We start from the raw sequence: 72,089 nt of genomic DNA, 5'->3' as shown, positions 1-72,089 counted from the left end.
AAATATTTGGATTCTGGTCACATAGTGATGCTATTGTGCTTCCAGGGGTTAGCGCAGGATTAGACTTGGTTACTGAAGTATCAAAATTTGCAAATTATCCTTCAAATGAAAATTATTCAGTTATTCAGGTTTTTTGCTTATGAGTGGTGCATATTTGCTGGTTGTGAAAATGGAAACAGACACAGGATTTGCTCGAAGTCTGAGCAAGTTGAGTGGCAGGAAAGCTAATAAGGCATCTCACTGCATTCTTCCCTTTTCTTCCTGGATGGATGACATGTATTAATGTGCATGTAAATCCTTGCCCCACTTCACTCTAAGAGCTGAAGCAATGACTTAAAAGTCTTTTGCCTGTTTGTTTTTCTTTTTTCTTTTCCTATTTCTAAGTAATAGACTCATACTGCTAGTTTTGATTGTTTAGTATTTGTGACTTCCTATGGTGAAAGAATGAAGACTCAGTCATTTCATGCCTTGTTCCCAACCCCACCTTCATCCTCCCAAGAGAGTCATATTATAGTTTTTGTTGTTGTTCAGTGTTTGTATTATCATGACTGTAAGTATTGTTCACAGCAATACCATATTTCCTTTTGTGGTTGTCATCAGTGTTCAGTGACAAATATTTTGTTCTCAACTTTTAAGGTACATAGCAGGACTTGCTTTCCCGCTCCCTTTGAATTAGGTAAAGTCATGTGACTAGGTCTAGCCAATGAGCTCCAGGCCAGAGCATGTAATTACTGGTGTGAAACTTTCCAGAGCTCTCTTTCTGTCTGGTATTGCTAACTACCAATATTCAAGAAGTTTATGAGTGATGCTAGCATAATGGTGGATTGGAAGATCCAGACCCTCCTTTTACCCATGTACACACTGATTTAATCATAATACATGGGGCAACTTCCTTTCTGAGAAACCCAGAAACCGATAAGAAGAAGTTCCTGCATCTAAGATGAGCATGAGACCAGCTGCATAAAAGTCAGTAGGAAAATTCAGGGCACTTTTCTTGGCCTTGTTCTTCCCTTCAGTACAGCACAAAACAAATGGGTAAAAAAAACACAACTCCTGGCTTCTTCCTTAGGAGGTAAAAAATTGAAGCATATGTCTAATGGTCCAGATTTCTGAGTGGCTGCCTGAGGGACTGGTTTCTGTCTGCCTGAATGTAAGCACTGGCAGGAAGAAGCACCAGGCTGGTAAGGATGCTGAAAATAAAGGCAACACTTTGGACTAGTATATATAACCATTTACGATAGTCCCTCCTGGCTCAGCAGAGAATGAGTGGGTGAAAACTCTCAAATGGTAATTTCTCCCTGGGGAAAGAAATTGTTGGAGCATGGCATTTTGCAGAGCTGCCTGAAGTACTGATTTCTGTCTCACCCAATTCAAGGTGCTGATGGGACCTAATATACTCTAGATTCCTGGTGACTACTGAAAAAAAAAAAAGAGCTGGAGTACATGCTGCTGCTACAGAGGACCCAGAGTACAGCAGGTAGACACCAGAGGAAGTAAGAGATTATGAGCATATGAAGATAGAAACAAGCAAATTCTTCTAATTAGAAATTTACACACACTCGCCAAAGAAAATACATCCATAAAAAAGGTTTGAGAAACCCCCAGATTTTCTACCTGTGCTGATTGGCGAAGGTCTTTCCCTGTATGAAGCCAGTCTGTGAAGAATGGGAAAGGTGCCTGTTCCTTTGAATTTGCAGATACCAACTCCAAGCTACAGAAACATAAAGAAACTGGAAAATAGAGCCTAATCAAAGAAACAGAATAAATCTATAGAAATTGACCCTAAATAAGGGTAGGTATACAAAACACCAAATAAAGAATTCAAAATAATCATCATAATAGTATTCAGTGAGCTCAAGAAAACAGTGTCTGAATAAAATTTGGATTTCAACAAATAAATAAAAAATATGAGAAACAAACAAATTTTGGAGCTAAAGAATATAAGTGAACTAAAAAATTCATTAGAGAAGTTCAACAGTAGATTTTACCAAGCAGTAGAATAAACTAACTCAAAGACAGATTATTTGAAATTACCCAGTCAGAGGAGCAAGAAGAAAAAAAAGAATACAAAAGAGTAAAGAAAGTCTAAGGGACTTATAGATCACCATCAAGTAGACAAGGCTATGCATTATGTGAGTCTCAGAAGAGGAAGAAAAATGAGCCCAAGGCTTATTTAAGAAAATAATGGCCAGAATTTTTTAAAAATTGGGAAGGAAAATGCACATCCAAATTCAAGAAGCCCAATGGTCTCCAAATAGGATAAATCAGAATTCCATACAGAGGAACATAGTAATCAAATGATCAAAAGTCAGAGACAAAGAGGGAGTTCTGAAGGCATCAATAGAATGCATAAAAGAAAACTTCATAAGACATCAGGGGATTGGGATGTATATTCAAAGTGCTGAAAGTAAAAATTTGCCAACTAAAAATACTATATCTGGCTTAAAGTTTCTTCAAAAATGAAGGAAAGATAAGACTTTTCCAGATAAACAAAAGCAGAGGGAGGACATCACAACTAGACCAGCCTTACAAGAAATGATAAAGGAGGTCCTTCAAATTAAAATGAAAGATTGAATAGCAACACAAAAGCATATGAAAGTATAAAGTTTGCTGATAAAATTGAATATATAGATAAATACAGAATGCTATGATACTGCAATGGTGGTGCATAATTCGTTTTAAATGCAGGTATAGAAGTTAAAACACAAAGTATTGAAAATGTTAAAATATTAAAAAACATTAAAATATGTTAATGGATGCAAAGTATAAAGAAATGTGACATCATTAACATAGAGTGTGAGGAGGACCTTCAAGATAGCCAACTAGCAGCATCTGACACTTGCCTCCTCCATGAAAAATCAAAATAGCAAGTAGATAGTCACACTATGAATAAAGCATCTGAGAGACAACACTGGAATTTAACAGAGAAGTGACAGAAAACACCACAGGCATGGAAGGAGAGAGAAGCAGGGCAGTCAGTTCACTGGGATTGTCTGGGAGTCTGGAGAGGCTCCCCAGTCTAAAGAAAGGGTAAAAGATCCCCAGCTGTACACATTCCCACCATGAACTTCTGCAACCCTAGTCATGAGAGAATCCTTCAACCCTTGTGGGACCTATGGTAGCATAGGGAGCTGCCTGAAGACCATTCGAGAAAGAAGCCTCACACTGGGTTCCTCAACCGGCCCCTTTTCCCCAATCCTAAGCAGCTGTAGCATGGCACCATTTTGAGAGCTCAGCCCTTACCAGACTGCATCTTGCCCTGAGACCCAACAGCCCCTAAATTTACACATTTCTGGGGACACACTAACATTCCCACTGCATTCATGAAGAGGACTGCATCAGCACAATGCCAGCCGGACTCAGTGGAGCAACAGGGTCCCCAGCATTCTAGCACACACAGTGTCTTGCACCTGAGGGAATGGACCCTGGAGGACACTATGGAAGCTGCCTATGGGACAAAGAGAGCCAAAGCCTGTGCTTCCTAAAGAGAACTGACTACATGGGGTGGCTACCACAGACAGCAACTCCAGCCTCCTCTAGCATTAGGGCTGCTGTACACACACTCTGAGAACAGACTCAGCCACCTTCCATTGCAACCACTTCTGCTGCCCTTGGAGGCTGAAGTGCATGCCACCGACATTAACCCTGCCTCCTCAGCAGCAGAGCTGCAGTTCTCAGGAGGCCTGAGATCTGCTTACCTGCAGCTGCAGCCACTGTCAGCAGCCATGCCTCCTCCAGCAACAGGGCTGTAGTGCACTTGCACATGCCCCAAGGACAGGCTCCCTGCAACCACTGCTTTCACTGCTGTAGCCAGCCAAGCGCTCTGCTGAGGAGGGCCTGGGGATCAGCCCACCCTGCCTTCCATAACTAGCACCCAAGCACACCACCAGGAGCCTTTAGGCCAGACCTACCTGGCCTGGCAATGCACATGTACCCCCCAACATCCCAGTACCCAAGAACATCCCTGAGGGCCCTGGAATTACCCTGCCCTGTCCATCACCTCTAGTTTCTGTGCACTTCTCCTGGGGGCCTGAGGAAAGACCCATCCAGCTAACCACTGCCACCAGTGGGGCCCAAAGACTGGTCCACTTGGTGTCCTTGTTACCAGCAAAACTTCACAATAGCCTCCACTAATAACTGCAGCTCAAGCCACTGAAGAAATCAGACACCACTATTGCTGGTTATAGCCAAATAAATAATGCAAGACTATACTTCTGCACACACACAGAATAAAAGCTAAAATGTCCTATCCAACAAACACCATAGATTCATCTTCAGGAGAAGGTATTTCCCTATTAAAGCCAATTTAAAAAATTCGAAGAAGTGACCATTGTACCAGATGCACAGCTATCAATTTAAAAATATAAGAAATAGGAACAGACATGGAAATATGAAACCCCTAAAGGAATACAATAATTCTTTAGCAACATATTCCAATGAAAAGAAGTTTATAAAATGCCAGGAAAAGTATTCAAAATAATGACATTTAAAAAGCTTAGTTCACAGATGAACAACACAAAGAAATCAGGAAAACCATTCAGGATATAAACAAGAAATTCACCAATATCATAAACAAAATAAAACAAAAAACCCAGAAATTTTGGAACTAAAGAATTAAATGAAAAAAATAAAATATTTGTTCAAGAGCATCGATAATAGACTAGAGCAAGTAGAAGAGTCTCAGAACTTGAAGACAGGTCTTTAAAGATAACCCAGTCAGGCCAAAAAGAAAAAAAAAAGAGGAAGAAGATGAAAAGAAAAAAGAATGAATGAAGCAGATGTGACATATGGACACCATAAAGAGACCCTATATATGAATTTTGGGTGTTTTAGAAGGTGAAGAGATGGCCAAAGGCATAGAAAACTTCCTTAACAAAACAGTAGCTAAAAACTTCCCAAGTCTAGCAAGAGGTTTAGAGATCTAGATCCAGGAAACTCAGGGATCCCCAAATGGATACAATCCAAAAAGTCTCCACAGCATGTTATATCAAACTGAAAAGTCAAAGACAGAGAATTGTAGAAACAGCAAAGGAGTCTGGCCACATATAAGGGAATCCCCATTGGACTAAAAGAGGATTTCTCAGTAGAAACTTTTCAGCCCAGGACAGAATGGGATGATATATTCAAAGTGCTAAAAGAAAAAATCGCTATCCAAGAATAGTATACCTAAAAAAAAATCCTTCATAAATGAGGGAGAAATAAAGCCTTTCCCAATAAAGCAAAAACTGAAGGAACTGATCACCAATAGACTGGTCCAGGAGATCGAGACCATCCTGGCTAACATGGTGAAACCCCGTCTCTACCAAAAAAAATACAAAAAATTAGCCAGGCGTATTGGCGGGCGCCTGCAGTCCCAGCTACTCGGGAGGCTGAGGCAGAATGGCGTGAACCTGGGAGGCGGAGCTTGCAGTGAGCCGAGATCGCGCCACTGCACTCCAGCCTGGGCGACAGAGAAAGACTCCGTCTCAAAAAAAAAAAAAAAAAAAAAAAAAAAAAGAAGGATCACTTGAGTGGCGATTCCTCAAGGATCTAGAGCTAGAAATACCATTTGACCCCGCCATCCCATTACTGGGTATATCCCCTAAGGATTATAAATCATGCTGCTATAAAGAGACATGCACACGTATGCTTATTGCGGCACTATTCACAATAGCAAAGACTTGGAACCAACCCAAATGTCCATCAATGATAGACTGGATTAAGAAAATGTGGCACATATACACCATGGAGTACTATGCAGCCATAAAAAAGGATGAGTTCATGTTCTTTGTAGGGACATGGATGAAGCTGGAAACCATCATTCTCAGCAAACTATCACAGGGACAAAAAACCAAACAACGTGTGTTCTTACTCATATGTGGGAATTGAACAATGAGAACATTTGGACACAGGAAGGGGAACATCACATACCAGGGCCTGTCGTGGGGTGGGTTGAGGGGAGAGGGATAGCATTAGGAGATATACCTAATGTAAACAACGAGTTAATGGGTGCAGTACACCAACATGGCACATGTATACATATGTAACAAACCTGCACGTTGTGCACATGTACCCTAGAACTTAAAGTGTAATAAAAGAAAAAAAAGGATCACTTGAGCCCAGGAGTTTGAGGCTATAGTGAGCTATCCTTTTATCTCAGTTAGAATAGCTATTATTTAAAAGACAAAAAAGTAGCCAGTGCTAGCAAGGATGTGGAGAAAAGAGAACTGTTATCCATTGTTGGTGAGAATGTAAATTAGTACAGCCATTATGGAAAACACCATGAAAATTTCTCAAAAAACTAATAAAAGTACTACCATAAAATCCAGCAATCCCACTACTGGGTATTTATTCAAAGGAAAGAAAATCAATACATCCAAGGGAAACCTGGGCCCCCATGTTTATTATGACACTATTCACAATAGCAAAGATATGAAATCAACCTAAGTGTACATCGAGATTTGAATGAATAAAGAAAATGTGGTGTGTATGACCAAAGGAATACTAGTTGGCCATTAAAAACAGAATGAAATTCTCTCATCTGCAGCAACATATGTGGAACTGGAGGTCATTATGTTAGGTAAAATAAGCCAAGCATACAAGGACAAATATTATATGTTCTCACTCATATGTGGGAGCTAAAATAATTGATCTCGTGGAGGTAGATAATAGAATGATAGTCACCAGAGGATGGGAAGCGTTTGTGTGTGTGAGGGGTGAAATGAGATGAGGTTGTTTAATGGGTACAAACATACAGTTAGATAGAAGAAATAAGTTCCATTGTTAGACAGCAGAGTAAGGTGACTACAGTTAACAACAATATATTGTGTATTTCAAAATAGCTAGAAGAGAGGGCTTAAAAAGTCCCTAACACTTATAAATGATAAATACATTTGGGTGGATCCCCTGAATACCCCGACTTGATCATTAGACATTCTATGTATGTATCAAAATACCACATGTACCCCCATAAAAATGTACAAATATTATATATCAATAAAAATTAAAAATAAATCTAAGCATGCTTCTTTAATAAATAATAATATAAAGTATTTCGTGGAAAAATTAAAGTGTAGAGCTTTTGTGTGCAATTGAAATTAAGTTGCTATGAGCTTAAAATAGATTGTTAAAAGACGTCTTATGAAAGCCTTGTGGTGACTACAAAGAAAATACCTACAGAAGATATACCAAAAAATTTAGAAATTTAAAACATGTCACTACAAAAAAATCAATAAAACAAAGAAAGATAACAAGAAAAGAGGGATGAAATAACTACAAAAAAAGACAAAAATCAATTAAATATTGGCTATAGTAACTCCTTTATCAATAATTATTTTAAATGTAAATGGATTAAACGTGTCAGTCAAAAGCTATTGAGTGGGGAATATACTTAAAAAAAAACAAGATCCAACTGTACACTGTACACAAAATGCTGCCTTTCGAATTAAGGACACACGTAGGCTGAAAGTTAAAGGATGGAAACATATTCCATGAAAATGGTAACCAAAAGAGAGCATGGGTGGCCATTCTTGTATCAGTGAAAATAGATATGAAGTCAAAACTGTCACAAGAGACAAGGAAGGACATTATATTGTGATAAAAGAGTCAATTCACTAGGAAGATAAATATAAATATAAATATATATGCACCTATAAATATAAATATAAATATAAATATATATGCAGCCAACATCAGAGCACCAAAATATGTAAAGCAAATATTGACAGAATTGAAAGGGGGAAATAGCCAGCAACATAATAATAGTAAGATATTTCAATACTCTACTTTCAATAATGGATAGAAAATCCAGATAAAATATCAATAAGGAAGCAGAGGACTTGTACAACACTATAGACTGAATGGACCTAATGGACATATACAGAACATCCCACCCAAGAGCAGAAGAATACATGTTTTTCTCAAACACACAGAACATTCTTTAAGACAGAACCCATGTTAGGTCATAAAACAAGTATTAATAGATTTAAAATGATTGAAATCACACCAAGTATCTTTTTCAACCACAATGGAATAAAACTAGAAATCAATAGCAGATGGAAAACTAGTATTTGCAAATATGTAGAAATTAAGTGACATCTTCCTAAACACCTAATGGGACAAAGAGGAAGTAAAAGGGAAATCAGAAAATATTGATACAAGTGAGAACAAATAATATACCAAAACTTACTTGATACAAAAATCACAGTACTGAGGGAAGTGATAAATACTTACACTAAAAAAAAGAAAGATCCCAAATAAACAGCCTAAATGTACACCTAGAATAAAGCACAATAAACTAAGCCTACAGTTAGCAGAATGACTAAAACTATATGGATTCTAACAGAAATAAAATAGAGGATAGAAAAACAAAAAAAAAATCAGCCAAACTAAGAGTTTATTTTTGAAAAAGATCAATAAAATTGCAATTTTTTAACTAGACTAAAAAGATCCAAATAAATAAAATAAGAAATAAAAGAGGAGGCATTACAACTAATGCCAAAGAAATAAGAATTATGAGACTACTATAAACAATTACACGCCAATGCATTGGAAAACCCAGATTTTCTAGTAAATAACACATAATGAGAGATCTTCCCTCTTAAATTTTAAGTATACACACAACCCATGAAGACCTAATAATGAAGAAATAGAAAATCTGAACAGATGTGTAAGTAAGGAGATTAAATAGTAATCAAAAACTTTCCAACAGAGAAAAGCGCAGGACCAGATGATGTTGCTGGTGAATTCTACCAAACATTTAAAGAATTGATGCCAATCCTTAAACTCTTCAAAAAAAATTGAAAAGAAGGAACATTTTCAAACTCATTATATAAGACCAGAGTTACCCGGAAATAGAAACTATAAGAAAAGAAAATTATGGGCTAATATCCCGGATGAATATAGGTGCAAACATCCTTAACAAAATACTAGCCAAATAAATTCAACAGCACATTAACAGAATCGCACACCATGACTAAGTGGATTCATTTCTGGGATTCAAGAACGGTTGAACATACAGAAATCCATCAATGTGATATAGCACATTAACAGAACAAAGTATAAGAATTACACAATTATCTCAATATATGCAGGAAAAGCATTTAAGAAAATTAACACCCTTTCGTGATAAGAAACACTCAGCAAAGTAGGAAGAGAAGGAAATTACCTCAACATAATAAAGGCTGTATATATAAAGCTCATAGCTAACATCATACTGTTAGCTATACATCATACATCAATGGTGAAAAACTGAAAGCTTTTCCTCTAAGATCAAGAAGAAAGCAAGGATGTCCACATTCCCACTTCTATTCAGCATTGTACTGGAAGTTCTAGTCAGGGTAATAGGCAAGAAAAAGAAATAACAGGCATCCAAATTGAAAAAGAAGAAGTAAAATTATATCTGTTCACAGAGATATGATGATATGATGTTATATGTAGAAAATCCGAAAGATTTCACAAAATCCTGTTAGAACTAATAAATGAATTCAGCAAAGTTGCAGGATACAAAATCAACACACAAAAATCAGTTGCATTTCTATACACTAACAAAACAATCCAAAAAGAAATTAAGAAAACAATTTATTTACAATAGCATCAAGATGAATTAAATACCTAGAAATAAATTTAACCGAAGATGCAAAAGACTTGTACATTGAAAACTACAAAACATTGTGGAAAGAAGTCAAAGAAGACACAGATAAATAAAAAGGCAAGTTATGTTTTATGAATTGCAAGAAATACTATTGTTAAAATGTTCATGCTACACAAAGAAATCTAAAGATTCAATGCAATTTCTACCAAAATTCTAATGGCATTTTAATTGAAATAGAAAAGAAAGAAATTCTATAATTTATATGGAACCACAAAAGACCACAAATCAATCTTCAGAAAGAACAAAACTGGAGGTGTTATACTATTTGATTTCAAAATATAGCTATAGTAAAGAAAACACTGTGGTTCTTGCCTAAAGATAGACATATAGACCAATAGAACAGAATAGAGAGCCCAGAAATTAATCCATACAAAAACTGATCAATTGCTCTTTGCCAAGGGATCCCAGAGTAAACAGTGGGGAAACATTAGTGTCTTCTATGAATGATATTGGAAAAACTGGATATCTATGTGTAAAAGAGATTGGATCCTAATCTTGCGCCATACACAAAAATCAACTCAAAATGGATTAAAAAGTTAAGCATAAGACTTAAAACTGTAAAACTCCTAGAAGAAAACATATGGGAAAAGCTTTATGACATTGGTCTTGGCAGGGATTTCTTGGACATGACACCAAAAGCACAGGCAACTAAAACAAAAATAGACAAGTAGGATTAATTAAACTAAAAGACTTCTGCATAGTCTTTCATCCAACAGTGTGAAAAGGAAACCTACAAAATGGCAGAAAATATTTGCAAATTGTGCATCTGGTAAGGGATTAATGTCTGAAATATATAAGGAACTTCTACAACCTAATGGCCAAAAGCCACAAATAACCCAATGAAAAAATTGGCAAAAGATTTGAATAGACATTTCCCCAAAGGAGACATATAAATGGCTAACTGGTATATGAAAAGATGCTCAACATCACTAGTCATCAGAGAAATGCAAATCAAAATCACAATGATATGTCACCTCACACTTGTTAGAATGGTCATTGTCCAAAAGCCAGAAAATAACAAGTGTTGGTGAACATATGTAGCAGTTGGAAGTCTTGAACACCGTTTATGTGAATGTAAAATGGTGCAGCTGCTATAGAAAACAGTAAGGTGATCCTTGAAAAACTTAAAAGTAACTACCGTGTGATTCACAATCCCACTTCTGGGAATTTATCCAGAAGAACTGAAATCATGTTTTTGAAGAGATTATTTGCACTCTTATGTTTATTGTAGCATTGTTCACAAAGGCCAAGAGGTGGAAATAGCCTAAATGTTCATTGATGGATGAATGGATAAGGAAAATGTGGTATGTACATAGAATGGAATACTATTTAGCTGTAAAAATAAGCCTATCATATGCTATGACATGGATGAACATTGTGCTAGGACATTGCACTAAGTTAAATAAGCCAGTCACAAAAGGACAAATACTGCATGATTCCATTTATATGAGGTTTTTAAAGTAACCAAACTCTTAGAAACAGAAAATATAACAGTGATTGCTAGAGAATAGGGGTTTGGGGAAGGAGGAAAGGGAGTTGTTCAATGGGTGTAGTGTTTCAGTCGTGCAAGATGTAAAGGTTCAAGGGATCTGCTTTGTGACATTGCACTCGTAGTTGACAATACTACATTGTATACCTAACATTTGTTAAGAGAGCAGATCTCCTGCTATGTGTTATTTACCATAATAATAATAATAAATGGTTGCTTCATTACCTTGCATCCATTTGTGACTATTATAAACAGAACCCCCCTTTCAACCTGTGGTGGATACGTAGTATAAGCAAAAAATGAAACCTTATTGTTTCCAGCTACTGCAACTTTGGAAATGTTTGTTACCACACTATAACCAAGACATTCCCAACTGATAAACATTTCTTGAATAAATGTTTATTTTTTCCTGAAAATAACAACACCTCATTGAAAAAATTTGCTTTATCTTCTCTGTACTTGTCAGAAATTAAACTCTAAAACTCTCCATCAGAAATATAAATCTCTTCTGAATATTGTTTATCAAGGACTCTATTAATTTCATCTTTTCTTTGGGACTTTCCAACCAAGGATTGCTCTCTAGCCTCCTGCACAACTGTCTTCCTGGAGATACCCTTCATCTCTATACTATGCAGCATAAATTCCCTGGTTTCTACAACTCAAGTTGGCAAAGTCTTGCTTACTATTCCAACATTCCAACATCTATCCTCTCAGTTAGCGGATTACATTTCCTACTGTTCCTCACAGTAGGTTAGCTCTGTAACGTATTTCTGGCCAATGAGACGCAAACATTAATGTTGTGTGTGACCTTTGGGAAGTGTCCTTAAAGGGATAGGGCTCACTCTTCTTTGTCCTTTCCTATACCAGGGTTTTTCAACTTTGGCACTATTCATATTTTGAACCAGATAATTCTTTCTTGTGGGCATCTGTCCTGTGCATTATATTAATCATGTTCAGTAGTATCTCTAGCTACTACCTACTAGATGTCAGTAGAACCCTCTCCTCCAGTTGTGGCGATTGGTAGTGACTTCAGACCTTGCCAAGTGCCCCCAAATCGGCAAAAATCATCCCTTTTGAGAACCATTGCTCTGTACCAGTGAATCTCAGACTTGACTGTAAGTCACAATAATGGGGAAACCTGTACACGTATAGATGGCTGGATCTTCTTCCCAGAGTTCCTGATTTAGCAGGTCTGGGATAGGGCTTGGGAATTTGCAAGTTCCTAGGAGGTGCTGAAGCTGCTGGTCTGGGACTGCACTGTGAGAACTGCTGATCTGTACTACTTTGCTTAGCAGATAAACCTGTGGTTCCTACCAAAACAGTGTAACAATAGCATTGAACATGGAAGGGTTGTGAACTATAGGCCATCAAGGTAAATCTTGATAGTGGAGTTCAGGAATTTAGAAATCATGCAATTACATGAAATTGGAACGCAGCACCAAAAACTATGGTTTATGCATTAGATGAAGATTTGGTTTACATATGCTCTAAATGCAGTGATTTTTCTCAAATAACAGAGATGATCAAAATGAAAAGAAACAATCTCAAAAGAAATAATAAAGATGATAGCGATGAATCTTATTAGTCTATAATGTGCATGCCCACCCATCTTTATTCCATAGGTTTCCAATTGCTGTTGTCAAGCTTTCTGTGGTAAATTTTATATAAATTTCCAGAGGCTATGTTAAAAAAAGCTATTATACAAAACTCTTTTCATTTAGTGCCACATACTTTTTAATACCTTACCTAAATAATTTGTGTTGGACCAGCACAAAACTGGGGGGCATTAATGCTGTACACATTTCTGCAGATGGGAGAAAGACTAATAAAAGAAATCATTATGGCCTGAAATTTAATAGATGTCTTGTATTTAATCTCCTAGGTTTACTAGACATGACAGAAGTCTGCAGAGGCATTTTTAGATCATCACTTTTTAGCACTAATCTGTGCCTGCCCTGCATGTCTGGTGCCAACGTTTAATTGTAGCCGAGAGAATCTGAGAAATGAAAGAATCTCTCCCCACACCAGCAAGCTACAAACAAAATCAATAGCTCTGTGCTGGCAACATTATTTTATTGTTGTCCCCTTAATCTCCTCTACTCTTTTGCAATTCGTTTTATTACTACTGCTCATTTAATGAGACCATGGAGTTTGGTGCCAGATGGTGCCATTAGTTAAATCTGGAAGACTCTAATGGAATTGAGTTCAAAGCAGGTTAAAAGTAATAGAATTACAAATTTTAATGGTCATCACCTCATAGCACACCGCTCTGTGTACCTGTTACATACCAGAAATTAGTGCCGGTTTCAAACAGAAAGGCTTGGATTAAAGTTCAGAGAGACCAAGGGTGCTCATTCACTCACTCATTCATTCAGCAAATATTTAATCATATTCCTATCTGGGTGCTTCAGGATACCGTAAATAAGACAGTCATGGTTTCTGCCTCATGGAGCTTAGAGTCTACTAGAGGAGACACACAACATCAAGCAAACCAGTAAGATCATTATGCATTTGTGGTAAGTGCTAGGAATGGGGGAATCAGGGAACTGGCATGGAGGGTTAGAGGATAGAGTGGTTTAGGTCAGGGCTTGATCAAGGGAAGCTCTCTGAGGAGGTGCTCTTTAAGCTGAGATTTGAGTGGTAGAGAGAAGCTGATTGGGGGCATGCAAGAGGAATGTCATTATTGTCTGATGCAGTGAATAGCATATGGAAAGTTCTTGGGATGGAAGTCATTTGGTGTCCCCAAGGAACTCAAGGACACTTAGTGGGGAAGGGAGGATGGGTCAAGATGAGGCTGGAGAGTGGCCAGAAACTGCTGGACCCAGTGTTGTGCATGAGTAAGATGAATGAGCATTTAGAACCTGAGATTATCCAGGGATTTTAAATATGCCTTTGTGCCAAAGTGCTGATGAGTAAGACTTGCAGCAAGAACATCTTTTGGTCAGGGCAGTAAATACTCATGAGAGCATCATGACCTGGTCAGTATATAAAGTCATCAGAAGCATACTTCTGTCCCTTGGTGAAGAGGGCAGGCAAAACTGAGGCAATAGTTTGATTCATAAAGTTGCCTTATATAACAGTAGCAGTCATTTAAACTTTGCATCCCTGCCTTCTTACAGGGCACATCTATTGTGTTTAGGTCTCTTCATCTTCCTGGTTGGTAACAGTGCCTGGCCTGCCTTTAAAGAACATCCCTGCTCCCCACCACATCCCTTGGCAAATGACTGCTGTCCCATTCCCAGTGTTGCCTTTCCTGGTCTTTTGTCCTGGGCTGAGGCTCCTTCTCTCCTGTTGAATGAGTTTGCATCCATCAAGGCCAAGGTCAAAGAAACACATGATCTCCTGGGCACTGAGCTTGAGAGAAGAACACAAACTGCCAATGTTTCCATCATCTCTAAGAAGTCTTTCTTCAGCTTCTCTCTGAATTCCTCCAGGGATTTGTACTACCTGTGTTGGCACCCACATTTGCATTGTTTATGAAGGATAGGCTGGATTATTAGTTCGTTTCAGATATTCTCCGGACCTGTTGCCTTACATGTAGCAGATACTAAAAGTATCTATTGAATTGAATTCTTACTAGTGGTTACCAATTGTTGAGTAATTAATTGCCAAGTACTCTTCTAGAGCTTGTTATTTAATCTGTATATGATGACTAATTTAATGTGTCAACTTGGCTAGGCCACGGTACTCAGACATTTTGTCAAACACTATTTAAGACGTTTCTGGGAAGGTATGTTTAAAAATGAGATTAACATTTAAATTAATAGACTTCGTGTAAAGTAGATTACCCTCCATTATGTGGGTGGGCCTCATCCAATCAGTCAGAGGCCTGAATAGAAAATGACTGATGTCCCCCGAGCAGGAAGACATTCTGCCAGTCAATTGCCTTTGGCTGAAACAGCAACTCTTCACTGGGGCTCCAGCCTCCCAGCCTGCACCACACACTTTGGACTTGCCAGCTTCCACAATCATGTGAGCAAATTCCTTAAAATCTCTCTTTCTTGTAAATTTGTTTAACTTCTTTGTAGATTCTAGGTATTGGCCCTTTGTCAGATGGATAGATTGCAAAAATTTTCTCCCATTCTGTAGGTTGCTTGTTCACTCTGATGATAGTTTCTTCTGCTCTGCAGAAGTTCTTTAGTTTAATTAGAGCCCATTTGTCTATTTTGGCCTTTGTTGCCATTGCTTTTCGTGTTTTAGTCATGAAGTCTTTGCCCGTGCCTATGTCCTAAATGGTATTGCCTAGGTTTTCTTCTAGGGTTTTTATGGTTTTAGGTTTTACGTTTAAGTCTGTAATCCATCTTGAGTTAATTTTTGTATAAGGTGTAAGGAAGGGATCTAGTTTCAGCTTTCTGCATATGGCTAGCCACAAGGAAAAAACAACCAAGCCCATTAAAAAGTGGGCAAAGGATATGAACAGACACTTCTCAAAAGAAGATATTTATGCAGCCAACACTCATATGAAAAAATGCTCATCATCATTGGTCATTAGAGAAATGCAAATCAAAACCACAATGAGATATCATCTCACGCCAGTTAGAATGGCAATCCTTAGAAAGTCAGGAAACAACAGATGCTGAAGAGGATATGGAGAAATAGAAACACTTTTACACTGTTGGTAGGAGTGTAAATTAGTTCAACCATTGTGGAAGACAGTGTGGCAATTCCTCAAGGATCTAGAACTAGAAATACCATTTGACCCAGCAATCCCATTACTGGGTATATACACAAAGGATTATAAATCATTCTACTATAAAGACACGTGCACACATATGTTTATTCTGGCACTGTTCACAATAGCAAAGACTTGGAACCAACCAAAATACCCATCAATGATAGACTGGATAAAGAAAATGTGGCACATATACACCATGGAATACTATGCAGCCATAAAAAGGGATGAGTTCATGTCCTTTGTAGGGACATGGATGAAGCTGGAAACGATCATTCTCAGTAAACTAACACAAGAACAGAAAACCAAACACCACATGTTCTCACTCATAAGTGGGAGTTGAACAATGAGAACAAATGGACACAGGGAGGGGAACATCACACACTGGGGCCTGTTGGGGGGTGGGGGTTGGGGGAGGGATAGTATTAGGAGAAATACCTAATGTAGATGATGGGTTGATTGGTGCAGCAAACAACCATGACACATGTATACCTATGTAACAAACCTGAAGGTTCTGCACATGTGCCCCAGAACTTAAAGTATATATTTAAAATATCTCTCTTTTTCTCTCCCTCTATATTTTAGTTCTCCTTTCTGGAGAACCTGACTAAGAACACACCTGACATCTAACCATTTACTCCCATTTTATAGATGAGAAAATTGAGGTTCAGAGGTGTTGAGTGCCATGCCCGAGGGTATACACCTGGTACATGATAGAGCCAAGATCCCAGTCCAGGTCTTTCTGAGCCAAAACACAGCTTCTTATGCATGAAATCCACAAATAAGAACACAATGACCTACATACAACACAAACTGTACTTCCAATTAAGTAGTTCTCCTTTTTAATCATTCAAAAACTACCTTGGGACTTACAGTGCATGGGAATCATCAATATGTAAATACCTTATTATCCAGGTGATGTGTAAAAGTGTCCAGTAGCACAGAAGATTGGTTAATAGGATGCTGTGTCCCAGCTTTTTACTGCACTTGTACTTGCTTCGAATATTTAGGACCTCTATATAAAATTATCTTCCCCAAAGTCATAATTTCCAAGAAGATCTTGTACCCACACTATTTTCATAAGCAGTCAACTGCAAGATCTTTAGAACCATGAAACCATGAGGGGATCTCAATACACAACAATTTAAGATTAACCATTTTGTTGAATGTACGATTATATCACCTCCCCCAAAAGAATGAAATTAAAATAGAGAAAAATAAACAGCACACGTGGAATCCTGAGCCTCTTGATGCCTTTTGCCTTGGGCTAAAGTTCTCTGGTGAGTTGTAAACTTCAAAAGTGTCCTCAAACTGGAACCTTTCCATAGGAAAAGTCAGCAGAAAATATTGACCCCAGGATCAATTATTTCTGTTTAAGTTACAGATTGCTGCAGTCAAAATAAGCAGCCAGTGTTTGATAAAGACAGCTCCTCTTAGGAAGAATTGTCATCCCCAAACACATAGAGAGACACTGTCTCTCGATTACAATCATGATTTCCAGAATGGAGAAGATGACGATGATGATGAAGATATTGATTATGTTTGCTCTTGGAATGAACTACTGGTCTTGCTCAGGTAAGGTATTCACCAACCTGGCCACCTGCTCTGGATGATGCAGAGCCACGCTGGCGCCTGTATCTTGTCTCACTTTGCCCCATGTGCTTGCATGTCCAGGTTTCCCAGTGTACGACTACAATCCATCATCCTTAAGGGATGCCCTCAGTTCCTCTGTGGCAAAAGTGAATTCCCAGTCACTGAGTCCGTATCTGTTTCGGGCATTCAGAAGCTCATTAAAAAGAGTAAGTGTACAATGTAATCTTCTCTGCTCCTCCTTCCAATGCTGTCTGCCTTTTGTCAGTTCATTGGATATACTTTTAAGAAATTTTCTCCAGTTTAAAAATGATAGTAGCTAGTCATCTCTTTCATACTGTCTCTTTTCTTTGACAGAGAAAGGATTTAATTACAATTTTTGTCATGAGGCTATCCAAACCACTTTTGATGATTGATTCTTCTGCTGTATTCTCCTCTCTAACCCTGTCTTCTGGTTCCCTGAATCCTGATTTTGTACTTGAAGTCCTCCTGATTCTTTCTGAGGTGTTTTATTAAGAACTTCTCATTTATTGGAAATGAGCCTCCTTTCAAATTCAGCAGTTCTGCTCCTAATACTTACTGGAAATAATCTGGCTTTTGAGCCAAAGAAATCCACCTTTCCTTGTCAATTTGGTAATAGTCTGTTTCCTCTTAGCTTTGGGAGCTAAAGAAAGAGTAATCACTTGGGCTTCCAATGACTAAGTCTGTGATATGCAAGGAAAGAAATGTAAAAATATCCTTCAAAGGAAATGAGAAACATAAGCAGCAAGTCATCTCCCTTCTTCCTGTTCCCCAGGTAATTTCACTGCCTTATTATCGTCTGCATGGGGCTCATTTGGAGGTAGGAATGAACGTATTTTCAAGCAAATTTAGGTTAAGGTGGGAGGTAGAGAGGTTCTATAAAGTTGCACGTCTTAGGAATGAAGGCTCTGTATAGCCAGGCAGCATGGGAATGAGAATGAAGACACGGCTGAAGGTCCAGGCAGCAGAGGCCAGATGGGCATTGCTTTCTCTCTGTCTGCCTGCTGCCTTCTCTCATCTTTCCTGGACTGACTCTTAGCTTGTTCCCTCTGCTACTCTGTGGAGCACATGGCTCATGGTTTCCTAGTTCTAGTCTCCAAAAAAACATATTCAGCTTGATCTTCAGAAACTGGCTACTAGTTTCTGTTTTCCAAATTTCAAGGGAAATTAATCAAAAAGACCCAGTTTTCTTTTCTAGTTTGATTATAGTTTATGAAGACTATGGGCTATGCTTTTTTTAGGTGCCATTCCAGAATCATGGCCAGAGTGGGGTCACTTGCTCTGGATGTTGTGGTGTGGAGGCACTGGTCAGCTGCCACACCAAAGGTTGAGCTGCTCCTGGATCAGAATACAGAACCCCCTTTCCTTCCTTGTATTGTATTTCAAATGCCAGTTTCCACTGGCATTTAATGAAATCCACTTGTGGGGGTGTGGAATCAGGGTCTTGTTGCCAACCCTGCAGATGAACAATTTAAATTTACTTTTGATTTAGCTATTGCTCACTACAGAAGAAAGTTGGCAGTTTATTAGATGAATAAGAGCATGAGGATAGATCCCAAGAGAACCAATTACTGACACCATGGAAATCTGGCCTGTGGAGATGAACTATTGTGAGGCACAGCCACCAGGGCGTGTTCTGGCTCATGCACCATCTTGGTATGGTCACCCAGACTTGAGCCCAGACACACATGCACCTAAAAATAGATACAATTACATGTGATGTGTGTGACTCTTGATGAGCACATGAAAAATGTTGCCTCTCCACCTCAGGTATACGGCTCCTTTACCTGGAGGTCTGCCTATTCTTGCCTCTCCCTAGCCTTTTCTGATTATTCAAATTGATTGGTCAAGCTACAGTCACTGTGCCCTCTTGTTGAGAACTCTATTTCTTCTTCCACTGGAAGGGGGATTCTCTTCCTTTGATCTCTCCTGGTGATATTTTTTCCTATTGGGAGTGTTTCATATTTTGATTTATGTTGTGTGTATTAACCATGTCTTCTATAAACACCCTATAGATGGCTCCAAATATACCAATTCTCTCTACCCCAGCAGACATGAGGGATACACTAAAAGGCAAAGCCCTCAGGAGAGAGTTGAGTGAATAGATCACTAGCACTGGGGTTACAAACAATTCACAAAAGAGGAAATACAAAAGACTAAGAAAGAGTTGGAAAAGTATTCAACCTCTCTGATAGAAAAAAAGTGCAGAATTAAAATAGCAATGTGAAAAAGAAGAATAACAAGGTAAAAGAATAACAGGGTAAAAAAACATCACAACTACTGCTCGAGAGTTTGTAATTTTGTAAAATTGTATTTGAAAAGCAAGTTGGAAATATGTGTTAAACATATTTACTAGCATGTTAAATGTTAAATTAGTAAATATTTAAAACTTTCAATTGCATAGTTTCACTTCTAAGAATATGTTCAAAGCAAATAAGTGGTTTAGTCATGAGTATTTGGGGGTATGGTTCAATCGTTGTAGGGAGAAGGGTTGGGCCTTTCTGCTTTGCCCCCAGGTTTGCTTACCAAGGGCAGTGATTCTCTACTAAGACTGCACATCATCATTGCGCGGGAGCTTTAAATATTTCTGATGTCCAGGAGGGATGGTCGACTCCTTAAATCCCAGTCTCTGAGGGTGGGACTCATATTCTTAAATGTTCTCCTGCTCATTCTAATGTGTGGCCTGGGTGAAGAACCACTGGGTATTACCAACAGAACTAGATAAAATATTCTTGTAATTGATTTCAAGTTACTCACCTCCTGGGCTCCAAATTTGAAAAAGGATGAGAAAGGAAAAAAACCACATGACTTTAGCACTGATGGTTTTCTTGCTCCTACCTTGACATTAGGCTCACTTGGACTGTTCCCTCAGTGGACACAAGCAGAGAAAGGAAAGGTGGGCAGTGGCCCTGTGCTGGGCAGGGGGGAAGCAAAGAGGACAAGTTGGGCTGTGGTTTCATAGGGAGCAGTTTCTACCAGGGAAAGAAAGGGAAAGGAGATGGGGAGGGAGGGGAAGAGGAAGAAAGGGGAAGAGGAAGAAGACACAGTTAAATAAACCAAATTCATTTCCAATAGTGGAGAGTACCATAGAGGAGGGTAAGCAGGTTGACATGATAGGCCTTGCCTGAGGCAGCAGTCAGATGGGACAACAGTGTCCTCTGATGTTGCATCTTTGAGCTAAGACTCACTCCAGTGACAAGAAGTTCCCACCATGTAAAGACCTTTTGAGGAATATTGGGGTGAACTGGCAGGGTCAGTGGGAGGGCCCTGAAGGACAAAAGACCTTGAGAGGGAGGCTGGCTAGAGCCAAGTGAGCCTGGGAGAGAAAGGTGGGAGTGGAGAGAAGTCAGAGGTGGGCATGAGTGGGACACGCCTAGGTCATGATTTGGAGGAGTTTGAGGTCTGTTTTAAGGGCAATGGGTAGCCCCTAGGGACACTTGCATTTGCAAAACATCTCTGCTTAGCTTGGGCCACTGTAACAAAGTGCCATGAACATATAACAAACCATGGTCTAGGTGGTGCATAAACAACGCCAATTTATTTCTCAGAGTTCAGGAGGCTGAGATCCGGGATGAGGGTGCCAGCATGGTCCGGTTATGGTGAGGACCCTCTTCTGGGCTGCAGACTGCTGATTTCCTGTTGTATCCTCACATGGCAGAAAGAGAGCTAGCTAACTCTCCAGCCTCTTCTTATAAGGATGCTAATCCCACTTTTTTTTATTAATTTTTTTTGCCACAAAACAATAAACATTTTCTAAAAATACATACAAACAAAAAGATGCATATCAAACATATTAGGAAGGTTGCACATGGGAAGACGGGGAATAGAAATGGGGAGTAAGAATTAAAGAAAATAAATGAGAGAGGGACTTTGTATGGATCAATGATAATAACTCAATCCTCTATTTGACAAAGAAAAAGGAGAAGGAAGAGGAAGAAAAAGAAAGTGGGATAAAGGATCAGAAAGGGAGGAAAATAGAAAAAATTAGAGTATGACTCCAGGGTAGACCTGTTTTGTTGTTCCTGGGTTGGTTGGTTGGTTTGTCTGTTGTATTTTTCATTATGTTTCACCATGTTGGTCAGGCTGGTCTCGAACTCCTAGCCTCAAGTGATCAACCCACCTCGGCCTCCCAGAGTGCTGGGACTACAAGCGTGAGCCACCACGTCCAGCCGCCACATTGCGTCTGGCCTCCGTGGTAGATCTCCCAGACGGAGTGGCTGGGCAGAGGCGCTCCCCACATCCCAGACGGGGTGGACGGGCAGAGGCGCTCCTCACTTCCCAGACGGGGTGGCCGGGCAGAGACGCTCCTCACTTCTTCCCAGATGGGGCGGCCGGGCAGAGGCGCTCCTCACTTCCCAGACGGGGCGGCCGGGCAGAGGCGCTCCTCACTTCTTCCCAGACGGGGCGGCCGGGCAGAGGCACTCCTCACTTCTTCCCAGACGGGGCGGCCGGGCAGAGGCACTCCTCACTTCTTCCCAGACGGGGCGGCCGGGCAGAGGCGCTCCTCACTTCCCAGACGGGGCGGCCGGGCAGAGGTGCTCCTCACTGCTAATCCCACTTATAAGGGCTCTACCTTGAAGACCTAATAACCTCCCAAAGGCCCAGCCTCCAAATATCACATCAGGGATTAGAGTTTCAATATACGGATTGGGGCGGGGGGACAAACAGTCCATTGCAATCTCTGTAGCTGCTGTGTGGAGTGGGGTGTGAGGGGAGAAACTGAGCATGGTGAGATGCTGGTGTGGGGTCTCAAGTCAGGGCAGGGAAGATGTGGGGAGAAGATAGATTTGAGGTACATTTGGAGGCAAAGCCATGGAGGTTTGGGATCCTTGAGGTCTCCATGCCTTTTTTGTGTGTCCATTTTACCTTTCAATCTCTTTGCATTTTTTGATTTTTGGCTTTCTAAATTATTCTCAGCTAGCCATTTCTGATCTTTACTTTTTGTCCATTAATAAGGGATTCATTTGAAAAACCTACGTGACAAGTGATGCCCTATTAGTGAGGGTTCTCCAGAGAAACAGAACCAATATGACATGCATACATATATAAATGGATGCATATGAATATATGAGAGAGAGAGAGAGAGACATTGAGAGAGAGAGAGAGAGAGAGAGAGAGATTTATTCTAAGGAATTGCCTCATGCAATTTCAAAGGCTGGCAAGTCCAAAGGAAAAAAGAAAATCTGATGAGGTAGGCTAGCAGGCTGGAGATTCAGGGATAACTTATACTTTAAATCCAAAGGCAGTCTGCTGGCAGAATTCCTTTCTGATGGGAAGATTTCTGTCTTTATTCTATTAAGGCCTTCAGCTGATTCGATGAGGTCCACCCACATAATGGAGGGTCATCTGCTTTACTCAAAGTCCACTGATTTAAATATTAATCCCATTCAAAGAATAGCTTCACAGAAACATTCAGAATAGTGTTGACCAAATATCTGGGCACCATGGTTCAGTCAAGTTGACAACATAAAATTAACCATTACAATTGTCAAATGGAATTGCTATGGGTCTTTTATTTTTATATATTTGTATTTCTTTTAAAAATAAAAACCAAAATGTAATCATTACAAAAAGTCAAAAAATACAAGAAAGGGAAAATGAAAAATAACATTCATTATCCATTTATCTGCGAAACACTATATCACCCATGAGAGGATATCCTTTTGGAGTTTTTTTATTCATATGAAGGTAAACAATGTATTTTTAAAGAAAAATAGGACCATACTATAATACTGATTGTAAATTCCCATAATTTATTTCAGCAATAATGCTGGGTTTTTAATTTTCTCCAGTTGACTTCTTTTTTTTTTTTTGGAAATGAATTATTTTATTTTATGAGTATCTTGGTAAGTTTTTTTTATTATACTTTAAGTTTTAGGGTACATGTGCACAATGTGCAGGTTTGTTACATATATATACATGTGCCATGTTTGTGTGCTGCACCCATTAACTTGTCATTTAACATTAGGTATATCTCCTAATGCTATCCCTCCCCCCTCCCCAACTGACAAATGGGATCTAATTAAACTAAAGAACTTCTGCACGGCAAAAGAAACTACCATCAGAATGAACAGGCAACCTACAGAATGGGAGAAAATTTTTGCAATTTACTCATCTGACAAAGGGCTAATATCTAGAATCTACAATGAACTCAAACAAATTTACAAGAAAAAAACAAACAACCCCATCAACAAGTGGGCGAAGGATATGAACAGACGCTTCTCAAAAGAAGACATTTATGCAGCCAAAAGACACATGAAAGAATGCTCATCATCACTGTCCATCAGAGAAATGCAAATCAAAAACACAATGAGTTGACTTCTTATTGTTGAGCATTTAGGCCGTACCACATTTCTTGAATTACACAGAATAGAAATTTACTGGCAGAGAGTGAGTTCAAATTAAACAGCAAAAATGTTAGATGTTTCTCCCTATTCTTGAAAGACCCCTTCAAGATGCAAAAGAGATTGCAAAGTTATCTCATAGCTCAATAAAATGATCTGTACCCCCCAAAAGCCCACATTTTCATCTTTTCAGCTAAGCTTTTGTGTTGCCAGTTGCTTCCATCAAATTGCTTTTAGGTGAATTGCTGAAGCACACTCTGCCGTGGAGGGCCCCAAACAATGGACTTCGGTTAGTGGGAGAGGTTTTTAGTTTTTAATTTTTTAATGAGACACAGATTTAACGTTCAATATATTAAAATTATAAATATATGAGGTAGTAATTAATGGCGATGTTGAGTTTTTATTTCTACTTGTTTTCAGAAAATTCTACTTTTATCAGCACTCATTATGTGTCCTATGTTAGGAGACATAAAGATCCCCATCCTAAGCTTGGAGTTTTGCCACTTTTTTTCCAAAACAACATGTTCTGCATGTGCCTATTATTCCCTACTTGTAAGTAGTTCTTGCTCTCACAGAAAGAGCGCTGCCTCCATCTCTCTCCTCCCTGGGCGGTACGTTCAATGTGTTGCTGACTTCAATTTGCTGCAAGGTGGGTTCAGAAACTAAGAGGGAAGAAGTGACTTGGATCCTGGGGGTGTTGTCAGGTACTGGACCGTGGCGGGCTCCCCACTGGCTTCCTGCTGCCCCCTTGTTCCTGCCCCAATCTGTTTACCTTGCAGCAGCCACGGCGATTCAAGTGCTGCTCTTAAAACCCTGTGAATAGCATCTCGCTGCAGTGAGAATGAAATCTAAACACCTTCCCATGGGCTCCAAGACCATACCTGACACGCTCCATCTCTCCAAAGTCACAGTGTATGGTTCCTGCCTTGGTCAGGTTGCTCCAGCCACAAGAGTCCCCACGGCTTTGGCTCTGCTTTCTATTCACAGGATGAGCTTCTTCCCATCCTTCAAGGCTCAGTTTAAATTTGCCTTCCTTGGGAGGATTTTTCTGGCATTTTCTCTAAAACAGCTGCTTCCTTCCCTCACCCCCATTGCCATGTTGTTGTTTTTCTTGATAGCCCCATAACTATCTGGGATGATCTTGTATAGTTTTCTTTGATGTGTCCACTGTGTGGCACCTCCTCTGGAATTTAAGCCATGTGGCATCTTCCCTGCTCTGCCTCTGGTGCTGAACACACAGTGAGTACTCAAGAAGTCACAGGACTTTGTGACATCAGAACTCCCCAGATTTGTCACAGAGTTTAGATTATTTTCCTTTGTGGAAAGGAGAATAAAATCATTTAAATTCATTCACATATCAGAACTGCTCAAGCAGGAAGCTAGGGCTGGAGAATGGTCTGTACTGCAGAGAGCACTTGTTGCTTAATTATTTATTTCAGGAATTATTAAAAAATTATGGAGCAGTCTTTTAGGAAAATGACACTTAGAAATATGTACAGTTGATTCTTCTTACTTGTAGTAGTTATGTTCTATAAAATCACCATTAACACTGAATTAGCAAACACAGAATCATTGCTCCTAGGGGAAATAGAAGGTTTGGTTCCTGTGAGCCTTGGGTCACGACATTTTCATCAACCCATCAATACTAACCTTGTTTTTGTGAGTTCCTGCTTAAAGATGCTTAAATTAATATATATTGTTGATTCATTAACATTGAACTCATGACCGACAGCACTGTGACTCCTGCCTGAACAAAGCTTACCTTACTCACATATTTTCCATGTCAGGTGCATCACAGCCTTGTGCTTTGGAACACTAGTGGGTTCTTCCACAGCAGGCTTGGGGGCCATCTTAAACACTAAAGCTACTAACAAAGAGCACAAAAATTCAAAAGAAGCCACTAAATAGATCATAAAAAGCACACCTGTTTTCAATATGAGAGTTGAAACAAGAAGGAAGAATGTCTCCTTGTTCGGCTTCTGTTGATAACATGCATGTTGGGTGACTGAAGATTTTTGTCATTCTGCATTTGTCCCTAGATGATTGCCAAAGTAAGTGCTACTAGTATTGATTTTGGGGTTACAAATAAATTTTAGTGAGTAGGTGAGTTTGCCAATATGGAATCCACAAATAGGATCAATTGTCACTGTAAAGTGTTAGAAGCAATACTGGCCTTGGAGTTAGAACACCTACATTCTGCTTCCATTTTTGTCACTAAACTACTGTACGACTTTGTTAAGTCACTTTTCCTCTCTGGTCTGCAGAAGAAAGGCATGGAACTAGGTGATTGCTAAGATAATTTATTGCTTTCATGGTGGACGATTCTGTAATTTTTTTCTCATGGGGTAGAAAGAATGGTTTATAGCATCATAAACTTCAGAAATGCGTTGATCACACTCTGATACTTTATTTTTGTGAAGGTTGAGGTCCTAGATGAGAGCAACTTGGTCATGAATTTAGAGTTCAGCATCCGGGAGACTACATGCAGGAAGGATTCTGGAGAAGATCCCGCTACATGTGCCTTCCAGAGGGACTACTATGTGGTAAGTGGGAGGAGACCAGTCCCAGAAACCAACAAAAGGAAAAGCCTCACTTCTTCCATGACCTGGAGTCACACAAAGAACTCGGTCGCTGCCTGGCTAGCATCTGGCCACACTGCTAACATGTGGACACGGTGTCCCCTGGTGGGGGAAGTGTTACTCCGTGGCTGAGCATTGAGCTGTGGAGTCTGAGATCCTGAGTGATCCTGACAAATTACTTTATCCCTAGTGCCTCAGTTTCCTGCTTTTTAATATGAGGATGAATTTGTATCAGGTAAAGTGAATACAACACCAGAGACAAATCCCAGACACACTTAAAATTCTCTTACAAAGGATTACGAAACATTGACTCTTCCTGGCACATGTCACATTCTTTTGCCGTTGACTGTTGAATGACATCTGTCTTCCCTACTGGTTCAGGTTCAGTGAGATCAGGAACATGGCATGTTCGTTTTCGTGTCTCTCATGACCAGAATGTGTACAGCACTGTTCCATGGTGAGCAGGTCCACGCAAACCTAACCCCAAAGGCCAAGGGAGCTGAGAGGCTGAAGAAAGAGGCTCCCAAATCCAGTTTCTCAGAAAAACAAACAAACAAACAAACAAAAAACACTTCATAGGGACTTACAAACAGAACCCATGTCTTGGGTGGAGGTGAGACAGTGGATCCCTGTGCCATTACCTCCCAGATCCAGGGCTTATATACTTTAGGGAATTTGACCCAAGGCCAGGATTTACGGTGTGCACATGAAAGCGGAAATCTTAGAGGGATTCCCAGAAACGGGTTAATCAGAAGTCAGCATGGCAGATTGGCATCCAAGGTGGAATAGCTTTAGTCTCCACAGACACTTAGTCAACACCCATGGGCAATAATCCCATCTGAACAGGGCAACGCCAGCAGTCCAAAATTTGCTTTCCAAAGTGTTTGTATTCTGAGGTTCAAGCTCGTGGGTTTTGTTACTTAAAAGAGGATTGTTTGATTTGTTATTTGTTTCATGAAACTACTCACTGTGACTCTGTTTTACAAAGGACTCATACCAAAGTGTTACAAGCTTCTATTTCTAATGAAATCTGAGGGCGAAGAAGAAGAGAGTGAAGTCCTGTGGGGTTCTTCATCATTTCTTTTTGTCCGAATGAAAATTGACTCAGGGCAGCCCAGTTAGCACTCATGGGGGAAATGTTTGCTTTTCCTTGAGACTTGTAATGGGTCAAACAGCAAAGAGATGTTTAAATATTTCGTTTGTTTCTGCTTCGGTCTTGAGGAATTTTCATTTTGAAAAAATAAAATGCCTCTGTGAAGTTTTTCTTTGTCATTTCATCAAATCTGACATTTATTTATTTACTGATTTACTTGATGGAGGCTCTCCCTTTCCACAAGCAGCTGAAGAGAGAACTCACCACTTTGTCTTTTCCAGCCCACAGCTGTTTGCAGAAGCACCGTGAAGGTATCTGCCCAGCAGGTGCAGGGCGTGCATGCTCGCTGCAGCTGGTCCTCCTCCACATCCGAGTCTTACAGCAGCGAAGAGGTATGACTGGGGCCTTGTCTCCTCCCAGACCGCACCTCTTAGGGTCTGTGTGGGTTTGTGAAAAACGGAGTGGTTTGCTGGGTAGCTGGGTCATCACCTGGGCTTGGGGACACAGAACTCTGCTGACACAGTGGGATTCTCTCTTGGACACCTGCAGCCTCATTGTCCACATCCCCTACTTCTCCCAGCTTATTCTTTCACTCTTGTATGTTCTCTCTTTCTCTCTCTCTCTCTGTCACACACACACACACACACATGCACACACACACATACACGTACACACACGCACACACACTTGATTTCCCTGGGATTGGGGAAATGGCCTTCAAGTAACAATTAGCAAACCTTTAAAGTTTCAGATTTAAGTATGTGGCTCGCTGGCGCTGTGGTTTAGTGCAATCAAGAAGGACATTTTTGTTGGACCAGGGTTCAAAACTATTTCTCAGCTCTGCAGTCCAGGTCAGGATACTTTCATTTAACCCTTATGATCCACGGCTTCTTCATCTGTTAAGTGCTAGCCGTCATAAAGACCACCTTATAGGTTGTTGAGAGAATCTGGTAAGCTGATGGACATGAAGGATGTGGCCTGGCACTGGGATACTCAATGGATGGCAGGACCCTTATTTTTCCTCAATTGCATTGAAAGTGATTTGCAATAATACTGTAATATTAATAATATATATTTTTTTCCTTGAAATTATATTATATAAGTGTCCAGTTATTGGCTGCTTTTCTTACTAGACTGTATGTCTCATGAGGGCAGGGAATGTTTGTTTTTGTCAGCCTAGGACAATGTTTGATGCAGCACAATGTTTGACACAGCTCACTAAATACTTGTTGTATAAATGCAAGAAAACTGGGGAAGAAATGGACAAGAATATGATAAGAAGAGGCCATCTCTTCACTTTAAACTAGGGATAAAAACATGACATATTATTTGTTCAGGTGTAATAGGATAATATTATTGACAGATATTTTTTAAATATTTCCAACATTATGTGGACGATTCTGTGAAACATAATCTTTCTTTTCATATTTTTGTTCAGTTTTTCAAGATTTAATTCTGTAGTGAAAATTACATTAAAATATTATAAAATTTCTACTTCAAGAATTACACATAAAAGTTAATTTTCCCATATAATTAATATACTCCTGCCTTACCTATTTTGTCTGGAGGTACATTTTAGAATTAGAAAGTAATGAAGCTAATGACTGAGACACTCCTATCGCAGAGGATGGCCTTATTGGTACAAAGAGGACTTCACACAGTTTATTAGGACTTTCTCCACAAAACGTTCAGTTGCGCACGGCCTTATTGATTGATCCCGTTCACATTGGCAACTTTTGAAGGTCAACTCCCAGGTGATCTCTGAACTTGTCCTGGAGCCATAGTTGAAGAACCTTCTTTTCTCAGTGCTGGGGCGAGTACCATGGGCCTCCTTTCTTAGACCCTATTGAAATATTTAGGAAGTCAAATACATTCTGCTGTAACACCCTCATACACTGTGGCCCAGCTAACCAGAAACGACAAGGACCAAGCTTATCACTTCACAAGTCTTCTGTTAGTCTTGATTTGTGGTTCATATGAGAAAAAAGACAGTGGGGAGGAAGACAAGCACAGTGCTAGCCTTTGTGCAGTTTATAGACACGTCTTGGGGAAAGGTGCCCACTAAGCAGGAAGTACCTTGACTATCAGGCAGGCACTGGGGGCCACATAGTGAGAGGAATGCGTGTCACCTGGGGAGCAGACAGCTTCCCCCAGGAACTGACCTTCCAGCCAAGAACTGGAAGGCGGGTAGAAGTCAGAACAAACAGGGCAGAGTGTGGAGGGGGAAGGGTATTTCAAGCATAGGGGAAATCAGGTGGGGTACCCTGAATTGCCAGGAAAGTTGGTGGGTTGAAATGGACAGAACTCCATTACAACAGGAATGAGAAAAACATGGGGAGACAGGCACAAGGTGGGGCTGGAGGAACATTAGCAGTCAAGATGGACTTTGAGGGTCTTGTCAAGGATGACTGGCTCTACCCTAAAGGCACAGGGGCTGTGAAAGGGTTTTAAGTGTGTGTGTTGGGAGCAGAGGAGGGTAACAGAATCAGATGATGAATAGATTGCAACTAGGGAAGAATAAATATGGAGTAAATATGAAATAAATAAGAGGGGAGAGAGAATGCTAACTGGGTCTAGGGCTTAGTAGTGAATGTTGAGAGAAATGGATTCTGGTTCATTTTATGACCTTTAACACAAAATGAATTTAGTAAATGGCCAGCTAAGTTAACGCCGCTTCCACCCCTGATTTGGAAAGTGGGTTCTGATTGTTTGCAAAGCCTACAAATCTGTTGCAGCTTTCTAATTGCATAGTGAAGACCACTCTCTTTTCTTCCAATTCCAAGTTTTCTAAGAAGACTCAGATATTAAGTTAGCCCTTTGTAAAAAACTAGATCTTAAAATAAACTCCCAGGTTGCTTGTTCTTAAAGGTTAGGTGATCATAAACATTTTTGAGCAAATTTATTTTTAAAAATTCTCAAATTAAAAAATTCTACAATTCAAAAGAAGAGAAGGAAGCAGATAGAGACTTACGTAATTCCTGGAAACTCTGAAATGAATTTCTTGCATGAAACAGAGAAGAAATGAGAGAACAGCTGGTAATCATTTTCAGTGAAAAAAATAGGGATATTATAAATATGAAAGACATTAGACTAGGATACATTTAGTCATAGAACAAATAAATTATTGTTGGAAGGAAGAAATAGAAGAAATAAAACTGAAAAAAACTCCCAGAGTAATAAAAATAAAGATCACTTGAAAAACATATACAGAATGTAGAAGAATTTCCAGAGTAAGGAATATAAGGTAAAGAAAAACAGAAGCCATGGCAAATAAGCCCCAAAATCCAAATTATGACTAATAAGGACTTAGAGTAAGTCTGGTAAGGACATAATGAAAGCCCTGAATATAAATTATTTGGACTTTCCATGACATAATTTTAAAAAGTATAGTAACAATAAAAAATTGAGAAAATAAATTTCTAAATTTGCAAATATTCTCCTATCATTAACTAAATAGATAGGTGAATTATCGGTAGTTTTTATTATTTCTTTTTCAATCCCGAAAGAGAAATGTATAGAGGAGAAAAGCTTTCCTTATGGTGCATAAGCACTCACTCAACCTTGTACTGGTACAGGCGCCGTCAGGAGTACGACGCTGAAATGGCGCAGTGTAGTACAGTTGTAGGTTGGAGCTCTCTTCTTCTTTCTTCAGTTTCTAATAAGTGAGCTTGACTTTAGACAAATCCTTCTGATTTGGAGCGGATAGGATGAAGTCAGCTAGGGTTTCAGACACGAGACCCAAAATAGTCTAAGAGAGAGAAACTGAGGAAGAATAATGACAGGAATTCTGAGCTCAGGGGAGGGGTGAGGGGCATTTAATTTATTTACTGCCTTTCATTTCAAAACATAGATATTCAACTAGAAGTAGTCTAAGCCAAAAAGAGGTAATTCCCTGGATCACATTCCCAGAAAGGAAGGAGAGAAGTTGGCTTCAGGGACAACTCTACTTAGAGTCCTTCAGTCCTGTATGTGCCACATTCTTCTCCTTCCCTTTCTCTCCAGGCCTCCCCTCCCCTCTGCCCCTCCCTCTTCCTCCTCCCCCTCATTCCCTTCTCTCTCTCTCTCTTCCTCCCTTTCCTCTTCCCTCTCCCTCTCCTTCTCCTTCCTTCTCTGCCTCCTCCATCTTCTCCTCCTTCCTCTCTTTCTGTCTCTGTCTCTGTCTCTGTCTCTCTCTCTGTCACTGTGCTTCCCACACTCCACGCCCACCCTTACTGCAGAGAGGCTTTCTCCTTGCAGCAGGAAGTAAAGCGTCAAGCTACTCCAGGCTTATGTCCTCTGTACTTAGGAGGGAAAGGAGGCATCTCTCTGTTGCCAGTTAGAGAAACCTCTCGGCATTCCCTCTATTGGCCTGGCTTAGGTGTCCCCTCTTTTTGTTCTTTTATACATATAACTTTATTATTAATTTATTTTAAATTTTATATATTTACTTGTGTACAATGTGATGTTTTGATACCCCCCTTTAAAAATACATTTTGGTGGAGATATAATTTATATACCATAGAATTCACCCTTTTAATGTGTACAGTTCAGTGGTTTTTAGTATATTCGCAACTGCCACCACCATTTAAATCCAGAACACTTTCATCCCGCGGAAGAGAGACCCCAATAACAGTCATTCTCTATTCCTCATTCCTCCCAACACCTGGCAACCACTAATCTACTTTGTGTGTCTATGGATTTGTCCACTCTGATCATTTCATACAAATGGAATCATACAGCCTGTGTTCTTTTGTGACTGACTTGTTTCACTTAGCATAATGTTCTAGAGGTTTATCCATGTTGTAGCATGCATCAGTGCTTCATTCCTTTGTATTGTTCCATTTTACAGAGCCACATTTGATTGATCCATTCATTCGCTGATCGATATTTGGTTTATTTCTCCCTTGGCTATCATAGATAATGATGCTAGAAGCATTCATGTGCAAGTTTTTGTGTACACATGTGTTTAATTCTCTTGGAAACAGAATCCCTGGATCATATAGTAATTCTATGTTTAATGACCGCATAGTGACTTTACGTTTAACTTTTTGAGGAACTGCCACATTATTTCCATAGTAGCTGTACCATTTTACATTCCCACCAGTAATGTATGAGGATTTCAGTTTCTATACATTTTTGTCAATACTTGTTGGTCCTGTCTTTTTTATTTTAGCCATTCTAGAGTGTGACGTGGTATCTCATTGTAGTTCGTTTTTGTTGTTGTTGACAGAGTCTCACTCTGTCACTCAGTCTGGAGTGAGACAATCTCGGCTCACTATGACCTCTGTCTCCTGGGTTCAAGCAATTGTAGTGCCTCAGCTTCCCAAGAAGCTGGGACTACACGTGTGTGCCACCATGCACGGCTAATTTTTGTATTTTTAGTAGAGACTGGGTTTCGCCATGTTGGCCTGCCTGGTCTCCAACTCCTGGTCTCAGCTGGTCTGCCTGCCTCACCTCCCAAAGTGCTGGGATTACAGGCATGAGCCACTGTGCCTAGCTCTCATTGTGGTTTTAATTTACATTTTTCTAATGAGTAATGATTGGCCATTACACATCTTCTTTGAAGAAATGTCTGTTCAAATCCTTGCCTATGATTTAATTGCACTATTTGTCTTTTTATTTAGTTATTTTGAAATATTTTCTCCCCCTCTGTGGGTTGTCTTTTACTTTCTTGATGGTGCCCTTTGAAGAGCAAAATTAAATTTTGATGAAGTCTGGTTTATTTTTTGTTTTGTTGTTTCCGTAGTCTTACATTAGGTCTATGATCTATGTTGACTTGATTTTTGCATATGATGTGAGGAAGGGGTTCGACTTCATTCTTTTGCATGTGCATATCTGGTAGTATCAGCACTATCTGTTGAAAAGAATGTTCTTTCTCTCTTAAATTGTCTTGGTATGTGTCCCTTCCTGGTCCAATTAGTGTGATGGAGGCCAAGAGATTACCTGACTGTTCAGGACGGGGAGGACAGCCTACCAAGACTCTTGGTAGAAAGACTGTGAGCCAAGCAACCACTTTACTTTGTGACGATTGCATGGACTTCTAGTGGTTTCATGAAAACTTCTTGCGGACACCTTTTCCTACTGAACATATCACAGTGACTTTGTACAGAGAAAACTCTAAAATTTGACCTAAACTTAGTCTATGTGCAAGTCTGTATAACAGGGTTTTGCTTTTCTGGAGGTTGGCAATGTTTGGGAGTACATTCTCAGTCTGGGGGAAAGATCTGTGGGTAATTTAAACTTCACGTAGGTTGCTCTTCCCCATGTGCTTTTTTAGACTTATATGTTTGATACCATATGAAGTTATTTAATATAATGTATTGCCTATTTCATTAAAAATGGATTATATAACATATATCAGAGTCTTCCAGATGACATTTACATTTTTCAGTGTCTTTCCTTTTTCTTTCTTTCATGTGCTGACACGTCCCGATGCCTGAATTTCTTTAGATGATTTTTGGGGACATGTTGGGATCTCATAAATGGAGAAACAATTATCTATTTGGTAAGTTAAGATCTGTTCTTTTTACCTTTTTTTAAAAAATAACTCCATATTACAACTCTTTGCTAGTGAGTTATTTAAAACTAGAAATACATATGTATGTAATCTTGCAACAATTACAGCCATAGAAAATTAACATTTTGTTTTGCTTTTGCTTATTTTTTATCACGAGGTAATAATGATACAACTATTCACTTAGATATTCCTTTGTATTCACAACAGAGCTTTTCCATAGATAATTCCATGTGATGGCCCCAACATCTCTGCCAAGTAAACGGAGCCAGTGTTGGTTTTCCCCTTAAGAATGTGTAGCTGGGAGGATCAGAAGTAAACAGGCTGAATTCTATCATCTTTCATCCATACAACTAGATCTGATCATCTCTTTGAATGTCTTGGTTCAGGGACGAAGGGCTCTCCTTCTTTCTTTTCTTGTGTGGCTTTTAATACAAAGTGGGTTGGGTTAGTGTTCTATGATTTAGGAGGCATTTTTCCTATTAGTGCTGACGGCAATAAAACTCAATGGTGATCTCTCACTGCTTCTTTGCTTAAGAAGCATATTTGTGGCATTAAAAATAAAGTCATAGAACATTCTGGAGTAGTGAGAGGAGTCTTATGATCATTACTGTGTTACAGGTCTCATTCCAGATGAGTCCATAAGTGAACAATTTTATGATCGGTCACTTGGTAAGTGGTTTCTTTCCTGCTGTGCCACCAGACCCTTTTCTGATCAATCTGGACTCCTGAGCAATCCTATTTCATAGCTGTTTCCTGTTTCATAGGGGTTAAATCTCTGAAATACAAAATATTTTAAGTAAAAAATGAATAGTAATTTATAAACTTGCTTTGCAAATCATTAAAAAGGTAGCCTTGAGGCACTAACTGACTTAAAAGTTACCAAGAATCAAAATATCAAATCTGGCTCAGGAAATAAGCATTCACCATTTTTTTTTCTGACGCCCTGTGGAGCATTTCAAAAGTAGCATGAACTCTAATAATCTTCTATTTTTAAACTAAAAAATTTAATTTTTATGGGTACATAGGAGGTATATATATTTATGGCGTACATGAGCTATTTTGATAGAGGCATACAATGTGTCTAATGATCTTCTTTTTGCCATACTCAACCAAACTTCTCACCAAATAGATGAAACAAAGTTATTTTGTCCCTCTCCTGTACAGATCAGTTTTCTCATTTGGTCCTCATGATAGCCCTGTCAACCAGGTGTGTTACCTACTTATATAGATAAAGAAAACAGTAAGAGCTTATGGCATTAATTGGCATATGCAAATTGTCTACCCTTTACTAATTGCTTAACATAATTTTCTTCTTCAGTGTCACAACCATTCTGTGAGGTAGCACTATGTTCTTTCCCATTTTGTAGGTGAGCTAACTGAGGCTTAGTGAGTTTCTGTAATCTGCTTGTGGCTACATTGCCAATGTAGGACTTTAATCAGGTTTGTCAGAATCTAAAACCTGTGCCTGTTTCATGTTGCCTCCCAGAAGAGCTGTGAAATCCACCTGATGTTCAGCATTCCCCATTAAAATGAATAACACAGATATTAACATTTCAATGAGCTCAAAGTCTGACCTTCATTAGGCATACTCCAGTTTATTTGAAGTGCTAGAGCTTATAACCTGATGCTTGATTTTTTTTTAAATGCCTGTTTTATACCTCATCCAAGTTGTCACTTTGGGAGAATATACAGTTATTATAACAGCATGACCACTGCTGAAACGTTTTTATGAGCTTTTGTTTTAGAATTGTCTTCAGAATCCATGGCTTTTTTTTTTTTTTTTTAAATCTCTGTACTGGTGGCAAAGATTTGCCCTTGGATTTGATGTTGGGAATATTCAAAAGATATTTGGAAATAAATCTGATTAATCAGATTAATAATCAACTTGGGTGTGTTGGTTATCTATTGCTATGTATCAAATTACCCCAAAATTTGGCAGCTTAAAACAATACATATTTATTATCTCACAGTTTCTGATGGTCAAAGACCCAGGAGAAGCTTAGCTGGGTGGTTCTGGCTCAGAGTCTATCAGAAGGTTTCAGACAAGATGTTGACTGGGCTGTGATCTCATCTGAAGCTTGACTGGGGTTGAAGGAGCTACTTCCAAGCCCACTCACATGTTGTTGGGAAGCCTCAGTTCTTCGCAGGCTGGTGGACCAAAGGCTTCAGTTTCTCACCATATGACCTTTCCATAGGACTTCTGAATGTCTTCAAATCATGACAGCTGGATCCCCCCAGAGATGATGATTTGAGGGAAAGAGAGAGAGAAAGAGAGAGAGAGAGAGAGAATGAGCAAGCAAGAGCACTGAAGGCAGAAGACACAGTCTTTTATAAATTAATCTTGGAAGTGATATATCATCACTTCTGCATAGTCTATTATTAAACACACAGGCCAATCCTGCCCCAATGTGGGAAGGGACTGCCCAGGAGTGTGAATATCAGGAAGCCATCTTAGAAACTGATTATTGTATTGGACAAATGCCATTTGGGACTAAAAATATTATATGGATATAAATTAATGTGACCAATTCTTTTATATATCTCAGAAGAAATTTCTAAGCCAAAATCTTAAAAACACATTGGGCCTGGGAGACTATCATTGACACAGAAGTGCAGTTGTCTTGGAGACTGCTTTGAACATGATGATTTAATTTAATTCAACAAATATGTGTGACAAACACTGGGTAGATCCCATGGAGGACTGAAAGATAAATGTGGTAGTTCCTGCCCTTGAGAGCATCCATGGTAGCTGAGACATCACATGTAGTAATACAGAGTGGGGAGAAATGAGCACTGGGCCCAGCTGTAACACCACACAAGAGAGAAGGAGAGAGAGTGGAATAAGGAAGATGAAGTTATCGCGCCCTCAGGTATTCTCATGGCAGATGGGTTCAGGTTATGCATGTCACAATCCTTCTCATTAATTTGTAGTAATATTGTCCACGCTGTCTCAGACCTTGATGTGACTGACAGAGCCTACGCTTCCCTTTTCTATCTTTAGAGATCATGAGAAGGGTATTGCCTCCTGGAAACAGAAGGTACCCAAACCACTGGCACAGAGCAAGAATAAATACTGACTTTGAGTAACAGCCTTGAGGTAAGAAAATGCAGGTGCACACATGTGTATTTAGAAATAGAAGCTATGTGGAGTGAATGCCTTAAAACTGCCGACCTCCAAATATCTGCAATGTGCTATTCAAATCCTTGCTTTTTGGCTTCTCTGACCTCCTTCCCAAGACTTCTCCTCAATTGCCTCTTCAATCTCATGCACCCTCAATCTTTTTCCCATGACATTTCTATCTGTTGCCACTGATGTGATCAAGTCTGTCCATCTGAGGAGCAAACAAACAATAAGGGCACAGCCCCTTCTTTTGGCCCATCTCATCCATCTAAGCAACTGCCTTACCTCCATCCTTCTTTCCCTGCTAAACTTTTTGACACAATTGTGGTCTCTGGTTGCTTCCTCAACCTCCTCACCTCACATCTATGAAATCTCATCTAGCTTCCTTTTCTGGATGTGTACTTTATTTATTATTTTATTCATTTATTTTTCCAGAGGGAGTTTCGCTCTCGTTGCCCATGCTGGAATGCAATGGCATGATCTTAGCTCACTGCAACCTCTGCCTCCTGGGTTTAAGCGATTCTCCCACCTCAGCCTCTCTAGTAGCTGGGATTACAGGCTCCTGCCATCACGCTCAGCTAATATTTGTATTTTTAGTAGAGATAGGGTTTCACCATGTTAGCCAGGCTGGTCTCAAACTCCTGACCTCAGGTGATCTGCCTGCTTCAGCCTCCCAAAGTGCTAGGATTACAAGTGTGAGCCACCATGCCTGGCCGATGTATACTTTAAATACTGGTGAGCATTTGTATGATCTTAGTTTAATTCTTTCCCTATTCCGTAGATTACTCTTTTATCTCTTCTTCTTGCTTGACTTTAACTATCAATGATGCATAACTATTTCCAAACACATGTCTCTTACCACACTCTACGTCCAGATCCAGGCCTTGATATCAACTGCCTATTGGATGGTGCTGCCATTGTGTATCCTGGGTGTCCCTGAAACTCAACTAGCTTCCTGACAAGCTCCCTTTCTTAATTGATGGCATTACCATCCACCTAATTTGCTCAAGCTAAAAATCTTGAGGGCATCACTGACTCCCCTTCATCCTTCATCTTCTTGGAACGTACACTGAGGTCCAGTCTTATTCATTTCTCCCACACATTTCTCTGGCATTGGTCCATCACTTCACTACCATCACCAATGAACTATTGATTGTATTCTTGCCTCAGGTTCTGATCCCACACTGTCTACATTGCTTGCTGTCTTCAGGTTTATTGTGAAACAAGGAGGAGACTCTGATCCTTGCCCCATATAAACTAATGCTTGCTTCACGTGTGGGACTGAGCAGAGGTGGGCAACAGCCAGACGCTCGGCCAAGAGGAGGAACAGCCTATCTGCCCCAGCTCTATAGAAAGCTAGAGACGGAGTCCTGGTTTATCATACTGGCACTGAGCTTCATGGAGTTTCACATGTGTATAAATTCCCAGTTACCAGGGATGGGATTGGAGCAAATGTAGCTATCATGAAGGGCACACATAAGAGGAATCTCAAGATGGAATTATAGATGTCGATTCCATGCATAAGTATTTTACATGCACACATGTGCACACACAAGTTAATAATGAAGCTGGAGTGTTCCTGGGCTTTACAGTCTGCATAACACTGCATGCTTTCAGGATAAAGTCCAAACTCCCAGTGTACCTCACCATGGCCTTCATGACCTGGGTCTGGCCACATCTCTAGCCTCACCTGGCCGCTCAGCTTCTGAGACACTGAGGTACTTGCAGCTCCTCTGGCTGCTGCCTCTACTGGGACCATCCACCTGACTAGTTCTGTCTCACCGTTCAGGTCCCAGCTCAGTTGTCGCTTCCCTTTGGAGGTCTACGTTGACACCACAAACCACCACCACTGAATCAGACATGATGTCCCTTTTTGGGCCTCTGTAGGTTCCTCATCACAGGGCACTGCCATTGGTTGTTTCCTGTCACCCATCTGACTACCAGACTCCCCAAGAGGAGGTCTCAAGGAACTTCAACTGCCACTGTCCCCAGTGCCCTGCACACAGCCCAGCACACTCAATAAATAGCGCTCAGTAAATATTTTTTAAGCGAATGAAATCCTTCACTTTGGGTTCTTGAAATTCTTTTACCAAAAACATCAGTTAAGCATGGTATAATTAATTTTTAACCATTGAAATTTGAAAGAAGTCAACTGACATTTTACTAAAATAGAAAGGAAATTCACCAATGAGGCCTTCTTGGATGAAAGACACAAATGGTAGGTTTTCTTTTTAATGTATGGCACAACTCTAAATATAAAAACCAGCTCCATACTGAGATCAAGAATCTACTCATTATGAAGCAACAGATGCATCATATTCCTTTTTTATAAATGTAAATGATATCTTCTTTTTTTCTTTACAGAACATCACGGGTTGGGGGCAGGGAGGATAGAGTTCTCAATGGATAGGCTGTATTTTGTTTATTAGTAATATGATAACGTTGGATGTGTATACATATGTGTATTGCAATATAAATTCATCATCTGATTTTTATGAAGAAATTGATCACTCAAACATTTATTTTTAAAGACAGCTGCAGCTCTGACCTGAACATTGGATTTGACTGAAGTCCCAGTTATATCTCTGCCCTCCCGTGACCTTTAGCAGGGCGGGTTTCTACACTGTGCTGGGTTCCCTGAAATCACAGAATGAGGCTGGTAAGGCTGGTGCAGTGAGTCTAGTGAGGCAGTCAATCCGATGGGATCTGGAATCCACGGGCCTGGTTCTGAGCCTGCTCTCCCATCTGTAATGGTGATCCAGTTCCTTAACCTCTCAGGGTGCAATTCCTTCAAGGGTTTATTATTACTTTTTGCTTTTTCTTGTCCATAATAGACCATAAGCTTCCTTTTTATTTTGAGACAGAGTCTTGCTCTGTTGCCCAGGCTGGAGTGCAGTGGCACAACCTCTGCTCACTGAAAACTCCACCTCCCAGGTTCAAGCAATTCTCCTGCCTCAGCCTCCTGAGTAGCTGGGATTGCAGGTGTGCACCACCACGTCCAGCTAATTTTTGTATTTTTAGTAGTGATGGGGTTTCACCATGTTGGCCAGGCTGGTCTCAGACTCCTGACCTCAAGTAATCCACCCGTCTTGGCCTCGCAAAGTGCTGGGATTACAGGCATGAGCCACCATGCCTGGCCGACCATAAACTTCTTGAGGATGCATTCTCCTTGTTAATTATTGCAGTTTTACAACAGGTAAAAATATTATTAATGATATGTCTATATGAAATTATTAAAAATATCCTTTGTCCATTTCACAGGGCTAAGAACAGTGTATAGAATACAATCAATCAGATTGGGAGGGAAGAATGAATGAATGCATGACCAGAAACAAAATTACTCTTTTGAAATTGTGAGTGACATTTTTCCACTGGGGAGCTCTTTGAAGGTAGAGACTTGGGCTATTTGTTATGAAATCCCCAGAGCCCTAAACACTGTTCTACAATTCTTTCATGTTGCCAGAAAATGATTTAATATATGAGTAGATAGTGAAATGCAATATTTAAATAAAATACTCTGAATTTTTTTCTTGTTTATTGCTCTAAGGTAGGAAATGTAGAAAATCAGGTCCCAACTCTCACGTTGAAAAAATCTCTTTGAGAATCTTAGACTTTCTTATCTTTGTAGCTGGAATAGTTCTGACTTTTCAATTATGTAGTGGCCAGAAGACCCTCAGCACCCAAACCATAGCCGCGTGAGTGATGCATTTTTCTTTATGTCACAATCTTGATTATTAGTGTGAAGTTCCTAAACTACGCCCAAGAGCAGCAAAAGGGGCAGTTCCTATTGAGGCCTTTTGTCAATAAGGGCATAGTGAAAAGAATAAGTCTCATGATTTTATCCATTTATTCAACAAATGTTCATTAAATGCCCCTCTATGCCTGGCCTCTGTGCCCGTGAATATCACAGCTCTCAAGTATGCCTGGGCCTGTGTTTGGACCCATCTCATACATTCTTTTGCATAAACCTTGGAACAATCAAATGAGGTTTTATTCTTGTTGTTCTCTCTGTTTCATTGAGGAGGAAGCAGAGGCATTTAGAGGCCCCTGCCCTCAGAGATAGTGTTAGGATTGGAATTGAACTCTTGATGTCTGTCTGTTTCCAAAGCCTCTTCCCTTTTCCTTCCTGTTTTCCTCATATCTCTGTATTTAAAAAAATAGTATGAGAGGGCAAAACTTCAAGGCTTATTTGTTTAAGAAGCATTTGTCATGCATTGGGTGAAACTAGAAATGTAGTCACCAGCTAGATGGCAAAGACTTTAATTGATTGGAAGTGTTAGCAACATATCTGCTTATCATCAACTATGTGGAAGGACCGGTCCCTAAAACCCGCACCACCTCCGCCAGCTTTCTGAGTGATTTCCACTTTCAGGTGTCAGACTCATTCGTGACAACTTCTTGTCATGGTCTCCCATGACAGCCCCCCTACTGAAGGGAGCCAGATGCCCCACAGAAGACAGAAAAGATCCAACCGAGACTCCAGAGGCAGAGACATGGCTATGTGCAGTTGTATTCATTTACATTTTCTCTGATTCACATTCACAGCACACTCTATTAATTGTTACACCAAGTAGAGTTGGTTCTTATTATCTGAGGCAGCTATGGTCTATAAAGTTGCTTCAAACATTGAATTAGTGAATACTAAACTATCGCTCATATAGGCAATAGAGGGTTAGAGTTCTCTGAGCGTCTGTTCCCAACGTTTTCCTCAACCGATTAGTATATAACCTTGTTTTATGTGTGTTTCTGTTTAGAAGCCATATTTAATAGATACCGTTGAATCATTAACAATGAACTCATGGCCAACAGCGCTATAACTCATGCCTGAATGAAGCTTCTCTAACACACACATTTTCTCTGTAAGGCACATCACAGCCTTTTTGCACTTAGAAACACTTGACAGCACCATACTTGGGGGCTATTTTAAACAGTGACATCATCAACAAAAAGCACAAAAATGCAAAAAAATGGGGCACTAAATAGACCATGAAAAGGACACTTGTTGACAGCAGGAGAGCTGAGACATGGAGGCAAAGTGTTGCCTTGTTTGACCTCAGCTGGGAAGGTGTGGGTAGAATGACTCCAAGGTTTTGCTTCTCCGTGCCTGTCTGAGAATGAATGAGAAAGCACCATGACTACTGATTTTGGGGTTTCAAATAACTGTTAGTGAGCAGTGAGTAGGCGAATTCACAAATACAGCATCTGTGACTAATGAGGATTGACTGCTGAGTGGGTTCCTGGCCCCTCGTTCATCCCTAGCTTCTCATTACTCTCTGTTGGTCTCTTCTCATCCTGTCTCTTTAAAAACACCATCTCCATTAGTTCCCCAGGGCCTCACGCAGTCTCTCCTCCTGCATCCGACACCGCCCTGCTCTGTAGCCACTTCACAGCTATCCTATCCCCATGTTCACCCCTTCTCCTCCTGGACCTCATGGCCGCGTTGGATGTGGGTGACCAATCCTTCTTGAAACCCTCTGACCTCTGAGATTTGGTCCCCTCTCAAGCCAAGACTTCTTACTCTTCACAGACCGGCTTCTTCCTGCTGCCCCTGAAACCATGATGTTCCCCAGGGTTCCAGCCTCAGCTCTCCTTCTGCTCATGGCCTTCCCTCTCCTAGGTGATGCCAAGCACCCCCAGGGCTTTGACACCCAGCCGTCTGGGGATTCTTCCCCGCTCCTCCACACTGTCCCTCCAGCCTGGACTCCAAGCTTGAATCAACGGCAGCCTGCCAGACACCTCCGTCTGGGTATTCCACACCACGTTCAAAAAGCGATTCTTCCCTCGGAGACTCACTCTTCCCCCTGTCTCCAACTCATCTTCCAAGGTCCCACAGGCCTGAAGCAGATGCATCTTAGACCTCCTCCCCACCTCACCCAGTTGGTCACTGAGGTCTGCTAATCCTTCCTCCGAAATGTTTCACAGCTCTGTCCTCTTCACGCTGTTGGCTCCAGTTCCCGCTGCATCTCTAGCCTGCTATGTTCAGCACTTTCTTGGTGGCTGTGTCTTGTCCCCCTCAAAGGCACTGTGCACTGTCATCAGAGTCGTCTTATAATGAGTCCGGGGCCTTGCTGTGCTGGAGGATGGGGATGAGCTCCCCCAGAGTGTGCGCCTCAGCAGTCCTCGCCCACACACCCGCAGTGTGCTCCCTGTCTGTCCCCAGCCTTATGTGCTGCTTCTGTCTCCCAAGTCACATGGGAGAGCCTCACACAGCTGACTGTTCTCCCGGGGTCCCAGTCTGGGTCTCACCTCCACTCTCAGGCCCGCTCTGCTGAGATACAGTATCCCCGCCCCATTTTATCCTCCGAGTTCACCTTATATGTCCTCTCCAGGAACCCTTTTCCTCGGGTTTCTGGCACATAGGTGTCTCTGGAATTGGCATTTACCAAGCTGTACTCTAACTACTTCCACCCCCTTCACTAGGTTGTGGGAGGTTTTTGAGGTCAAAACTATGCCTCATTGATCTTTGTAACCCCCAGCAAATGCTCAGTGCATACATGTTTATTGAACAGATGAATTGATAAATGGATGAATGGCTGGATGGCGTATCTTGATCTCCAGCCCCACACCTGCACACGGTGGCAGCTGTGGCCAGCCTACTCTTTTGCTTTTGCTTGGTTCCTTCCTTCCTGACCTTACACCACAAACACCTTCATAGACCCACATGGGGACCAACACCTGGCTGAAGCCTCTGCTTGGGGTCTCTTTGATTCTTCCCTTTATGAGAGATTTGAGCTTCCTTTCTGGGGCTGTGTATCTGCTCCCCAGACCCAGTTACCTGTTCTTCCTCCTGCAGGTGTCTCTCGCCCTTTTGATTTGTTCAACGAGCTGCTGCTTCGCATAGCTGCTCTAGTATCTGGTATCATCGGATCTGGTTTTGAATAATGCCCAGGAGTCCTGGGTCCCTGGCCTCCAAAGCTGGAATGTGAACGCATGCCACGGTGGTCTGACCCTCACGCTGCTTTTCTCTTAACAGCAAAATGCAATGGAAGGAAGAGAAGTTCCAACAAAGAATGATTTTGTGAATTCTGTGATTTTTCTTCTGATCAGTTTCAATCTGTAATAAATGCCTTATTTTTCCTGTAAGACTTTTTCTTTCATTGCCTGGTTGTTGTTTTTGTTGTTTTTTTAAAAGTAACATTAACTATGAAATTTTTCAATGAGAAACTACTAAGATTGGTATTAGCTAAGAATTTTAGGAGTTGAGGACTCTCAAAGTGACTGGTGTATTTCAGGTCAATTTACCATGGTTGTAAATTTCTTGTTATTAGAAAGGCAAGCAGCTCAGTGTCAGAAGAGCTCTTTCTCTTTATGTCTAATTTTTTTTTTTTTTTTTTTTTTTTGAGACGGAGTCGCACTCTGTTGCCCAGGCTGGAGTGCAGTGGTGCGATCTCGGCTCACTGCAAGCTCCGCCTCCCAGGTTCATGCCATTCTCCTGCCTCAGCCTCCTGAGTAGCTGGGACTACAGGCGTGTGCCACCAAGCATGATTAATTTTTTTTGTATTTTTAGTAGAGACGAGGTTTCACCGTGTTAGCCAGGATGGCCTCCATCTACTGACCTCGTCATCCGCCCGCCTCAGCCTCCCAAAGTGCTGGGATTACAGGCGTGAGCCACCGCACCTGGCCTATGTCTGATTTTATTTTGAAAAATCATCCATGGAGCTCAGGGGACTTTCGGGACAGTGAAACTGCTCTGTATGATACTGAAACGGGAGATGCATGACATTATGCTCTGTGAAAACCCGTAGGATGTGGGAAACAGAGTGCACCCCCTAATGCGCCACACTCATGCCAGATGTTAATGGTAGAGGAAATTCTGTGGGGTGAGGTTTAGGGTGGGGAAAGGAGGTATCTGAGAACTCACTGTATTTTCTGTTCAACTTTTTAAGAAACCTAACACTGGTCTAAAAAATAAAGTTTATTAATAAAAGAATTATCTGGTGGCTAAGGAGTAAGAGGTATCGCAGTCATCAGTGTCCCCATAAAAATACCCTTGTTGCTGTTTTCCTCCAGGTTTCTCAGTCTAGGGAATCTATAGCAAAGCGAGCTTTCTATCAAAGCAGGTATTGCCAGGAAGAGATCCAGAGGACTGGGGCTTCTGTTCTCCAAGCCTCTTAGAAATGTGCTCCAAATAGGTTGCGTTCCTGGAGCCGGGCCTGCTTTGGGGCTAATTGAGCAGTGAAAGAATTTGAGGATGTGAGAATCCCCCAAACCAATCACAGTCTCCTGCTGGGACTGAAACCCACATGCGTTACCATGGCAGTGGCTGAAGACATCATGAACCCTTGAAAACTATTTCCTGGATGAATGATACACTAAGTCATTATCAGTCACTTGTGCCTGGGTGTAGATGTGACGATTTAATTCTCCCCCATAGCAAACTGCTTTACTTATTACAGCTTTTAAATGTCTGATAAGGCTAGCCCCTATCTCACCCCGATTCTTCTATAATTTTTCCAGAACTTTCCTGAATATTTTCATATGCTTATTTTACTTCGACTGTAGGATTAGCTTGTCAGGTTATGAAGAAAACTCTGATAGCATTTCAAATCAAATTAATTACATCAAATTTACAAATTAAGTTAGAAAAACATGACATCTTTGGATTTTTGAGATTTGCTCCATAAGACTAAAATATACATTTCCACGTACTAAAGTCTTCCTTTATGCCCCTCTGGAGTTTAAGAATTTTCTCATATGTGTTCTGCATATTTCCTTTAAGATTTATTTATTGCTATAATTCTTTTCATTGTTATTATAAATGGGATCTTTTGTCATTATATTTCATAATATAAAATTGACTAACATTCATTAGGATTTTGACCTCTCTTCCTGCTGACTTTTCATAGTGTTAATAATAGATTTTCAGCTGACACTCTTGAATATTCCATCTATTACAACCGTAAGTTTTTCAAATAATATTAATTTTGCCTTCTTTTCATTTTTTTAAACTTTCTTTCTTTCTTTTTCCTATTTTCTTTGATGAGTCTATTCCAACAGGACTACATTACAGGGTGATGACAGACTCCTCTGTGTCCTGTTCCTTACTTTGACAGCATTCTAAGAAGCATTTCCGTGTTTCACCGTGGACAATGCTGACTTCTGTTTTGGTGTAAGAGGGTCTATATTTTTAAGCACATTAAAGTTGCATCTGTTCTTCCACTATTAAGAGCTTACAACATAAATGTATATTAAACTTTATTAAATGTCTTGAAATTATCTCATTTTGTTCTTCTTTGATTAAAAAAAGTAGAATGAATTGTTAACAAATCATCTTATTAAACCATCTTTGCTTTCCTGGGACAACCCCACTTGGTCATGATTTACCACGCTGTAAATACGCTGCTGTTTCATTCAGGTTGTTTATATTAAGCTCCCTAATTGAGAACTGACTGTAGTTTATTCTATGCTGTCTTTGTTTGGTTTTGGTGTCTGGGTTGTGAAGTCTCTTCCGTCTCTCCACGGCATCGCCTCCTGTCTCCAAACCCTCCAACACTCTGGTCTAGTAAAGGACCCATCTGTATTATTTTTTTATTTTTTATATGTATTTTTTATTATAGTTTAAATTCTAGGGTACATGTGCACAACATGCAGGTTTGTTACATATGTATACATATGCCATGTTGGTGTACTAAACCCATTAACTTGTCATTTACATTTGGTATATCTCCTAATGCTATCCTTCCCCCCTACCCCCACCCCACAACAGGCCCCAGTGTATGATGTTCCCCTTCCTGTGTCCAAGTGTTCTCATTGTTCAATTCCCACCTATGAGTGAGAACATGCAGTGTTTGGTTTTTTGTCCTTGCGATAGTTTGCTGAGAATGATGGTTTCCAGCTTCATCCATGTCCCTACAAAGGTCATGAACTCATCATTTTTTATGGCTGCATAGTATTCCATGGTGTATATGTGCCACATTTTCTTAATCCAGTCTATCATTGTTGGACATTTGGGTTGGTTCCAAGTCTTTGCTATTGTGATTAGTGCCACAATAAACATACGTGTGCATGTGTCTTTATAACAGCATGATTTATATTTCTTTGGGTATATGCCCAGTAATGGGATGGCTGGGTCAAATGGTATTTCTAGTTCTAGATCCCTGAGGAATCACCACACTGTCTTCCACAATGGTTGAACTGGTTTACAGTCCCACCAACAGTGTAAAAGTGTTTCTATTTCTCCACATCCTCTCCAGCACCTGTTGTTTCCTGACTTTTTAATGATGGCCATTCTAACTGGTGTGAGATGATATCTCATTGTGGTTTTGATTTGCATTTCTCTGATGGCCAGTGATGATGAGCATTTTTTCATGTGTCTGTTGGCTGCATAAATGTCTTCTTTTGAGAAGTGTCTGTTCATATCCTTCACCCACTTGTTGATGGGGTTGTTTGTTTTTTTCTTGTAAATTTGTTTGAGCTCACTGTAGATTCTGGATATTAGTCCTTTGTCAGAAGAGTAGATTGCAAAAATTTTCTCCCATTCTGTAGGTTGCCTGTTCATTCTGATGGTAGTTTCTTTTGCTGTGCAGAAGCTCTTTAGTTTAATTAGATCCCATTTGTCAATTTTGGCTTTTGTTGCCATTGCTTTTGGTGTTTTAGACATGAAGTCCTTGCCCATGCCTATGTCCTGAATGGTATTGCCTAGGTTTTCTTCTAGGGTTTTTATGGCTTTAGGTCTAACATGTAAGTCTTTAATCCATCTTGAATTAATTTTTGTATAAGGTGTGAGGAAGAGATCCAGTTTCAACTTTCTACATATGGCTAGCCAGTTTTCCCAGCATCATTTGTTAAATAGGGAATCCTTTCCCCATTTCTTGTTTTTGTCAGATTTGTCAAAGATCAGATGGTTGTAGATGTGTGGTATTATTTCTGAAAGCTCTATTCTGTTCCATTGGTCTATATCTCTGTTTTGGTACCAGTACCATGCTGTTTTGGTTACTGTAGCCTTGTAGTATAGATTGAAGTCAGGTAGCATGATGCCTCCAGCTTTGTTCTTTTGGCTTAGGATTGACTTGGGAATGCAGTCTCTTTTTTGTTTCCATATGAACTTTAAAGTAGTTTTTTCCAATTCTGTGAAGAAAGCCATTGGTAGCTTGATGGGGATGGCATTGAATCTATAAATTACCTTGGGCAGTATGGCCATTTTCACAATATTGATTCTTCCTATCCATGAGCATGGAATGTTCTTCCATTTGTTTGTGTCCTCTTTTATTTCGTTGAGCAGTGGTTTGTAGTTCTTGAAGAGGTCCTTCACATCCCTTGTAAGTTGGATTCCTAGGTATTTTATTCTATTTGAAGCAATTATGAATGGAAGTTCACTCATGATTTGGCTCTCTGTTTGTCTGTTATTGGCGTATAAGAATGCTTGTGATTTTTGCACATTGATTTTGTATCCTGAGACTTTGCTGAAGTTGTTTATCAGCTTAAGGAGATTTTGGGCTGAGACGATGGGGCAACCATGTCATCTGCAAACAGGGACAATTTGACTTCTTCTGTAAAGGACCCACCTTTAAACATCCACAGAGGGCAGGCGTGATTTTTCTTTATGGTCTGAATAGAATATTAACTGTATATAAAGTAATATATATTAATTTACATATTTTTGTAATCTGCCAATCTTTGAATTCAGCAACCTTTTCCAAGCCTTTTTCTTCCACTTTCTTCTGGAAAGTTGGCAAAAATATTCTTCATTTTTTATTTCACTTTCTTCTGGAGAGAGAGAATAGTAGCAAACAAATACTAGGCCTGGAATGTTAGATCTTTGCTTAGCAATGGTCATTGGCCCAGGAGAGTGCTGGGGTGGGTAAGGGGTACTGGCATCGGAACTATCTCATATATTTTAGAAATGTGTCCTTTGGGATTGTGGGAGCCAATTCCATCATTACCCTGGCTACCAGGCCCCAGCTCAGCCCATGCCTTTTCAGAGCAGTGCCTTTCCTTGGGCCTTAGCAGACCAGTAGAAATAGAAACACACGTAGTGGGGAACACGGCTGTAGGCAGCAACAGAGACATCATGGAAGATGCAGACGGAGGCTGTGGGACCCACATACTCTGCACCTCAGCCAAGCCTGTTTCTGAAAATAAACACAATCTACTTCCTTCAAGCTGGAATCCAGGTGTGTCATTAATTTTCTGTTAAACAAAGAGAACTGTGGCTTTTTTGAGTGGAGCACACCTGTCCCCACTTGTGGGGCTGCAGAATGTGGTCACTGCCAGGATTCCCGCTCAGCTCTCACCTCTGTAGAAATCACAGCACAACACAAACAATGGAAAGCCCCTGTATTAAAATGTCTGGGTGCCACTGCGAGGCTTGCAGCAGAACAATTTTGGCCTCTCTCCAGAGGCAGGTGTGACCGGAGCCAACCTGTCTGGAGTGACTTTTTTACTATGAGACTATCAGCAGCATGGACGAGCAAAACAATGTTGCATTATTTGGAGCCCCTGGGAATGTGCACACCCTTTATAAATGGACTGTGTTTACCCTCCTGTCCCTTCACAGCTGGGATTAAAAATTGCCAGAGTTCAAATATTTAATGTTCTTTCTTGTTTTCTATCCTTGGAATGTCTCAGTGTCGCCTGACTTGTTGCCAACACGTACACCACATTGTTCCTCTCTCGCCCAGGTTATCGCCTGTATGAGAAGCTGGATGGTCAGTTCTTGTCACCTTTGGTGATGTGTCAGCCTGAAAATTAGCTGGTGCCCCCCTCAAGTTTGGAGGCAGCCTCCTAGAACTATTCTGTTCTATGTTATTTTTCTTTCCAGGTTGCAACAAGAGATTTAATTTTGATCATGAGAATAATTTTATATTGCATTTCACAATATGTTATTTCATTTCCTCAGTGATTTTGGAATGTTAGTGGTCACAAAAGGATGTATGTAAGAGAAGTGGGAAAGGGGCAAGTTAGGAATTACTCTATAGAATGTTATGTACTGCAAAGATGACAAGTTCTATCTTTCTTTCTTGCTGAAGATCCCTATCAGATCAGACTGCTTGGCAAGAGGAAGAATTTGAGTGAGAAAGTGGTGCTTCCAGATATTTAGCAGACCAGGCTGAGTCCTGATATCTAAACACAGGCTGCAGGTGGCGTTGCACAGTCAAGGGTGCAGCTATAGTTGCTATGGTAGTGGCTGGGGCCACTGGTCCAAGGAACACATAAAATCTCTAACTGGGGTGAGCTGTAGGGAGCTTCCAGGATCACACGCGGACAAAGGAACAATGACAGTGTCTTACTCGGCTTGGGGGGCAATCACAAGATACTATAGACTGGGATGCTTAAACAACAGACATTTATGGCTCTTACAGTCCTAGAGGCCAGGAAATCCAGCATCAAGGTGCCAGCAGATTTGGTTCCTGGTGAATGCCCTTTTTCTGGCTGGTGGTTGACTTGGTGGCTGACTTCTCACTGTGCACTCACAGTGGAGAGACAAGGAGTTCTGACCCCTCTTCCTCTTCTTATAAAGATACCCGCCAATCCCATCATGGAGCCACACCCTCAAGACTTCATCTAAACCTAATTGCCCCCCAAAGGCTTCATCTCCAAATACCATCACATTGGGGATTAGAGCTTCAACATGTGAATTTTGAGGGGGAGACAAATATTCAGTCCATAACAGTCATGAAGCATTAGACACACCAGAGCAATTACACACTCCACTGACCATGGGAGCTCTGAGAGCTAGGGTCACATATTTAGCGGCTGACCAACTTCACCCCTACTTTCCCAGTCCAGTGCTAGCCAATTCCCTAAATCAGCAGGAGTGTGTCTGCTGCATCTCTGGACTCTCACAGTTGCTACAGTCCCAGTTCAGCCCCCCAAGATCACCCTGCAAAAGGACTCCCCAGGGTAAGAACCAGTCTTCCTGGAGGTACCAACAGGCAGAGAAAGAGAAAACTCCTCAACCTGCTCATTCTTATTGATTTTCCAACCACATTTATTTCCATGAAACAGCAATAGGTCAGTGACAGAAGCCACAGTCTGAGACCTGCAGATTTCTCAAATGCAAACGTTTGAGTTTGCATATATACCCCCAAACCACACTTTTTCTTGTTCCCTCTTTCGATTCCACCTTCATCTGTGCCCTCCACCTCACCAGGATATTCTGTATCACTCCGGGGTGGGGCCCCAGAGCTGACCTCTTCCTTGCCCAGCTCAAGTTTGTACATCTCCCTCCTGGTATTTTTGTGCCCTTATAATGTAGGACGTGGTTTGGGTCCCAAATGTCTGTGATGGACCCCCATGTTTTCCTTCCTTGGTAGTAGATTGCTTTGGCTATTATTCTTTTATGATCCAAGTTATGCAAAGTATCAAGCATTTATTTTCTTAACTTTCTTAAGTTAGTAATAAAGTGAGCTGAATATTTCCCTTCACTGTCCGTTGTTGTTTTGTGCTATTTGTTGTGCAGACCATTTTATTTCAAATGCTGTCTACTCATTTCTAAAGTCCTATTTGAATGTGAATATATTAATAAATTAAATGGTCAGTTTCTCAGTCAATATTTTACTTGCTAATAGGTTAACCCTGACCAAACCCTTGGACTGGGAGGAAATCCCTTCCATAAAAATAAAAATCTTGAATTTTCTGATCGTGAAGTTGGAGAGATAGACGAGTGGATACAGAGAGTCTCAACTTTCCAGAGCAGAAATCCTCAAGCATAAACCTCTGGAGAAACCATGCCAGGGTAGAGAAAGCTGAGCTGTAATTGGTGAATTGCGATGGCTCAGGATGGACAGGTCTAAGTTTTAAAAACTCCAGGGGACACACTCAAAGGAAGTCTCCACACATTTGTGTTTCACCCTGAGATGCTCTAGCATCCTCACAGTGAACATTGGAGAAAAATACCCTGAGGAATCATATTTACCTTTCAGTAAAAAAATTACAAAACATACTGAAAGGGAAAAAACACTACAGTTTGAAGGGTTTTGATATTTGAACGTATATCAGAACCAGAGTCAGATATGGCAAGAATTTTGGAATTTTCGGTACAGTAATAATTTTTAGAACTCCAAAATTATGATCAATATGCTAAGGGCTTTAATGAAAAAAGATAGACAACATCCAAAAGCAGATGGATAATGTAAGCAGAGAGATAGGCTAGAGATAAAAAATATTGAAAGAGAAATGCAGAATGCTGTTGATGGGCTCGTAGGTAGACTGGACACAGACAAGGAAAGAATCTCCAAGCTTGAGGATATATCAATAGAAATTTCCAAAACCAGAAAGCAAAGAAAAAATGACCAACCCCATCCCCCATCCCCAACCAAAACCAAAACAAAACAAATAACAGAGCAGAATATCCAAGAACTGTGAGATGACTACAAAAAGCATAACATATGTGTAATGGGGATACTAGAAGACAAAGAAAGAGGGGAAGAAACAAAGCAATATTTGAAGCAACAATGACTGATAGTTTCCCCAAAATAATGTAGACGCCAAAACTACAGATCCGGGAAGCCCAGAGAACATCAAGCAGGATAAATACCCAAAAGAAATACACCTAGGCCAGGCATATCATATTCAAACTTCAGAAAAATCAAAGATAAAGAAAGTGTCTTGAAAGAAGCCAGAAGAAGAAAACACCTTATTTACAGAGAGAGGCAAAGACAACAATGACATGTGATGTTTTCTCAGAAACCACGCAAGCAGGGAGTGAGTGGAGTGAAATATCTGAAATGCTGAGAGAAGAAACCCACTTCTCTACTCTGCATGTAATTATCCTTCTCAGGTGAAGAAGAAATAAGGACATTCTTAGACAAAAATTGAGAGAATTTGTTGCCAGTAGGCCTGCCTTTGAAAGAAATGTTAAGAGAAGTTGTTTGACGAGAAAGAAAATGTTACAGGTCAGAAACTTGTATCTACATTAAGAAATGAAGAGCATTGGAGAAGGAATAAGTGGAGACAAAGTAAAACTTTTATTGTTCTTATTCTTATTTGATCTTATTTGAACAAACAGATAATAGTTTGTTCAGAATAACAATAGCTACATTGTGTTCTAATACATATATATTATGTCTATGTATAAACGAAATAAATGGCAACAATGATACAAGGAAGAAGAGGGAGAAATTAGGAATATTTTGTTATTATAAGGTACTTGCACTACCCATGAAATGGCAAAGTGTTATTTGAAAGTGGACTTGGATTAGTTGTCATGTGTGTTGGAAACTGAGGTAATCCCTAAAAAGAGTAAAGAAAGAAAAAAAAAGAAATATAATATGCTAAGGAAGAAGAGAAAATAGCATCATATAAAATGCTCAGTTGAAATAAAAGGCAGAAACAGTGTAGAAGACAAAAATAAGAGCAAAGAACAAGTGCAACAAACAGAAAATAGTAACAAATTTGGCAGATATTAGTCCAATGATCTAAATAATCACTTTAAACATAAATTTCCTAAATATTAGATTGGTGCAAAAGTAATTGTGGGTTTTGCTATTACTCTTTTTTTTTTTTTTTTTGAGATGGAATCTCACTCTGCTGCCAGACTGGAGTATAGTGGCACAATCTCAGCTCACTGCAACCTCTGACTCCCGGGTTCAAGCAATTCTCCTGCCTCAGCCTCCAGAGTAGCTGGAATTACAGGCATGCACCACCATGCCCAGCTAATTTTTGTATTTTTAGTAGGACAAGGTTTCACCATGTTGGCCAGGATGGTCTTGATCTCCTGACCTCATGAGCTGCCCACCTCAGCCTCCCAAAGTGTTGGGATTACAGGCGTGAGCCACCATGCCTGGCTTGCTGTTACTTTTAATGGCAAAAACTGCAATTAATTTTACACCAACCTACTACATCAATTAAAGACAAAGGTTGTTAGAATGGATCAAAGTATGACCCAACATCTTGTCTAAAAAGAAGTCCACTTTAAATATAAAGACACATGTAGGTTAAAAGTAAAAGGATCTATCATACTAACACTAATCAAAAGAAAGCAGGACTAGTTGTATTAGTTTCAGACAGAGCAGAATTCAGAGCAAGGAAAGTTATTAGGGTTAAAGAGGGTGATTATATAATGATAAAGGAGTCAATACTCCAAGGAAACAACAATCATTAATGTGTATGTGCCTAATAAAAGAGCATCAAAATATGTGAGACAAAAACCAATAAAACTGCTTGGAGAAATAGATGAATCCACTATTATGGTTGGAGATTTTAACGTTCTTCTATCAGAGATGGACAGATCCAGCAGGCAGAAAATCAGGAAGGACATAGTTGAACTCAATAGCACTATCATTCGGCTGGATATAATTGACATCTACAGACTACTTCATCTAACAACAGCATATTACATGTTCTCCTCAAGCTCATATGGAATATTCACCAAGATGTATCACATTCTGAGCCATAAGACACACCTTAACAAATTTAAAAGAATAGAAATCATACAATGTCTGCTTTCATACCACAGTGGAATTACATTAGAAATTAGTACAGAAAGATAGCTGAAAAATTCCCCAGTACTTGGAGATTAAACAACATACTTTTAAGTCACAAATGGGTCAAATAAAAAATCTGAAGGGAAATCCCCCCAAAAATTGAACAAAATTAAAATGAAAATACAACTTAATTTGTGGGGTGCTGGAAAAGCAGTGCTTAGGGGAACTTTTTTAGCATTGAATGCATACGAAAAAGAGGAAGAAAGATCTGAAATCAATAGCCTAAGTTTACACTTTAGGAAACTAGAAAAAGAAGAGAAAATTAAATCCAAAATAAGCAGAAGAAATATAATAAAGATTAGTGCAGAAATCAGTGAAATTGAAGATAGGAACTCAACAGAGAAAAGTCAGTAAAACCAAGAGCTGTTTCTTTGAAAAGATTAATAAAATTTATCAGCCTCTAGCCAGGGTAATAAAGGAAAGAAAAGAAAGGAAAAGATAAGAGATAACACAAATTACTAATATCATAATAAAAGTGGAGACATCGCTACAGATCCCATGGATGTTAAAAGAACAATAAAGGAATGCTATGAATAAATCTAAGCCCACAGATTTGATAACCTAGATGAAACAAACTAATTCCTTAAAGGATACAATTAGCCAAAACTTACACATGAAAAAATAGACAATTGGAATAAGCCTATACCTATTAAGAAATAGAATCAATAATGAATAAACTTCCAAACAGAATGCTCAAAGCCCAGATGGATTCACTGGTGAATTCTACCAAACATTTAAGGAAGAAATTATACCAATTCTCTACAGTCTGTTCTAGAACATAGAAGCAAAGGAAATGCTTCCTAATTCTATGAGGCCAGCATTAACTTAAAACCAAAACCTAACAAAGAGGTTACAAGAAAATAAAAAATATATAGACCAATATCGCTCTTGAACATAGATGCAAAAATTCTCAACAAAATATTAACAAATCAAATATAATAATGTATAATTAGAATTATTCAAAACAATCCCAGTAAAGATCCAAGGAAGGTATTTTGTGATATCAATACTGATTCTAAAGTGTATGTAAAGATGCTGAAAACCCCAAATACAGAAATCAAGAACAAGAAAGCCAGAAGATTGATACTACTCAACTTTAAGATGTAAGTAGAACTCATCAAAGAAGATACACAAATGGCAAATACACATATGAAAAAATGCTGACCATCACATGCCATTAAGGAATTGCAAATTAAAACAATGTGATACCACTACACAGCTACTAGAATGGCCAAAAACCAAAACACAGACAGTTCCAAATGCTCTTGAGGATGTGTAGCAACGAGAACACTCATTCATTACTGTGGGAATGCAAAATGGTACAGCCACTTTGGAAGCCAGTTTGGTAGTTTCTTACAAAGCTGGACATACTTGTACCCTAAGATCAAGCAATCATGCTCCATGGTGTTTACCCAAATGATGTGAAAACTTACACTTGGATATTTACAACAGCTTTATTTGTAATTGCCAAAACCTGGAAGCAACCAAGATGTCCTTCAGTAGATAAATGGGTAAATAAACTGTGGCATATCCAGACAATGGAGTATTATTCAGTGCCAAAAAAAAAATGAACTATTAAGTCATGAAGACATGGAAAAAAATTTAAATGTATGTTACTAAGTGAAAGAAGCTAATCTGAAAAGACTACATGGTGTACAATTCCAACTATATGACATTTTGGAAAATGCAAAGCTATGGAGACAGTCGAAAGACTGGTGGTTGTGAGGGGTCGGGGAGAGGGAAGAAAGGATGAAGAGTTGGAGCACTGGGAATTTTTAGGGCAGTGAAACTCTTTTGTATGATACTACAATGGTGGAAAAATGTCATTATACATTTGTCCAAACCCACAAAACGCACAACATTAAGAGTAAATCCTAATGAAACTATAGATTTGGGGTGATGATGTGTCAGTGCATGTTCATCGGTTGTAACAAATGCACCACTGTGGTGAGTGGGATGTTGATCATGAGAGAGGCTGAGCATGCGTGGTAGCAGGGAGTATACAGGAACTCTGTCCTTTCTACTCAGTTTGACCATGAACCTAAAACTTCTCTGAAAATTAAAGTGTATTTATTTTCAAAGAAGGAGCCTGACCCAATGTCATGATTCATGTGACACATTTGGGGTGTGGGAGGGGTTGGTAGTTATACTTCCATTAGTTTCCTATTGCTGCTAAACAAATTGCCACAAACTTAGATTAAAACAATTCAGATTTATTACCTTACAGTCTTGGAAGACAGACATCTGAAATGGGTCTCATTGGACTAAAATCAAGGTGTTGGCAGGGGCAGTTCCTGTGGGGACTCCAGGGGAGAATGTTTCCACGTTGTTTCCAGCTTCTAGAGGCCACCTGCATTCCCTGGCTCATGGTCCCTTGCTCTGTCTTCCCCATGAGAAATTCCAGCCTTGGTTTCCATCACCATATGGCCGGCTTTCTCTCAGACTCTGACTCTCTTCTTTCCTTCTTAGAAGAGCCCTTGTGGTTACATTGGGTCCACCTGGATAATCCAGAATAATCTCCTCATCTCAAGATCCTTAACCTAATAACACCTTTCCCTTTTACCACGTAAAGGAACTGTTACGGACTGAATTGTGTCTCCCAAAACCCATATGTTTAAGTCCTAATCTCCAGTTTCTCAGAATGTGGCTATATTTGGAGAGAGGGCCTTTAAAGAGGAAATTAAAATAAAATGAGTTCCTATAGGTGGGTCAACACGAGTAGTGTCCTTATAAGAAGACGAGATTAGGACACAGACACACAGAGGAAAAATGATGCGAAGACACAGGGAGAAGACTGCCACTCACAAGCCAGCGAGACAGGCCTCAGGACAATCCAAACCTGATGACACTTTGATCTCAGACTTCCAGCCTCCAGAACTGTAAGAAAATACTTTTCTACTGATCAAGTCACCCAGCTGGTGGTATTTCGTTATGGCAGCCCAAACAGAATGGAAGTCGCATATTCACAGATTCTGGGGATGAGGATGTGAACAACTTTGTGGGTGGGGAAGGCATTTTTCAATCTACCACAACCACCACAAACCATCCAAATGGCTGCCACGTGTTGAATGTTGCAGGCCAGGCAGTAATCTTACATGTATTATATTATTTAATTCTTAAAACAACCCTACTGGGTAGCTACCATCACTATCCCAATTTTACAAATAAGGAAAAGACGACTTAGAGAAAACTTGTTGCTTTGCTAGTAAGAGGCAAAATCAAGACTTACATTTTAGCTCTCTGGTTCCTATCTTCTCCCCTGTATTAAAAGAAAAAAACAATCGATGGAGTTGCAGCTCTCTGGATAGATATGAAGCAAAGGAGATGATAGCCACACTGCTGGCCTGATATACCTCTCTGGCTATCAGATGTTGTCAGTGTTTGCTTCTTCTTTTTTTTTTTTTTGAGACCGAGTCTCCCTCTGTCGCCCAGGCTGGAGTGCGGTGGTGTGATCCGCAAGCTCTGCCTCCCGGGTTCACGCCATTCTCCTGCCTCAGCCTCTGGAGTAGCTAGGACTACAGGCGCCCGCCACCACGCCCGGCTAATATTTTGTATTTTTAGTAGAGACAGGTGGTTTCACCATGTTAGCCAGGGTGGTCTCGATCTCCTGACCTTGTGATCTGCCCGCCTCGGCCTCCCAAAGTGCTGGGATTACAGGCATGAGCCACTGCACCCGGCCCAGTGTTTGCTTCTTACAGAATGATTGCAACCCCCCTTGCAGTCCCGCCTGCCTTTCTAAAAAACGTGCATTGAGTGGCTTCATAAGGAAATCCAGAGACCTTGGTTCTCTGAGTCTGAGGCAGCTACAGAAACTGTGCAGATGCGGGTGTGGAATTATTTTACGCTAAAGGATCGTGTTAAACACTCAGACTTTTGCCTAAATCCTAGACCGAAGGCCTGAAGTTTTTAGCTCATGAAATTAGACAAGGAGCTGAGGTTCATTCCAAGTTTCCCTTTGCCCATGACCCTGGCATTCTTTCTTTTGACATCAAAATAGACACTCCCTTGGCTTCCACTCAACAGAAAATTGGCATCCTGAAAAGCCAAATAAAACCTGTCTCAAAAGGGAAAACAAAATTAACGAACAGACAGGAAATCTGAGACTTATTTTTCTCTGAAGTAGGATACGGGGGAGGTAATGGCTTTGTGAATAAACTGGAGGAGGAGGGAGAGAGAAGCAAAGCTGGGTTTCCAAGGTTGATTCCCCAGCTGCTCCGGGTGTTTTGAACTAGAGGGCACTCAGTGGCAGAGTTTGTTAAGCACCGTGGCTCCGTGGGCTCCCAGGGCCCCAGGCTCATGGCGACGAGAGCAAGGCTTGGTATTTCCTCCAGGTTCCAGTCAATTATCACAGTTAAATTGGAACATGCATGTCCTGTGGACAGAAATGCAGGAGCTGCCGCAGCTTCTTCCAAAATAGAGCTCTCCTGGCTGCCGCAGCTGCTGGCGTCTTCCTGTGTCTCTCAACCTGCTCTTCCTCTCCGTTCTTCCCGCCACGCCATCTCCCCTGGCCTGCTTCCCCTCACTCGGACTGCGGCCCACTGGGACATCACCCCGTCTACCACCCTGGTGTCTCAGAGGGTGGGTGAGGTCACTGTTTTCCATTCCCAACCACACCTGGTGTTAGGGACATTCCATTTTCAGCTCCTCACTGGTTTGCTTCTGTGGGGGCAAAACTCAGATTTTCAAGAAAATGCCTTACATTGTAAAAGGATCCTTCAGATTACAAAAAAAAAAAAAAGAAATCAATTCACCAAGAATCCCACCACATACATTTTGTGTCTCTTGTGCTCCCTTTAAAATCTATTGTGGAAATCCTCCCCTGACCAAGAATGGGAATGCTGGCTGACCATGGCTACTCTCAGATAATTAAAAGCTCTGTGGTCAATTCCAGTGCTAAAATAGACCCATGTCTTTAATTAGGACGATGCCATGTTGCAGGATACGTGGGCATAGTGCGTATCAATACATGCATGTTAGCATATGTCCTCGGTACAGTCAACACTCTAAGCCAAGTATCACATTTCTTGCCTCTTCCTTTCAGTTGGATTTGCAGCTGAACCTGCGAAGAGGAAAAGGAGGTGGTTCTGTTATCCACCCTCACCCTGCAAGCACAGGCTGGGGACTGGACAGTTTGCAGGGGACTGGGTAGCTTGGGGCCCTGGCCCTGGCAGACGGTAATCCGGTTCTTCCACTCAGGGCTCCTAAGAAATGCCCTGTGTTCCCTTCTCCCTGGTGTTCTTTTCCCCTGGGCTTAGAGTGGACCCAGCGACATTCCAAATATTACCTGCAGCTCCTCGCTCAGTCCCAGGCCAACCTGCAACACACCTGCCCTCCTTCCCTGTGTCTCTTACCCCTCCACACTTCATATGAACTGACTCAGGATGACCCCATCTCGTCCTGGGTTAAATAGTGTCACCCCAAAATTCATGTGCACGTGGAACCTCAGAAGGTGACATTATTTGGTAATAGGGTCTTTGCAGATGAAATTAATTAAATTTAAATTAGTTAAATTTGTTTAAGATGAAATCATACTAGATTAGAGTGGTTTCTAATCCAATAATGGGTGTCCTTATAAGGAAAGAAAACAAAGATGCTGGGGCAGAGGAAAGAAGGCCCTGTGATGATGGAGGCAGGATTGGAGTTGCACGCCCACAAGCCAGAAAACGCCGAGGGGTGTTGGAGCCGCTGAGAGCTAAAAGGGAGGCATGGAACAGTTTGTCCCTCAGAACTTCCAAAGGAAGCAATCCTGCCAACAACCAGATTTCAGACTGTCAACCTCTAGAGCTGGGAAAAAATTAATACGTGTTGGTATAAACCCCTCCATTGGAGATAATGTTTTATGGCAGCCCCCGGAAGAGAATACACTGGCTTGCTCTCCACTTGCCCACACGTAATCCCAGGAAGCACCCATGCATCGTTTGTCTTCATAAACCCCGGAGGGCAGGCTGATCCTCCTAGCGCAGCCCTCTCCTGGCCCTTCCTCCAAAGTGCTTGCACAGCTCTGCTCTGGTCCCTCAATCTCCTGGTGGCAGTTGAATCCCAGTCCTCTGTCCATTTTCTCCATCTCAGTTTTGGATTGGACACCAGGCATCACTAACTTCAAATGGTCCCCTTGAAGCTCCCTCCAAGGCTATGGCTTAGCACTAGCATCCCCTTCCTTTTCCCCAAGGGTGGGCTTCCACAGCAAGGAAACTTCTCTCCAGAGAGCTCTTCACAGTCTGTTCTCCAAAGTCTCCCTCCCTCTGACCACTTTGCACATCTGTGGTCCTGCCAAGAGCTCCATGCCATGGGCCACAGGTTCTCCTTCATTCCTTTTGAAAATTCTGGATATGGGCTTAGCAGCAGGGTCTTTTTGGTCATTTTGATTTTCCAGGCCCGTCCTAGCATCCTGTTACATTTCTGTGTTCTTCCACTGTGGAGGGAGGACCGTGTATAGTAATACCTACTGCCTTTCTGACTCGTTGTAGTGGGTTGGTTTGTGGTCCCCTCATTCCCCCTCCCCAAAAAACATGTCCAAAGAGAGCCTGTGAATGTGACCTCAGATGGGAAAAGGGTCGTTGCTGATATAATTCAGTCGAGGAAAACACAGAGACACAGAGAAAAGGCAACGTGACCACAAACGCAAAGGTAGCAGTGATACTACCACAAGCCAAGGAACACCTGGAGCCACTGGAAGCTGGGGGAGACATGGAGCATCCTCTCCTGGAGTCCCGGGAGGGAGCAAGTCCCTATCAACACCTTGATTTTGGACTTCTGGCCTTCATAATTGTGAGAGAATACGTGTCTGTTGTTCTAAGCCATCCAGTTCATAGTACTTTGTTATGGCAGTCACAGAAAACTAATACCCAAAAAATATATACAAACATTTTTCCTGATGGCAGAACATTATTCTGTAGTATGAGGAAGCCAATCTATTCTTTATCATAAAATATTTAATATTTGAAAATTGAACTGCAATAACTAATAAGAAATTAACTACACTTGAACATACATTTTGAGTATCTGACCATTTCCTTAGGAAATTTTCCTAGAGATGGAATTACTGGGTCAAGGGATACACCCTCTGCATTGGCGCCATATGTGCCTCTCTTGCCTGAAGCCTATTGCTCAAAGCCTATAATTTCCATAAATATTATTTTCTACTAGTTGGTAGAAGATATGTAATAACTATGATTCATTTATATAACAATGATTTCAAATGAGTCCTTGTGAGCATGAAAAACGACCATCTGAAAACCAGGCACAACCCAGTACTTAGGCTGTCTGGGTTACCCATTTAATATATTTTAGTCACAATTAGCTCACATCCCTTAAATTTGGTGTCAGATGTGTATTTAAAAATGTGCTTCGTTGTGGCTTTTCTTTTATTGGTCTCAACTCTAAAAGCAAATTCTGAAATACAGCAAACTATTCTTAAGTACCACCAACAAAAGTGGTTTGGGTCAGCTCCCTCCTCATTTTTTAATGCCTAATAAAATAAATCCACCAGCTGTGGCAGTAAAGTTAGCTCAAGAAGTCTTTGAGCATCTTTGTTTTGAAGAAGTCGGCCTAGAAGAGCTACTGAAAACTGTGTTCATCTACAGTCAAAGGATCTGGGATTCCACTTGTATTTTGCTAACTTTTAATTATTTTTTCCTTGGGAGTGTTTGTGAGTCACTTAAACTTGGTGACATATTCTGGGCAACAAGGACGGTGGGCTAAGTAAACTCTAAGACTTCCAAGATTTGATCTTCCTGCTAACGTTTAAATGGCCCACATGAAGGCCACTTGCACATCCATTTCCAAGTATTGAGGCAAATATGTCTGAACCACATCATGTGGACAAGTCATTCCATGTGCTCTGCTCAAAGACAGTGTTCATAAGTTAAGCCCTTGCTAAAATAACCATCATAAAGGTCATAATTATATTAAACAGATGCAATTATACCAGGAGCTGGGCTTGTTTTTTTTTCAGTTGAATAAAACATTTGATTGTTATATAAACAAATATCTTGATACTCAAGGTTATAATTAGGAACAATATAATAAATCATGAAATTATTACCCAACTAGCTATTGTGCTGAGGCACAAATACTAATTGCAAGTTTATAGGCACCCTATGGCCTCCCATAAGCTTATAAAAAAAAAAGTCTGTGTAATTTTAACTCAGGGTCAAAATTACACAGACTTTTAAAATGATATTAAAAATTTAGTCTAGAAAGAAGTTGATTAGTATAATCAAATAAGAAAAACATAATTACTTTGGCCAATAACTATTAAATAACACTCCTTGATAATAAAAAAGAAACACAAGCACACATGCACCCATTCGTACACACATGAACACACACACCCATTCATACACACATGCACACACACACCCGTTCATACACACGTGCATATGAACACATGCACACGTGCACACACATGTGCACACAAAGCAGATGCACAGTAACTCTTTGACTTCCTCTTTCTAGCATCTTTTTCCCAGTGTCTCTTCTTTAGGAAGAGAGAACACCACCACAGAGCATGAGGAGAGGATGTCTTAGAAAAATTACCAGGGAGAGGATGGTGTAACATCCCTTCTGAAGTATATGAAAAGCTAAAAGACATTCGTCCTTAAGTTGCACACAGTATCACCAGAAGGCCCAGGGACAATTTAACTAAATTATTTGGTATTAGGTTTCTTTAATAGCATGCCTCTAGTTTGGTTTCCTTGATTTTTCCAAGTTTTAATTTTTTTAATTGTTTTACAAAACTTGTTGACTCTTTAGAGTTAGATGAAACTTTAGACACCTTCTACAGTAGATGCGCAAATTCTGTTCCAACATCCTTTCTGTCTCTTTCACAGTTTGGGCCAATGTGGTCTCAGCCAGTGGTGGGAACACCAGCTCCTTCCAGTGACTGGTTCAGAAATGGGCCTACGAGTCCATGCAGGCCAGGATTGAGCAAGAGCGACTTTGCTGGAGCCTGCTGGGTACATTTTCCTGCCTTATGGTCTCTCCTTCCTCTACAAAGCTGAAGATGAAGTTGCCGCCTGGCAGAGGGCAGAGCTGAGAGAATCAGAGACATGGAGCCAGAGCCACAGGGTTCAATTAAGCCTCAGACCCATCCTGCACGTCCAGAGCCAATGCATTCTTTACTGTTTAAGTCATTGGGCTGCCTGTTATTGCAAAAGTGTCATAAGTGTGATACACTATCATGTTCGATACATTTCATTTTATGCAAGAAACCAGAGTCCAACAGGCCAAGGCCAAAGGATTTGTCCAGGATCACTGGTTGTTTAGAGCAAGATCAGAAACCAGGACCCAGTCTCCTGATAACAGTCTACAGTTCTTTCCATCTCACAGTCCACAGTCCTGACGAGCTGGAGCGGGTCTTCCTCACACCTTTCTAAACACACTGCGCTTTGGTGGATAAACAGGCTTCTTGGAGAGATCTTTAATGTTCAGAGAAAGTGGATAAGGTCAGTGAGGCAGCATTTGTTTGGGACATCATATCTTCATAACCCAACTTATTGAGGTTTTTCTTTTCTCTTTTTTTCTTTTTTATTTTTTTTTGAGACAGGTTGCCAGGGTGCTGTGGCGCGATTATAGTTCAGCGCAGCCTGGAACTCCTGGGTTCAAACAATCCTCCCACCTCAGCCTCCAAAGTAGATGGAATTACAGGTGCCTGCTACCATGCCCACCTAATTTTAAAAATTTTTTGTAGAGATAGGGTCTTGCTATGTTGCCCAGGCTGGTCTCAAACTCCTGGCCTCAGGTGATCCTCCCTCCTTTGCCTCCCAAAGCACTGGGATTACAGGTGGAGCCCCCCTCGCCCAACCTGACACCTTTCTTGAGGCTTGCAGAAGCACCAAGGTGCCTGCCTGTACCTGGCCAATAACATTTTAGCGTTTTGATATGGGCATGCATACTAATTGAGAGTCCAGTTCTCCAGTTAGTTCTTCCTTTTTGATTGGAATGTTCCTGCCCATTGCTGTTGGAATGCTCAGAAAGGGCCTTGGCCTCCTGAGGACAGCTTCCTCACATGCCTGCTCTAGCCTGTGCCTCCTCAGGGAAAAGGAGAGGACCAGGGAAGCCTGTGGACATCCCTTCCTCCCACAGGCTGGGACATCTTTCAGAGTGGGTGAATCCACTCTCTTTTATCTCTTTCCTCTTTGTGGCTTACATTATTCTTCCCCAGACTCCTTCCCTCGTTAGCACACCTTTTGTTGTTGTTGTTGTTGTTCTGGGCAATATATTGAAAACAAAGGTTACTAGACGGCAAATCAAACGACCTGCTTTAACATCTGGAAATGACTTTGAACAGAGTAACTTAATGTCTCCAGGCTCTGCTCACACATCTGAATATGAAAATAACAACATCTGCCCAGCACATTTTTCATCTGAGCTGCTCTGCATCCCAACCTCGTTGCAGTGATCAGTTCTCCAACACGTTTTGGGTAACCACTACGTAAAAGGCACACTGCTAGGGAGGAAATATCAGTGTAAATTGTAGAGCATTATCTAAATGTAAAGTCTCGTTACCATTAGTAAAACACTCATCTGCAAACTATATACAACATTTTATTTCTTCTTCAACTACTGGTCCTCGTCCACCTCCACAAACTTCCCAGCTCTTCTATTACCCACATTAGAGAGAAAAACAAAATGCCATCTTTTTCATGCTCTGTCACCTTCCTCCACTGAGCAATAACCATGTCGACCAGCAATATTAGAAAGGTCATCCGGTGAAGCATTCACTCTGCAGTTGTGCACCATTGGGTTTTGAGAGTGTGGGCTAAATATTTTAAGTGATGGATGTCCCTGCCACTTCTCACTTTTCATTTTTTATTTAATCAGTCTCACATGGATCAGGAAAAACACAAACCTTTACTCCCTGTGAAAACATTGTAGTCAAAACAGATTAAGCGTGTTTAACTCAGGCTACGGTAGCATGCTAGTAAAAAGCATCCTTGGTATAGGCTACGAACTGAATTTTTCACTGCCTCCCACCGCCTCACTAAAAAAAGATATATCTAAGGTTCTAACCTTTAGTACTTCAGAATGTCGTTTTGTTTGGAAATAGGGTCATTGCAGATGTGACTGGTTAAACTGAGATGAGGTCATTCTGGACTAAGGCGGGCCCCTAATCCAATATGACTGGTGTCTTTATGGAAAGATGGTCTGTGAAGACAGAGCTGCACAGGGAAAAACCATGTGACAACAGGGGCAAGATTAGAGTTAATGCAGCTATAAGCCAATAAATGTCAAGGACTGAAGCAACCACAGAAAAGGGAAGTATTCTCCTCTACAGGTTTCAGAGGAAGCACGGCCCTGCCAACGCATTTATTTCAGATTTCTAGCTTCCAAAACTGTGAAGCAGTACATCTCTGTTGTTTTAAGCCACCCAGTTTGTGGCACAGTCATCCCTCAGTATCCCTGGAGGATTAGTTCCAGGTCCCCGCACAGATACAAACATCCACACATGTTCAAGTCTTTTATATAAAGTAATGTAATATCTGCATATGACCTAGGTACATCTTCTCATATACTTTAAATCGTCTCCAGGTTACTTGTAATAGTACCTAATACAATGAAAATGCTGTGTAAAGAGTTGTTCTACTGTATTGCCCAGGGAATAATGACAAGAAAAAACTCTGTACATGCTTCAGCACAGATGCAGGCATTCATTCTTTTCTTTCAAATATTGTCGATCCATAGTTGGTCAGATCCATAGATAGAGAACCCACAGATATGGAGGGCTGGAGATACTTTGTTACAGAAGCTCTGTGAGACTAATACAATATAGAAGAAATTTGAGAAAAGGAGGTTTTCCAAATGGTGCTGTATTTACCTATCTATTGCTATATAACAAATCACTACAAACTTAGTCACTTAAAACAACACCCATTTCACAGTTTCTATAGGTCAGGGACCTGAGCATAACTTACCATCTTCTGTTTCAAAGTCTCACATAGGCTACAGTCAAAGTGTTGGCCACGGCTGGTGTCTCATCTGAAGGCTCAATTGGGATAGAGTCCATTATAAACTGGTGGTGGGGCCTGGTCCTAGCTGTAGTTAGTGTGCAGGTGACAGAGGGGGCCATTGGGTAGGCTCTAAAAATCAGCGATAGAGGCTCATCTATCTTCAGATACTAAGAGAAAGGATAGCTTATCTTAATCTAATAGGTTAAAATCTGTAGGGACGGCTGGGCATGGAGGCTTATGTCTGTAATCCAAGAACTTTGGGAGGCCGAGGTAGGCAGATCACCTGAGGTCAGGAGTTTGAGATAAGCCTGGCCAACATGGTGAAACCCTGTCTCCACTAAAAATACAAAAATTAGCCGGGCATGGAGGCAAGTGCCTGTAATCACAACTACTCAGAAGACTCAGGCAGGGAGAATTGCTTGAACCCGGGAGGCAGAGGTTGCAGTGAGGCAAGATCAGGCCACTGCATTCCAGCCTGGGTGACAGAGTGAGACTCTGTCTCAAAAAAAAAAAAAAAAAAAATCTGTAGGGACAAAAGAACTGAGTATATTTAATGTAGGTAAACTGTGGCTTAAACTAAGACTACAAGTTTGGTTATCTCTTCTGTAGTTGACATATTTTTGGAAGTTTAATATTTTTGACCATGTCGAAATAAGATAGATTGACGACTGAAGAAATGAAGGCTTCTTGTCATTTCCTTTTGTGATATTTTAGGGACATCTGTGGTAAGATCTCAGTCCTCTGAAATGTTGGGACTGTAGGTGAAAGCAAAAACAACAGCAGCACAGCTGACCTTTAACATAAAATTGTGTGCCCAATACTTGTATTTACATACTCAATTACTTTCCTAGAACATGTGTGTTAAGACATATATCTACCATTTTGCGTATATATTGAGCCTGCACTATATGCCAGGGACTATGCTTGGCACTAGAGATATGGCAGATAACAAGACAAGCTTTGTGGTTAAGATTTAAAGGGATAAATAATTAAATCCCTTGTCCTCAGAGTGCTAAATTGTGTCACTTAGAAACATAAGTATCAAGTAGGAATAAAAACTGCTTTGTGACTGATGGATTAGAAACTACAGTGTGATTCAAAGTCCAAAATTGACTTTCTACTTCTCCATGGATGTATAGTGGAGACCCCGTGAATGCTTCTGCCCATGGTAAAGTGGAGGCGAAAACCTTTGTAGTCTGTGGGTGGGGGGAGAATGACGAGAGATGGAGAGACAGAGACAGAGGGACAGGCAGACAGAAAGAGAAAGGGACAGAGACAGAAAGAGACAGAAGGAAAGAGGGAGACAGAAGAAGAGAGAAAGGCAGACACACACACACACACACACACACACACACACACACACAGTCTTGTTCAAAGTCTCTTCCCTTTTATCCTCCAGGGAGCAGGCATTGTGGGCATGGCCAACACGGGGGGTTGTTAGCAATCTGGCTCCTGGTTAACACCTCATCAGAGATATGGCTCTCTGTGAGATGTTTTTGAGGAGAGGACCTTCTGCTTGGTTTGCCTACAGGGCCACATGTTAGCCGGCTCTGGGGCAAAGAGCGTGGGCCAGGGAGATTGAGAGTTGAAAGTGATTTTGCTATTTAAGGGTCTTTTGACTTCAGGTGTGTTACTTATCTTCACTGAACCTCAGGTTGCCTACCTGTAGGGTGGGATGTTTCTACCTACCATAGTGGGTTGGGAGGATTAAGAACGAACACACGCCAACCATGACATGTGTGATATGTAGCAGGTGTTCAGCGAATGTTGGCTTCCTCTTCTCCCCATTCAAGGCTGGTTTTTCCATCCCCTTTCCATTCTTATTTTTTCCTTCTAATATTCCTTCCATTCTGAGAAGGAGTAAGCTCAAATTTCTCATTCGCACACAAAATGCACCAATCCTGGCTTTACCCCTGGTTTTGAAGATAGCCTTCCTATCCTCATTCCATCCACACCTCCCTCTTAAATCAATAAAAGGCAAAATCCCAAACTTCTGTTTGGAAATGTGGAAAGGAATATGCAGGGAAGCAACATGATCTTCCCTAAAGCCAATCTGGAACCAACTGAGAGAGGCCCACATAGGCACATGATGTGTGTAGAAGTCAGTCTAGGTGTATGTCCAGGTGTGTTCAAAGACTGAATGGAGACCTCCTCTGCAACTGCTGATCTCTCTTGACTAAGGAAATTGGAAACCTAAACCTAAAACAAAATAAAAAACTCACACATAAACCTGGGTCATGAGTAACTTCACTGGACACCAGGAAAAAGTCCTTTAGCCTGGTAGAAGGCCCTGGTCCGTAGGCCCCAGCAGCCTGTCCCTATAGTTTGTCCAGGAGCTTAGCTCACTAACAATGAGTCTGAATAAAGAAGGAATCAGTACAGAATCTATACAACAGCAATATATAAAAAATGAGAAAATAAACAGCAAACATATATAGCAGATAAGCAAGCCTCACAGAAAAAACGTTGCCATGGGTCAGATGAACGTTGTGATTAAACCAACTGCTGAGAATTTTCTAAAGTCTCAGTGAAGAAATAGTTTTATAAAAAAATAAGCCAGGCACAGTGGCTCACACCTGTAATTCCAGCACTTTGGGAGGCTGAGGTGAACAGATTGCTTGAGCTCAGGAGTTCAAGACTAGCCTGGGCAAAATGGCAAAACCCCATCTCTACAAAAAATACAGAAATATGCAGCCATGGAAGTGTGTGCCTGTAGTCCTAGCTACTTGGGAGGCTGAGGCAGGAGGATCACTTGAGTCCAGGAGGTCGAGGCTGCAGTGAGCTATGACTGCACCACTGCACTCCATCCTGGGCTACAGAGCAAGACATTGCCTTCATTAAAAAAATAGAATTCTTTAGAAAACCAGAGCCCAAAGATAGGAGCTCAGGGATGACATGGTAAGATAAGAAAATGAGATAAAGCATGAACTGAGAGAGGTCTTGAAAGGGGTGGATGAGAAATAAAACAACTGTAGGAAGGAAAGCCAGATGGGAAGCAGTGCAGAAGGGAAGAGCTGATGTTGAAAATGTCAAAGGTAATGGATGATAAGATGGAGAAAGATGGGAAAAATAAAATTCATACGAGCCAAGAGTCGTAAGAGGATTGCAGAGAAAGTGAGAAATAAGCAAGACAGACAAAGAAGTTCAAACCACCCACAACTGATGCCTCCAAAGAAGATAACCAAATATGTTATTACATATTTTAAGAAGGTTGGGGGTAGAAATTGGGGAGATGTTGTTCAAAGGATGCAGAATTCTGGTTCATTAGAGGAGTAGTTCAAGAGATCTATTGTATTATACACTAGATATACAATGGTGACTATAGTTAGCAATATATTATAGTCTTTAAAAAGGCTGAGAGTGGATGTCAAGTGTTCTCAACATAAGCATGATAAAATTATGTGAGGTAATGCATGGATTCATTAGCTAGAGTCAGTCACTCCACAATGTGTACGTACTTCAACCGTATGTCATACACAGTAAATATATACAATTTTATATCATTAAAACATAAATAAATTCAACATTCCTACCAAAAAATAAAAAATAAAGATGTAATCCAAGTACAATTACTAAAAATAAAGAAAGACTTGGCTCTTCAACTTGAAAGATCATAACAGTATGTCTTAGAGGGAAATATTTACAGAACCATTGACACGGAGCCTCATCTGAGTGAAGTTACTGAATGTCAGAGAGAAAGAAAGAATATTTTGGACAGGTAGATCAAGAGATCAAATTACCTCTTAACGGGAAAATATGAGCCTGGCTCAAAGCACTTCATAGACTCAATCGACCCTTGAAGTCAGTAGAACAAAGTCTACAAAGTCCTAAAGAGAAAACGTGTATTTTATAGCAGTCTGTACCATGCATCATAAATAAGACAGCAGAAAAGCGTCTTTGAACCTGCAAGCGCTTAGGGAGTGTGGTTCCCATGAGTCACTTTCGAAGAAACTACTAAAGGATGACATTCAGGCAATTTTTTACTGGAAAAAAAAATATGGTAAAAAGACCACCAGGGAGCACTGACTGACTCCATTAAGATGTAGGGTTAAGACCAAACTGATCTGGTTACCGGCATGTCGAAATTATGCAGCTGATGAAAACCAGGAGACAAGGAAACTGTGTACAGGAGAAGGTAAAGGAGGCAGGTGTTTCCCCTTGTTTAATATTTGCTATTTTCTTAATTTCGGCCCACAGACACTTATTATCTATTCAAGAAATAAATAATGTATTTAAAAACAACAAGAAAAGGATGAGCCAACAGTTGAAGCTTCACTGTCTGTCAGCTAGAAACCAAAAGATGTGTACAGTTCTGTATTATCTCAACCACAACAAATGGGGGTGGAGAGGAGTTGTTCTCTCACACAGTCAGAAAAAAGAATAAGAAGAAAAAGGAAAGGAAAGGGAGCATTCTTTCTTAGGGTTGGCATTTTTCCGGCAACCAGCATTCGAGTGATCCTTCTACAAGGACATCTTGTTACATTGGTGTGCATTTGTGAAACGAAGAGGTTCTTGGGCTGACTTTTCATATCAAATGAGGTCCATAGTGAGCCTGTGGCTTTTCATCCCTGTGAGCCTCACTAGATCCCCATGGCTTCCTTCTCCAAGTTCTGCCCTAACCTTGGTTCCAGAGTGGTTCAGATGGCATCTAAGCCTCAGCAGCTGGTCTGTGGTGGTCAGTCCTGGATGCCTTCTTATCTTCAGAGCCACCCATTTCCCATGTTGTAGTCTCATTCCTCTCTCTGGGCCTCAGTTTCCTGGCCTGGGATTCTGCTTTGCTTTGTTTGGCTTTCTCCCCCTCCTCCCAACTTCTCCCCCAAGAGAATGTGGCCTTTTCCTTGAATCCCAGCCCAGTAGCAAGACCCTACCATACCTTAGAAAGCTCTGTTGGACAATGATAGACTGAACCCTGTCCTCATTGTGTCAAAGCCTCCTCGTTGGGACCCTTCCACCTTCTTTTTGCAATGTCCAGTTCTATTTCTACATTAGGCTTATTGTTATTGTTGAGTGGCATTTGGCCACCTGAAGTCCCAATCTGGACCAAGTTAACTTCACTACCTTTGACTTGAATGGGTAGGTTTCTTGCCAAGCTCTAACTTCCCTCTCCTTCTGTTTGAACATGGAATCATCAATTCTTTTGCCTGATTTATTACAATCAATTATCCATAAGAGTGCACCTCAATTTTAATGTCCCTATGAATGATCTGGGTTCTTATTAAAATGTAAATTCTAGTTCATTAGAGCTGGTGATAGTTTACACATCTAATGAGCTCCCAGATGATGATATCAGGCACTCCTGGATATATAGACCACACTTTGAGTAGCAAGGAATCTGTGTCATATCACTTTAATTGGAGAGAGAAAGATTTTTTTATGAAATTTATTTTTTGCAAATCAAAGCCACAGTGAGATAACCATCTCACACCAGCCAGAATGGCAATTATTAAAAAGTCAGGAAACAACAGATGCTGGCAAGGCTGTGGAGAAATAGGAATGCTTTTACACTGTTGGTAGGAGTGCAGATTAGTTCAACCATTGTGGAAGACAGTGTGGCGATTTCTCAAGGATCTACAATCAGAAACACCATTTGACCCAGCAATCCCATTACTGGGTATATACTCCCCAAATTCTAAATTATTCTACTATAAAGACACATGCACACTTATGCTTATTGCA

General features: G+C 40.6%; 1 protein-coding gene across 1 annotated transcript; it reads left to right on the top strand.

Moving 5' to 3' along the window:
* Nucleotides 1-17,201: 17,201 nt before the first annotated feature.
* Nucleotides 17,202-44,119, top strand: SPP2 (secreted phosphoprotein 2). The gene is made up of 8 exons (XM_032753292.1): nucleotides 17,202-17,367; nucleotides 17,467-17,591; nucleotides 26,168-26,290; nucleotides 27,701-27,811; nucleotides 33,849-33,903; nucleotides 34,534-34,584; nucleotides 36,917-37,012; nucleotides 43,830-44,119. The coding sequence occupies exons 1-7, from the start codon at nucleotides 17,283-17,285 to the stop codon at nucleotides 37,000-37,002; spliced, it is 636 nt and encodes a 211-aa protein (XP_032609183.1). The 5' UTR covers nucleotides 17,202-17,282; the 3' UTR covers nucleotides 37,003-37,012; nucleotides 43,830-44,119.
* Nucleotides 44,120-72,089: the final 27,970 nt, after the last annotated feature.

The sequence above is a fragment of the Hylobates moloch genome, unplaced genomic scaffold (genome assembly GCF_009828535.3).
Source record: "Hylobates moloch isolate HMO894 unplaced genomic scaffold, HMol_V3 SCAFFOLD_1, whole genome shotgun sequence".
Taxonomy (NCBI): domain Eukaryota; kingdom Metazoa; phylum Chordata; class Mammalia; order Primates; family Hylobatidae; genus Hylobates; species Hylobates moloch.
This window is presented reverse-complemented; position numbering and strand designations above follow the sequence as displayed.

Excerpts from the sequence above, each read along its gene's own strand:
- SPP2 (XM_032753292.1), top strand. The coding sequence starts at position 17,283 with ATGATTTCCAGAATGGAGAAGATGACGATGATGATGAAGATATTGATT. Across the intron at positions 17,592-26,167 it reads TCAGAAGCTCATTAAAAAGA|GTTGAGGTCCTAGATGAGAG; the intron begins GTAAGTGTACAA and ends ATTTTTGTGAAG. Across the intron at positions 27,812-33,848 it reads AGTCTTACAGCAGCGAAGAG|ATGATTTTTGGGGACATGTT; the intron begins GTATGACTGGGG and ends GAATTTCTTTAG.